Here is a 72,089-nt window from a genome sequence, read left to right as displayed (position 1 = left end):
GGCCTGCTCAATTCTGCCAGTAATACATGACATTTTTATTTTCTTTTAATGTCCAAACAAACCCCTTAATCACCAAACACTAAAGTTATCTCTACCTATTGCTTTGGCGGAAGTCATATCCATATCCAAACAATGTGGTTCCTTTCTTGTATCCACACTTAATAAGCATGTCGATCATGTCATGAAAATGGTATACATCCGTCACTTGTAACAATTTTATCCACTGAAAACTCGGAATATACAAATAATATATAAATTTTTGTCTGCGTTTGATAGATGAAAGAATAAATAATAGATTTTTTTTTAAATCTCTAATATGGCGAAAACAGAAAAGATGATGCTACTGAACTTACAAATGAGGGATCTAAAATATCGATAGCATAAAGCCCATAATCATCTTGTGGAACCACAATATCAGAACTATCATCCAGTTCTTCTGTGTACCCTGAAAATCCAAAGACACATCAACTTCTATCATGTTAACAAAGGGATGTTTTATTTATTTATTTATTTTATTAAGTTCTGAATGAGTAAAGTGACTGAACAGGAAAAGAAGCCTGGCGGGAGAAAGTGTCGCATACAGAAAGTATGTTTTTTCTTCTAAGCCAATGATACTAAATGACTATTTCATCGTAAGATTTCTTAAGGCAGATTTCACGGTATTTATTAATTATAACAATATTCATCAATCTTGATGAGAGGAGTTGGGAGCAAAAAAGAAGGGAAAATAGGTAAATTGGTCAGTGTCTTAATACGTTAAGCCAAGTTACTTTTGACTTAATCCATTAAGTCATTCTATCCAGATTAAGACAAAAAAAAATACGCCGCCAGTTGTCCAAATAAAGTGCTTATAAAGTCTATCATAAAGCAAACCCCCCCCCCCCCCCCCCCCCCCCCCCCCCCCTCCCACTTTTTTTTTAACGGTAGGCCATCAAGGTTGAAGCAGCTTAAATTAATTTGATGAATACAACCAAACCAACTATTGCTAATCAGATAATTAATAATTCACTTGCCTACCATTTTCCATTACAAATAAATAATCCTCACAACACTTCAATTCTCCAAAGATCCAAAAACTTCTGCCGGTGTAAAGACATGACAGCAGCATTTTAAATTCGATTCCATTTCATTAACAGAAAAAAATCAGATTGATTCATAAAAATACAGAAAATTGGCGTGTAATTAGAAGCTTATAATTTTTTGGTTTCAAACCAATTAGAATATTAGCAGCATTTATGAAATGTTTAACAATTAAAGACCATAAACAACTAAGATTTTAGCGAGAAAGAGAATGAACCAGTATCGGGATTGTAGAGGGACCAGACTCTCTTTCGGAACTCCATATCAGCAAGAAGAATACGGACCCAAACACGGGTCGTAAGCCCGAACCAGCCCTTTGGCTTCGAATTCAGAATACTCCCACCAACACCACTCACAAGAAGTATCGGGTCAAGATCAGACACATCCTCACCGGAGCTCCTCCGATCACCGAAGCACCACCAGTTTCCACCTACCATTTCTTAATTCCTCCGCCGCTCCTTGGGGAATGTAGCACGTTATGTGAGTATCTGGATTTTCCTAGAGAAGTAGTAATATAGTATTTTATACATAATATATATACAGTTGATCAAGAAACGAAAGGAAGTAGAAAATTGTAGCCGGAAGAGGATTTGCGCTGACTTCATGATTTAATCTCGAAATAATATTCGGTTCCAATATTCTTTGGATTCTTCAAGTTCAGTCTCCTTTTATTTATTTATTTATTTATTTATTTTATTTTTTTATTTTTTATCATATCTCCCTATTTAATAAACAAAACCATCTGGACACGTGTCATTACAATCATCCATTTTTCGCCCTATGTTAAATTACTCTATTACCCCTTCAACATCCTTTCACGTATCATTAGGTAATTAGGTAATAGATAAAATAGGTAATTAGGTATGGAATTGAATTAGATTAGATTATATATGGAATATATGGAATATGGAATTTCACGTAGCGTTACATATTGAATATGGATGGAAATAATGATATTGTATCGAAATCTCTGGAACATTGAATCTGGAAATATCGATATTTTGTAATTTGAAATTTGAATATGGAATAACTGCTGTATACATTAAATCAATTCTGTTACATGCCCAATTAAGAGCATCTAAAAATGGTATGCATATCAATCAATTATTATGCGCATAACATACTATATCAATCATATTCCGCTTCAATTACATAATTCAATCTCTAGGACAGTCTCTGCATCTCAATTCTGCTTCTTAATTTCGAATATTCAATCAACAACTTCAATCTTTCGGTGAGTTTCTCATGATTAAGTATGATTGCTTCTCAATGTTTGTGTTAATCGTATAATTGAAAATTCTGTTCTTCTGCGACTTCAATTTTGCTTCTCATTGAATTTGTTAATCAAGGTTTCTATTTATCTTTGATTCAAAAGTTGTTTATTAATTATTTTCTATCTTAAATTCTTTATTCGATCCACTAAATTGATCATCAATGTGTATGTGAATCACACAGCTATATAAATTTCTTTTTCTGTCAAATTTCTATAAAATAGCTATATAAATTTTGAATCACACTTTGCACTTTCTGTTTTATGGCTGTTTATAGCATTTAACTTTTGTTTTTAGTCAAATTTAGCATCTTATTTGTGTAAAAATAAGCTTTTGTTACGTATGTCTGTGTTAATCATCACAGACATTAATGACATGTACTGTTTGAATGGATTGCTATTATCTTTGTAGTTCCAATTTTGATTTTCTGCATTCTTTAACTGTGAAGAAGAGCAAATTGGACTAATATACCCCTACCACGGCCTACAATTTTTTGAATTTAATTTTTATTTTATGTAAGCCCTGTTTCTCAATGTCCTTTGCTGCTGTTGATACTTACTTTTATATTGCTAAAATACCCTTTTTACCCTTTATTTATATTTGATCATATTATACGGCTTTTTAATCGTAAAGTCCAAATTTATCTTTGTTGTTCTATATTCAATTTCGATTTTCTGCATTTTTTGGCTATGTTTGTATACTCAATTTGTTGTTATACATTTGTAAAATTCCGTATTTACCCTTGGTATCAAGATCAAGATCAATTTTCGTTATTTTAGTTTTCACTTATTTACCTATTATAACATGCTTCTTTCAAACAAGTAATTATGGCAGCAAGCATTAACGACAGTAAATTTTACTTACAATTCCATTAACACCCTTTGTCTACCATAATATAGAATTTTAGTTTTTAGTTATTTACCTGTTATAACATGCTTCTTTCAAACAAGTAATTATAACAAAACAGTTAGCATTTCTTTTTCTGTCAAATTTCTATAAAACAGCTATATAAATTTTGAATCACACTTTGCACTTTCTGTTTTATGGCTGTTTATAGCATTTAACTTTTATTTTCTGTCAAATTTACATCGATATTTTTTTGTATTATTCAGTTTGTTCATATATTATTAGTACTCCATACACATAATTGTAATTATTTTGTGTACTTTTCTGTTATAGTGACAATGGCAGAAAGAAAGATCACTTTCATTAGAGACTTGGACAATATGAAAGATGATTACACACTAAAAGTGTCTATCATCCGGCTGTGGAAATCGCTTTCAGATGACAACCCCACTATTGTCAGATCAATTGAGATGATACTCATGGATGAAATGGTAAAATCTACTATTTTAATAGCATTATTCAAAACCATTTTTTTATTTGATCATTCCAATAATATTATTCAAACTCAATCATTGAAGATGTTATCTTCAATGTTGACCAATTTATATTTATTAAAAATTCCGTTTTTAACATTATATAATATTCTTACCCTATGTGAATAGTGTACAAAAATCCGAGCAAGTGTGTATCCAAGAGATTTTCAAAGGTTTGAGTCCAAATTGAAAGAAGATCAAGCTGTTTACATCCGGTCCCCCACTATCGCTCCTAACAAATACACTTTTAAAATAAGTGATGTAACCTCCAAGTTAAATTTCCATGGAAGAACAACTGTTAACGAGTGTCTACACTTTCAATCCAAAACAAAATATGGATTTTCTTTTGTTTCTTTTGAAACAATTATCTCTGCAACAGCTACATCTAATGAATCAATTAGTAATTTCCCTCCTTATTGATTGTATATTATATTTAATTCTTTAAATTCACATCATTTTGACATTCTGTATTATCATTTTGTAGATATTATTGGTGAAGTTGTTTCATTAGGAAAGCTTGATTCCCGTGATGTCAGCAAATCTCTACATAGGCTGCCTTTACAAATAAGAAACTTAGAGTAACCAAATTGTTTTTTATATTATATCTTATATCTTATATCTTATATATTACATTCATTACTTTACAACTTGCATGTAGAATTTTAGTATTATATATTTATTTAACCATTATTATTTTTGCAGAGGTTTGCAGGTTAATGTTACGTTGTTTGGAGATATTGCATACCAGTTAATTTCTTATCTTGAAGCTCATAAAGAAGTTGGTCGTGTGATTATCCTTTTGCAATTTGCAAGAATTAATGTCTATAACGGTAAATTTTTTATACCAATCAACCTTATTTTAGTCTTTTATATTACTCATTCTATTTACTATTTTATTTTGTTTCATCAGCAACACCTTCTGTGAACAGTTATTTTGAACAAACACGGATGTTCATAAATGCTAATCTTCCCGAAATTGTTACATTCACAGATAGGTAACTGTACATTTTAATAATTCATCGTTTTGTTGTTTGTGTTCAATAATTTTATAATTTTATTTTCGAACTCCTAAATTAAAAACAGCTTGGTTGGATTACGAGGACTTCAAAACCCTTCTGCTTCTTTGACTGTTGAAAGCTCTAAATCATATTCGGAATCTGATGACTTTTTTTGAATAACTACAAAGTTAAAAATGTTGTCGATTTGATAGAACCACAAGAGGTATGTGAATATTTTATCTGTATTGATGTCATATTGTTTTCTATTTAACAGATAATAAAATTATAATGTTTTTTATGATCGTTTTGATTTTATTTTAGGTCGGCCAATATATCATTGTCGGGACCATTTATGGTATTCGCCAAGATATTGATTGGTATTATGATGCGTGTACAAACTGTGGAAAGAAAGTTCAAACCGAAGATTTGTTCAGTGGTGCAGATAGTGGTGATGCAAGTGTCGTTTTAAAATGCAATGGTGATAATTGTAAAAATAAGACGATCTCTTCTGTTCCAAGGTTTTTTTACATTTAAGAAAATATCAACAGAACAACTTAACTACATTATTAACCATTAAACATATTTAATGTTTATTTATCTGAGAATTTTTTATAGGTATAAAATACCTATTCGTGTGCAAGATGATTCTGGAACAATCACTCTAACTCTCTTCGATAGAGATGCTTATAGAATCGTCAAAAAACGCGCACGTGATCTTATAGATAAAATCAAACAGGTATAACATAATTTTAATTTTTGTTTTCTTAATTGCTGTTATTTGTTGTATTTTCTTTAGTTTAATGTGTTTTTAAACATAAATATATTATATAACACATTTATTCCAGGCTGGGGATAATCCAAGATTATATCCTTATGACCTCAAATGTTTGGAGCATAAAAAGATGGCTTTTAAGATAGATGTTAATAGTTTTAATGTATCCAATAACTACAATCGGTTTGGGATACTTGGCTATACGGTTGATAGTAACGTTATCGATGCTTTGGAAAAAAAGTTAGCTGTCGAGGTATTTATATATTATTTTTATTTGTTTTTTTAATATTACTTTTTATGATGCATATTTTTTTAATGATCTTCACTAATAAATTGTAAATCTATATTGATTTAGAGCTATGTCCCACAAATTATATAAATATTTAAATTTCTGATTCAGGCAGGTAGTCCTGCAAATGCTGATGATACAGAAATCGCATCTCATGAAGTATCTCAAGAAACAAAGTCCTTAAAGGTTATATTATAAATTTACATTATTTAATTTTATATAATCTATTAAAAAGATTACTTTTTGTTAATATTTTATTACTAAACCTATTTACAACATTTTGTTTTAAGGATGCGATATCGCAAACAGGTGATAATTTGACCCCAACATTGCCTGACAAATTTGAAGCTACAAGTCCGTTCAAGTATAATTCCCCAACAACAGTAAAAAAACGAAATGTTGGAGATACCATTGATGTTGATGATTATGATAATGTGAATTCATCCACCAAGGTCCCTCGATTGAATTCCAAAGTTGATGGCAACACAGGTCTATTAATACCAAAGCTTGAAAAGTAATTTGAGATTGTCCTTTTTTAATCAACAATGTTCTTGAATTTGGATTTTTTTGGATTCTCTTTCACATTATTGCTCTTTGTGGTGTCCACTGTTCAAACATTGATACTTCTTGCTTTATTTTCGCTGGTATTCTATATTTTAATACGATTATCATTTTATGGTTATCATTGTAATTAGACTAATCTTCTTTTAATAAATGTGTGGCATATATGTTTGTGTATTTATGTGTAAAATAAGCAAATAAATATGTTTCTAAAGAATCTTATCACAAATATACTAATTATTTAACGATGGTGGTCTTGATAGGTATTAGTTCGTTTCAAGCATATACAAATAAGTATATTACATACAACTAAATTACATTACATGTATTTACAATCATATATACTAATAAGGCATATTTTTTGGTTCTGGGCAAGGATGTATTCATTTTAACCTCATAAATAATTTTTCTGATGAAATTAAAGTGATAACATAAATAAAGTACATACCTCTGGAATAATTTATGGGCAACAATGGAGTTTCCATCAAATACACAACCAACTAAATGCCCACCAGTAACAACCAACATAACTCTAAAACATATGTTGTTTCTAGGTTCATCTATCACATTCAGATTTTTTTACCAATATATTTGCAATAAAAAAAAATTACATTCAATAACATTCTACTTTTCAATTTCGTGTTATAAGATATCAGTATATTTGCTTTATAAAAAAGATGTCTCAAATTTGAATACATTCAATAAATTCCTGTTCAAAATAATGATCATTTTTTAAACATGGACATATTCATAATTTTCACAATAAAATGGTATATTGGTGCATGCATTCTTGGGAATGTGCTTTGATATTATTTGAGGTATTGTATTAAAAAAGATTCTAATCAAGCTGTCAAATGAGATTTCTCATAATATTGAACACGCAACAGAATAAACAATGCATCAGATGTCAATTTTGCCTTTTTCAATTCTTTTGATCAGCTCTAAAATTTCAATCATTTAAATTCCATAAATTAATACTACAAGCAACAGAAGATTATCATTAGCTCATGCAACTCCTAAACCGGATATCAATTCCAAAACTACCCCTACTACTTCCCGTCCTACCAAAAAAATCGATGGATTCCGCAAGCCTTTTTCTCCCATTTCTTTCAAAACTACCCCTAATGTCACAACAGAAGCTGAGAAAAAACACGATATCCTACAAAAAACATTTCAAAATAACAATAACAATATGTCGCCATTTACTACCCCTACTAAAACTACAATATTTGGTTTACAGGATGAAAATACAAATAGAACTCCAAAAACAAATTTCAGAATTTCAGAATTTTGACTTATTTTCCTAACATTTTTACCTATTTTTACTAAATTTTACAAATCCAACTTAACGGCCTCTTTCTAATAAGGATACATTTGGTATATTACTAAATTGAAGTTTTCTTTCAAACAAAGGAATCATATACAGATCAAATTTTATAAATTTTTTCCTATGCCTTAACGTTGTCCTTTGGAAGCATAAATAAATTAATAAATAAAACGATTGTTTGAATTTTTGACTACTGTCCTACCAAAAATTCACGTTCCTATCAATGTTAAATCTCATTTTTATCCCTGATTGGTTTCACGTACTATTACAATCTTTGATTTGATTTGATTAATAATCGAAATATCCATATTTTGTAATTTGAAATTTGAATATGGAATAACTGCTGTATACATTAAATAAATTCTGTCACATGCCCGATTAAGAGCATCTAAAAATGGTATGCATATCAATCAATTATTATGCGCATAACATACTATATCAATCATATTCCGCTCCAATTACATAATTCAATCCCTAGGACAGTCTCTGCATCTCAATTCTGCTTCTTAATTTCGAATATTCAATCAACAACTTCAATCCTTCGGTGAGTTTCTCATGATTAAGTATGATTGCTTCTCAATGTTTGTGTTAATCGTATAATTGAAAATTCTTTTCTTCTTCTGCGACTTCAATTTTGCTTCTCATTGAATTTGTTAATCAAAGTTTCTATTTATCTTTGATTCAGAAGTTGTTTATTAATTATTTTCTATCTTAAATTCTTTATTCGATCCACTAAATTGATCATCAATGTGTATGTGTATGTGTAAAAATAACCTTGTCTTACGTATGTCTGTGTTAATCATCACAGACATTGATGACATGTACTGTTTGAATGGATTGCTATTATCTTTGTACTTCCAATTTCGATTTTCTGCATTCTTTAACTATGAAGAAGAGCAAATTGGACTAATATACCCCTACCACGGCCTGCAATTTTTTTAATTGTTATGCCCATAAGCGAAAGGAATAACAATGCTCATATATGATACTGTGTGTCAAACACATACTATAATTTTAGAAAATATATTGAATAAAATAATACTCGAGCTAAGAAAGATACAACCTGATATAAGTTCTCAATTCAGGTTGCAAATTATGAGAGCACATAACTTTTGAATTTTTAGAAGAAAGTGATCTGACAAGAAAAAAATAAAACCCAAACATATATATACAGTAATAAGTTCTCACATCTAAGGAGATTTTTATATTTATAACCAATCAAACAATTCAAAAAGATCTATTATGTGATTTCTGATGCTGGAAAGGATTAAAACAATCATAATTTTATGTTCAAAACCAATGTTATTATGAACTCTTCTAGCAACCAACTATTATGAAGAACAATGAAACACTAGCACCAATTAAAAAATCAAAACCAGTCTAATTGTTCAGAAGAACCAAATATATCAAAACCAATCAAACCAATTAAAAAATCAAAACTAGTCTAATTGTACTATTTGAATGGATTGCTATTATCCGTGTAGTTCCAATTTCGATTTTCTGCATTCTTTAACTATGAATAAGAGCAAATTGGACTAATATACCCCTACCACGGCCTGCAATTTTTTTAATTTAATGTTTATTTTATGTAAGCCCTGTTTCTCAATGTCCTTTGCTGCTGTTGATACTTACTTTTATATTGCTAAAATACCCTTTTTACCCTTTATTTATATTTGATCATATTATACGGCTTTTAAATCGTAAAGGCCAAAATTATCTTTGTTGTTCTATATTGAAATTCGATTTTCTGCATTTTTTAGCTATGTTTGTATACTCAATTTGTTGTTCTACATTTGTAAAATTCCGTATTTACCCTTGGTATCAATATCAAGATCAATTTTCATTATTATGTTCAATATATAATTGAAACATATGAATAACAATCATTCTTTACTGCATATTGTTCCAGCAATCAAGAATCATTCTTCAATCGGCTACTTCAATCGTTCTGTAAGTTTCTTATTTTTTTCCAATTCTTGGTTTTTTGTTTTTTCTGAATTTCATATGCTTCAATCAAATTTCGTTATATGCTAGATTAAGGACATTAACGACAGTAATTCTGTAAGTTTCTTATTATCAATTTTGGTTCTGGTTGTGTAAATGTACAACCATGATTCTCGATTGTTGTGTTAATCAAAATCATCCTCCCTAATAGTATCTTTTCCAACAATGCTTATCTTTTTATAACATAATAAACATTACTTCCAATACTTACAAAGTAAAATAACATAATGAAAGAAAAATGTAATCCAACAATACAGTACAAAAAAAATTATATCTGCAACAAAATTCGGAAACATTACATATAAAGCCATTGTACTTTAGTATTTCATGTCATACGTAAGTTCAATCGACAACATTTTTTTTTATTTTTAAACTAGGTTACAACCCGTAAAAACCACGGGTAAAAGATTTATAAAAAATTATTAAACTAATAATATATAAGTTTTATTTAGACAAAAACAAAAAGTTATAATAAAATATGTTTAAATAAATTAATGATGTGAATAATTACTAAAAAAATAATTGCATACCCACAAACCAAAAAAATCAAATTCATATTTTAATTTTGTATTTGCATTCGAACATTTGAAGAGTTCTATTGTGAACAAAAATTAAATAAGCTTAAAAAGGAACGTCCATTTATAGTTAATATAATGTAATAACGTTAGATGTATTCAAGTGAGTGTCAATTATTAATCGGCATGCATAACATAAACTTTTGTGGTCATTTGCTTCATTTTGTATTGATATGAATATCAGTCTTTCCGAAACTGATGATGTTGTTGCCAAATCCAAGATAACAAAATTAGCAATTCAAACAATGGACAGATGAATAAAATTATATATCTAAACCCACTAATCAAATGCCCTATTCACAAATGATAATAACTATTGTATAAAGTTATATATTTTGTTCCATTTCAGATAGCAACTACTAACATGGACTCCTTCAAAACTAATAAGAAGATAAAATTAAATAATTTCTATCTGGATAATACAAAACAATTGCATTCGTACACCACATCAGTCAGTCAAATTCCAACTTCTACAAATGTTACTAACCCTGGTGATAACGGTACGTTCATTATATATTTTACAACTTTCTTTATCAATGTTTTTAATCTGAATTATAACTATTTCATATGTGTATATTTGATTATGCAGCTTCAAATAAGAATATCTATCATGTTCAGGCTACAGAGAAAAGAAGAATAAGAAAATTATACTTGGACAATAAAAAAAAAGGTTCGACCGAATGAATCCATACAACTACATCAAAATCACATCTTTTTAAAATAAATGAAAATGATAATTTACTTAATTCGTTATACACTTTTCTTCTTTATTCTGTATTTAAATTTAAATTTAAACATCTAAATTCAATTTTCTCACATGCTCATTTTTTGTATTATGTCTTTTTGTATATTAATATTAATATTCATAGAATATTTTCGGGAGTTACATTATTATTTCAAATCTATCCATTTGTTATCACAATTTTTTTTTGCAGCCAAATTCAAAGGAGTTGTGCATCCAAATAAAAACTTATCCGCATCTACATCAAGTGTCAATGTTTCAAAAAAATCATATTTCCAAACTTCTCCTTCACGTCTAAATGTTAGAACTCCGTTATCTAACATTTCAAATGGTAACTCATTTATACTACCATTTTATTTTATAATATATATTTTTGTTGTATCACATTTAATAATGTATACCTTCAATCTTCTTTTACCAGTCATGGATATTTCCGATAACAGTTTTCAATCACGGTTACCAAACATCAGATTGAATTCAAACGGTAACATACTTGATTGCTTATACACTTTTTTTTTCTCTCTTTTAGATCTGTAAAATAAAAATTCTATCATCCATAGTTTTTTATTTTATCTATTTATCATTATTAATATTCATATACTATTTAAAAACTTACAACATTATTTAATATTTAACCATTTCTAATAAGATATTATTTCCAATCAAATTAAAAGGAGTTGTCGATCGAAATAAAAGTGTATCCACATCTACATCAAGCGCAAATATGTCAAAACAAACAATGTTACGTACTCCTCCTTCACATTTAAATGTTAGAAGTCCGTTATCTAACATTTCCAACGGTAACTCATTTATTTTTCCATATTTTTTTATAATATATGTTGTTATTGTATCATATTTGATAATCTACATTTCAATCTTCTTTTCTCAGTCATCGATATTCCCAATAACAGTTTTCAGACACCGTTACCAAACATGAAATTGGATTCAAACGGTAACGTACTTGATTGCTTTTTAACTTTTTAAGTTTTTATTAAATATATGTAATAAAAATTATTACATCATCGTCTTTTTATATCATCTCTTTATCAATATTCATATTCATATAATATTAAAATAATTATTAAACAATTTTACATTTCTGATAACCATTTTTTTTTATATGAATTCAAAGGAGTTGTACATCGAAATAAAAGCACATACCGATCAAAAACAAGTTCAAGTACATCAAAACAAGCAATGTTACAACCTCCTCCATCACATTTAAATGTTAGAACTCCGTTATCTAACATTTCCAACGGTAACTCATTTATTTTACCATTTTAATTTGTAACATATATTATTATTGTATCATATTTAACAATGTATACTTTCAATTTTTTCCGCAGCCATGGATATTTCCAATAATAGTTGTCAATCGCCGTTAACAAATATTAGACAATTCTCTGTATTTTCAAATGGCGACATATCCAACAAATCATCTACAATAACATCAAAATCGTCTTCAGTCCTGTTAGCTAATCCAAATAATAAAGCAAAGAAAAAAAGGCCAAATTTAACTCCTATTCCAATATTTGGTTTGAGATCCGATCAAGACAAAATCGATGGTCAAAATGAGCAAAACATATACAACGGTATATCAAAAGGTAATTTTGATACAAATATAATATTTATTTTTGTTCATTCAATATTTTTCACTTATATAAACTTACAAATTTAACATCTTTATGTCAACCTTAATTGACAGATTATTTGGATCATGGTGATCAGATTGTTGTATGCCAAACATGTTTTGTAAAATTATGGAAAGATGAATCTATCAAATGTAAAAAAAATGAGAATCAAAATTATTCTTTATGTTGTGGTTATGGAAAAGTTGAACTACCAACTTTAAAGAATGCACCTTCAAGTTATGCCCATCTTTTTACATCGGGGGATTCTAAAAGCAAACACTTCATGAAGAACATTCGTTCTTACAATTCTATGTTTTCTTTTACGTCAATGGGTGGAAAGATTGATTCCTCAATCAATAGAGGAAATGCTCCATACATTTTTAGACTTAGCGGTCAAAATTATTATAGTATCGGAAGCCTTTTACCGGAACATGGGTTAAAACCAAAATTCTCTCAGTTGTATATATACGATACTGATAATGAGATCGCGAATAGACGGACATGTTTTGGGTACACTTTTCACAATTATCACATTAATAGATATCTTATTCATCAACATTATATTATTTATTTATCTTATGTTTATATGTTCATGTTACTTGCAGTGGAGATAATCAACGATCTACGTCAAATTCTTCTGTCCTTGATAATGATATTATACAAGATTTGAAGTTGATGTTGGATTCAAATAATGTTTTGGTTCAGTCTTATAGAATGGTTAGGGATTGTTTTCATCAAAACCCTCATGTTGATATCAAGTTGAGACTTATTGGAAGAAGGGACCAAGATGGAAGGATATACAACTTACCATCTGCTTCTGAGGTTGCCGCTTTAATTGTTGGAGATATTGGTGATTCAATTGATAATAGAGATATTGTTGTTCAAACGTTATCAGGTTCTCTACGGCGTATTAGTGAATTACATCCATCATACCTTCCTCTTCAGTATCCACTATTGTTTCCATATGGTGATGATGGTTACAGGGTTGACATACCACATCGAGGTATTACACCAACAAGCAACAGCAAGAGGCCCAACTGTACAATGAGAGAGTTTTTTTCTTATAGAATACAAGACAGGGATCAATATTTTTCACTAATTCTTAATTCAAAAAGGTTGTTCCAACAGTTTTTGGTTGATGCTTATACTATGATTGAAAGTGAAAGATTACATTTCATAAGGAGCAAACAACAAATTCTTAGATGTGAGTCTTATGAAAAGTTACGTACTCAACAGAACCTAGGGAATAAAGATATATCCAATGTTGGACAACGTGTAATCTTACCTTCTTCATTCACTGGTGGTGCACGTTATATGATGCAAAACTACCTTGATGCCATGTCCTTATGTAAATGGTTTGGATATCCTGATTTCTTCATAACCTTTACATGTAATCCAAAATGGCCTGAAGTTAAAAGGTTTCTTCATAACACTTCACTAAATCCAGAAGATAGACCTGATATCTTATGTAGGCTATTCAAAATAAAGCTCGATGCTTTGATTAAAGACATACGGGAAAATAAAATTTTCGGCATTGTTCAAGGAGGTAATAAAACTTGTATTTATTTCTAATAGTTTTGTTATAATGATTATTTAGTTTGTTAATATTTTTGGTTATTTGCAAATATATTTCATCCAGTACAAAGATTATCTTATTTATAAAATTAATTTGCAGTGGTCTATACGATTGAATTTCAAAAAAGAGGTTTGCCACATTGTCATATTTGTCTGTTTATGCATGCTAACTCCAAGCGGCCTACTGTTGAATATATTGATCCGATTATTTCTGCTGAGATTCCAAATATCAATGAAGATCCAGAATTGTATTCACTTGTAAGTGAATTCATGATACATGGTCCTTGTGGAGCTGAAAATATGAATTGTCCATGCATGGTTGACAAGCAATGTTCGAAAAAATTTCCAAAGCAATTCTGTGATCATTCTTCGGTTGATGTCAACGGTTATCCCTTATATATGAGAAGAAACAATGGATATTTTGTCGAAAAATCAGGTGTCAAGTTAGACAATAGAAATGTTGTTCCATATAACAAATATCTGTTGAAAAGATATCAGGCACACATTAATGTTGAATGGTGCAATCAGGGATCTTCCATAAAGTATCTGTTTAAATATATAAACAAAGGTCCAGATAGAGCTACGATTGTTGTTGACATCAACGCTGATTCTAATCACGAAAAGGTTGTCGATGAAATAAAAGATTATTATGACTGTAGATATATATCTGCATGTGAAGCATCATGGCGAATATTTAAATACGATGTTCATTACCGATATCCTTCTATGATGCGACTACCTTTTCATCTTCCTGATCAACAACAAGTCATATATGCCGCAGACGATGATATTGACGATGTTCTTGAACAACCTTTAGTTGCTGGTTCTATGTTCACATCTTGGATGGAATGTAATAAAATTAATAAAGATGCACAAAAACTTACATATGTTGAATTTCCTACAAAGTTTGTTTGGAAACCTGATGATAAGTTGTGGAAGCCAAGGAAAATTGGACGTTCAATAGGAAGGATTCACTCTGTTTCACCTAAACTTGGCGAAGTCTACTTCTTACGGATTCTTTTAAATAAAGTGAAAGGTCCAAAATCATTTGAAGAAATTTGCACGGTAAACGGTGAAGAATTTCCTACTTTTCGAGATGCATGCTATGCTTTAGGCCTCTTAGATGATGATAAAGAATACGTTGATGTAATTAAGGAAGCAAGTCATTCAGGAACTGGTTTTTATCTTCGTTTCTTATTTGCTACGATGTTAATGTCTAACAGTTTGGGTATACCAGAGTTTGTTTGGGAAAATACATGGAAACATTTGTCAGATGGTATTCTTTACAACCAACAGCGTAGATTAAAGTCTCCAGGTATTATAATTTTGTATCATTATATGTACAAACGGATTATATATATTTTAAATATGCACGGTATAATTTTTTTTACCATTACATTGGTTAATATTATATTCTTTTTGACATATTGTTCATTTTTTACAGGTTTATCACTCAATGAGGATCAACTCAAAAACCTGACTTTGTTCGAGATCGAACAGATTTTACTTCGTAACAACACGAGTCTTAAACATTATAAACAAATGCCTTACCCTGATTCCGACACAGTTTCTTCTTCAACAAATCGACTTATCATGGAGGAGCTGGAATATGACATAACGCTTTTAAAGAAACAGTTTGATAGTATGTTTCATGCATTAACAAACGAGCAACGCAATATTTTTCTTGATATCATGACTACAGTCAATGATAATAAAGGAGGTGTGTTTTTTGTTTATGGATATGGTGGAACAGGCAAAACCTTTCTTTGGAAGACGTTATCTGCAGCAATTAGATGTAATGATGATATAGTTTTAAATGTTGCTTCAAGTGGTATTGCATCTTTATTATTGCCTGGAGGTAGGACAGCACACTCTCGGTTTATAATTCCGTTGAATCTTACCGAGTATTCTGTTTGTAAGATACCGCCTGATAGTGAACTCGGCAGATTAGTAAGAAAAAGCTCATTGATTATTTGGGATGAAGCACCTATGGTCCACAAACATGCATTTGAAGCTTTAGATCGAGCTCTGAGAGATGTATGTAAGTTTGATAAGTCTACCAACTCAGATATTCCATTTGGAGGGAAAGCGATTGTTTTTGGAGGAGACTTCAGGCAGATTCTACCTGTTGTTCAGGGAGGTAGCAGACAAAATATCGTTAATGCTTCTTTAAGCTCTTCATATATATGGCAACAATGCAAAGTCCATAGATTAACAAAAAACATGAGACTAACCGCTGGAAAGGATCCATCTGATATTCGAAAAATACAAAATTTTGCAAACTGGCTTTTGGACATAGGAGAAGGAAAAGTTGGTGGTTTGAACGATGGTGAAACGATTATTGATGTTCCGGATGATATTCTCATTAGTGATCCACATGATCCTATAGGTTCATTAATTGAGTTTGTATATCCTTCAATCTTGGAAAACTTCAACGGTACGAGTTATTTTCAAGAAAGAGCTATACTAGCTCCAAAAAATGAAGTTGTCCAACAAATCAATGATCGTTTGTTAGCATTGTTTCCCGGAGAAGAAGTAGAATATTTAAGTTCAGATACTCTTTGCCAATCCGAGTTTGTTCATGATCAGTTTGATCCCAATTTATACTCCCCTGATATTTTAAATGGTCTTAAGGTATCAGGTTTGCCAAATCACAAGTTAATTCTAAAAGTCGGTGTTCCAGTTATGTTACTAAGAAACATTGATCAAAAAAATGGATTATGTAACGGCACTAGACTACAAGTGAAATCTCTTGGCAAACGTGTTATTGAGGCAATTATAATATCTGGAACTAATATCGGAAAGCAAACATTTATTCCAAGAATGTCTTTAAGTCCATCTGAAAAAAAAAATCCTTTCAAATTTCAAAGAAGACAATTTCCATTGGCTGTATGTTTTGCAATGACAATTAATAAAAGTCAGGGGCAGTCGTTATCAAAGGTTGGTCTGTATCTCAAGGATCCTGTTTTTTCACATGGACAACTGTATGTTGCCTTATCTAGAGTTCAAAGTAGAGAAGGACTGAAATTGTTAATTTTAGATAAGGATGGTAGACTTACAAACAAAACTTCAAATGTTGTGTATAAGGAAGTTTTTAGGAATTTATAACTGCTTCTTACCCATTAAATTCTAACAATTATGTTTTTTTCTGTTTTTTTGTAACATTTTTTTTAAATAATTTATTCTTTATAGAGCATTGTAATCCATAATATTCAGTTTGTTTTGATATTTCATTTTCAGACTTTAATAGACGCCACATGGTGTTTCTTGATTCCTCCCTCATTACAAAAAATATTGATTTGCCCTCACACTTCATAAATCATTCACATATTCAAAGATGTATTTTAGTTATCTTCATATTTAACTTTCGATGGATTGATTGTGTTTCTATTTAACATATATTCAAATTTATATACTTTTTTACAAAATTATATTAATTTTAATTTTAAATAATCATTACAAATATTGCTAAACAAACTTAATTCTTATTAATAATATAAATTTGTTTTTCAATTTTTGACCCGTGGTTTCCACGGGTTGTAACCTAGTGGTAATATAATTTAATAGAGGGCCTTTAATATATTCTGAAATTAGACGAGTTATTTAACTTAGGGTTAATTGCATAGAAGATATTACGTTTATAATTTTTTTATTTATTTATTTTGATACAGTTTTATTTTGTTTACAATTAATATACTAAGTTTTTAAAAATAGTAATTTTAGCACTGTATTTTTCAATTTGTTTCAATGTCTGCGTGACAGTCTTTAATGACGTGGTGTTGACATGTGATGACGAAATGTTTTTTTTATCACGTCACCTTATGGGTGTCAAAATTGAAAAATTAAATAAAATTGAAGCTATGTAAATCTTCTACTATTATCTATTGTCCATACATTTACTAGATTTTTCATACGAGTGATCTTTTTCAAAGATAACGTACATTATTTATCAATTCCATAATAAAGTGACGTTTCATCTAAATGAGTTTTTTTTTTCCTCCTATTGTGAAACATTGGTTTCTTCGTTAGATGGTCTGCAGTCTAGTTGTCATAATGAAGAGCACATTTTCCTTGTTTCATTCATAAATTTTATAGGAAGTTCTTCAATCATACGAGTTCACAAAGGTGTATTTTTGACCTTTACATCCTTCATATTGAACTTATATAACATTTTCCTAATGAACTCTTCATGGGAATGTTTAGAGTAGCTCTTGCTCTATAACACTATGATTATGGTCATGCCAAGTAGCTTTATATTTTGCTAAGTGCATTTTCGATTAGTTTAGTTATGTTTATTACAGATTGTCATTAATTAGTATGGTATTGATTGGAAACTTTTAGGAGCTTGGCTAGAGTGTAACAAGTTGAGTAGATTGACACCATATGTTCAAATCACTTTATTCAAGAAAAGTTAAATTATAGCTTTAATATGTGCATATAAATTTGTAAGCATATTTAATACTTTAGTCATTAAGAATTTGACATAAAATATGTCAAAGATTTTATCACATGGTCGACCTTTTATGACTCGTGATTTATCTTTACCAAACTCATTTTATCTTCACCGCCTAGCAGAATTCTGCTCTTGGCCATTACACAAAAGAATGTGAAAATTTTATAAGCGAGTTGTCGAGTTGAAGCGTAGACATGACATAACTTGCTCTGATCTCCCCATGTTAGTGGTGAAACACCCAAGAATGCCGGTTACCAATCTTTTTTGTACTTTGTTATAGAATATAGATTGTATTTATACGAAGTGGAGAAATAAGTCCACCAAAGTACAATGTCATGACCACAAAAATAACTATGAAGTGGCCTCTTATTCATCATCAATGGCAATAACGTGGCATCATGAATTGCTAAGATACAACATAACAACTATCATGATCAACCAAAAGCCACTACACAAGCCTCAAGCCAAATCTACATCAACAACTTTGGAGGTCTTAACACGTGTACTTCTCTGTTCTTCGATTCCCAACCATTTCCGTATGTATTCAAATACATTTTCATCTCTTAATAGTGTCCTATGAGCACAAGGAATTCCCACCCTTTCTATTGCTGGAAATCCATCTGCCTGTTCATATAAACCATAGTTCAGTTGATGACACAAATCACAATCTTTTGGTTGCATTTGTTAAATGTCAGGCAAATACACACATTACATACGACATAAGGTAGGAATAGTACCATTGCTGACTCAGCGGGAACTGTTGCATCTCCATCCACATAAGAGTATTCAGGCTGCAAAAGGTAAAAAGAAAATGAGCATTCATGTCAATTATGGATTCTAATTACCTTTTTACAAGTACAATATATGTCAGATGGTTGATTGAAGGATTCGGATTACTTACCAATGAGTGGCATATCTCAGATGGATCATTAATTGGATCAGTTTCCGAACCATAACTGCAAAATAGTATTCATTTGAGCACAAAAAAGTTATCAATCGCAAAGCACAATATGGATCAAGTAGTTTTATAGTGTGATAAAAGGAATGGAGCGTAGTGCTAAAAAATTACAAGTCCAATACAAAAAAGGGTTTAAATGCTTGTTTATGTAGTGGCGTTTCACCTTTTTCCCAATTTATACAACAAAAGTGTTTTTTAGACGAAATCTGCAAGCACATTTCATTCTATAAGTTGAAAAATATATAACAACTCAAGTGTAACCTGCTTTTTAACCGGTTAAAACGTGATTGCATGACCTGTGTCAGTTGCGCAAACTTTCAAAAGTGAAACATTGATTGTCACAAATTCTTAAAAAAAAGGGAAAATGTCAGGAAAACTCAACCTGTATATTATAGGCATTTTACTGAAAACCCCCTATATTAAATTCTCCCACTGTTTTATATCTCCCATTATTTGAAACCGTCTAATTGCATTTTCTTAAGGGAATTTTCAATACGATGTCTATAATAAGTTGTGCTCTTTGACATTCCAAAACATTTAATATACCGGTTTTTCCGTATGGATTAAAAAAATGGGAGTTTAATTTTAAACAGTTAAGAATTTAATATGGGTTAATTTTTAATAGGCTGTGCTTTTCTTATTTTTTTTTAAAGGAAACATTGTAGGGTAAAAAAATGAAATATTGTTGCATAGGTAAATGTTTAACGACTTCATAACCTACCAAACATCGAAAGGGGTATCCAATGATGTTCCATAAATGTTATAAAAATCAATCCCTTCGGGAAGCTGCACACTGTTTAGCATCTTGCGTGTAGTAGCTGCCCATTTGTAGATGGACAAATTGAATGGCAAAGGTATCGTCTTCTTGTTATATTCTATCTGTCATAGTTGAATAACTGAAGCTTAGATGAATCACTCACATGGTATGCGTGCAAGAGTGACTCGTTTTTGGGACATATGTAAATTACCTCATTGTCCTTCAATGCTTCTTCAAACAGCCCCACACAACCAGATGGGTCATAAGTTTCCAGTCTGGCTGAATCTTGTCCATTTTCTGAACGGTTTCTCCAAACCACAATTTCAGGTTGTTTTTTCCATTGGAACTCGGGATTAGGAAGCATCTCATATATTGATGGGCATTCCACCAACTGAAAACACAAAAGGAGACAGCTGAATGGCCTTCATTTTAATAGCTAATAAATCTTTTGTTTCAATTGTAATGATACTAGCTTTAACAACAGATGAATGTCATAAAACATTACTAGTTGATGCATTGACCACCTAGACACAAAGAAGTAGCTTTCAAGTCCCTCAACAAACTGTAACCCGGTTAAGAGAGAATCATTGATGTATCCGGGTGCACCTTGGAAAGGGGTTGCAATACTTATCCACTTATTCACATACTTGGAAAATACCTATATATAGCAAGTGGATCACATGTCATAAAGTTTATATTAATTCATCACATATCATATCATATATCTAAGGAGCAAGAATAAACATGTCATTAATTGGATTTATTTTCATACATCAGAATGGAGTGATATGAAACATGATACTAGCAACCCACCCATGGAGTGTGATATAAGGTTGACTTTTCTACCCCCTGAAGCTTTATACGCAGTCTCTAGCTTTTCCTCAAGACCATCCATTGCCTGGTCGGTTCTGCCAAAAATATATATATGACACACGGTCACTGCCATACTAGCTGCTTGTTTTATTTTGAACTTTTTGAAACGCTCAGTTACTAAAAGGTAAAATTATATATATATATATATATATATATATATATATATATATATATATATATATATATATATATATATATATATATATATATATATATATATATATATATATATATATATATATATATACCTATTACTTTGGCGGAAGTCATATCCATATCCAAACAATGTGGTTCCTTTCTTGTATCCATACTTAATAAGCATATCGATCATGTCATGAAAGTAGTATACGTCCGTCACTTGTAAACATTTTATCAACTGAAAAGCCAAGATATACGAGAATTTATATCAATATACAAGACACTACTTATTCTTGTATGCATTTGATCAAAGAAAAAAAAACAAGTTCTCTTCTTTATCATGCTACTAGACTTAAGTACCAATGAGGGATCCAAAATATCGATAGCATAAAGCCCATAATCATCTTGAGGAACCACAATATCAGAACTATCATCCAATGCTTCCGTGTAGCCTGAAAATCCAATACAAACGAATATTAACAGAATTTCTAAACTTAATATTTACAAATTTCATCGCTATATCTTGATCAGCATAACTAATTTTATTTGACCAATACAGCCATATATATGCATCTGTTGTTATGAAATAAGTAACATATCACCTGCGAGCTATCTATCCATCCCCCATAACATATAAAGAACCCATAAACAATCCATTAAGACGCAAATGTTCCACCATGCAATTAACAGACAAAGATACCATCTTGATAGTATAGCTTATGAAAGGTATGACAAATTAAGGCCATTATATATATTACAGTATATAATAAAAAAGATTTTATCGAGAAAGAGAATGAACCAGTGTCGGGATTATACAGGGACCAGGCTCTCTTTCGGAACTCCATATCAGCAAGAAGGATACGGACCCAAATACGGGTCGTGAGCCCGAAGCAGCTCTTTAGCTTCGAATTAAGAATAGTCCCGCCTATGCCACTCACCAGAAGTATCGGGTCAAAATCAGCCACATCGTCACCGGAGCTCTGATTACCGAAGCACCACCGTTTTCCACCCACCATTTCTTAATTCTTCTTCCTCCTCCTTCTCGAAGTGTACCACGTTCCGTGAATAGTTGGAATTTCTAGAGAAGTAGTAATTTAGATTATATATTATATACAGTTGATCAAGAAAAGAAAGGAAAGTCGGAAATTGTAGCCGGAAGATTTGCGATAAGTATTATAACTTAATCCTAAGATAATATAATATTCGGTTTTAATATTCTTCTGGATTCATCGATATACGTCTTCTTTACCCTCCTTTTATACTTTCCCCGTACTGAAAACTCATTACCATATCTTAAAATTAAACGTATTTGCTACATTTTTACTGTTTTCCATCTTTTTCGTTTAAATGTAAAAATTAATAGTATACTCTTCATTATTCAATTCCTTATCATACTCTGTCTCTCTCTTTAAATTTTACAATATTAAAAGGAGAATTTCATATATATATATATATATATATATGAAATTCTCCTTTTAATATTATATATATATGAAATTCTCCTTTTAATATTGTAAAATTTAAAGAGAGAGACAGAGTATGATAAGGAATTGAATAATGAAGAGTATACTATTAATTTTTACATTTAAACGAAAAAGATGGAAAACAGTAAAAATGTAGCAAATACGTTTAATTTTAAGATATGGTAATGAGTTTTCAGTACGGGGAAAGTATAAAAGGAGGGTAAAGAAGACGTATATCGATGAATCCAGAAGAATATTAAAACCGAATATTATATTATCTTAGGATTAAGTTATAATACTTATCGCAAATCTTCCGGCTACAATAATAACATATAATACTTATCGCAAATCTTCCGGCTACAATAATAACTATATATATATAATAACATATAAATTTTATATTTCAAAAATTGTTCTCATTTGAACATCTCTCTCTATATATATAGAGAGAGAGAAAGAGAGATGTTCAAATGAGAACAATTATTAGACTGAGAACAATTTTTGAAATATAAAATTTATATGTTATTATTATTAAAAAAATAATTATATCCTAACGTGATATCACTTTCTTACTCTATCACACACACACACACTCTCTCTCTCTCTCTCTCTCTCTCTCTCTCTCTCTTGAAAGTATATCTACACCAACATCATCACAGAACCGCTACCGGAACCACCGTAGCGTCGTTGGAACCACTGCACGACCGCCTCTTCAATCTCGTCGGATCTTCTTGTTCGCTACCTCCCTCCACTCCTATCGTCGGAAATCATCTCCTCCTCCTCTCCTCTTCCTAAACTGTCACCATATCTCCATTTCACCGGCCATAAGATCTACTTTCTCCACGAGATGCCGATCTCTAATCTAATTCCTCCGACATCTTATCCCGATCTCGATAAGATCTCAGCGACAACGATCGTCAGTGAAGCGAGACGAGATCCCGATCTCTAATCCAAGTCTTTCGACCTCTGGAAACAGCTCACTGAGAGAGATACTCTCATTTCCGACCTTCACTCATCTTGATTCCTGATCTCGTTTCACCAATGATCGTTGTCGCCAACCGCTTGTTGCCGGAAACCTAACCCACATATATCTCTTCTTGGAAAAGGTTTCGCAACGCCACCATCAACCACTGGAAAACACAATCATATTTATCAGTCTATTCTTCTTCCTGTCGGCATCATTGTGAGTTTGTTCACCACAGAAAAAATAGGTGTGGTGGTTGGTGGTAGGTAGTGAGTGGTTTTGGTTAGTTGCTTTTTTAATTGTTTGTAATAATTGATTGATTTTTATGAATACTATTTTATAGTTTTAATTAAAAAATTATGTGGTGCAAATTTGTTTTCAAATGTTCTCGCAATAAGAAATGTTCTCGATTGAACGTTCCTCTCTCTCTCTCTCTCTCTGTATATATATATATATATATATATATATATATATATATATATATATATATATATATACTATCTTATAAAAGAAATCTTACTATTCTATAAATGGAATCAATATAATATAATATTTTTTTAAAACGTTCAAGTCTTTAAACTTAAAGTACAACCAACTATTAATATAATAATATTATAATATATATCTTACAAATGATAATGTTAGGGATACAAGTATTAAAAACATATTTAAATTAGTATTTCCTTATTTTTTGGGATTGAATTAGTATTTTCATCAATTTTGATCCAACTTGTACTCCTAAAATATCTCTTCTCTGGTATCGGGTGCATTCGAAATCTGAAACACTTCTTTTCGACAAATCGCTTGAAATTTAAAAGCTCATTCAAATTGGAGTTCCCTAATTTTTTGCATAAAATATAGTTGATTGGAGATTAATTCAAATCTTCATCTCCTTTTCCTCCATGGAATCCACCACCACAATATTTTTTGGTTTTGACATTGCACTTTTTATTTTTGTGAAACTGATCGATAATGGTGCAAGTGTTCTTAGAAATATAACATGTCTCCGAATGTAACTAATTGCTTGAAAGAAATTATTTGCCGCTGTCGTTTTGCGCGGCCAAACGGCTAGTGTGTGTGTGTGTATATATATATATATATATATATATATATATATATATATATATATATATATATATATATATATATATATATATATATATCCCTCTTAAACCTTAAAATATCATATTTACCAAAATCATTTTTTTATAATGTTTTTAATATTTTATAATCATTTTGTATACATTAGAATTATTATAATGATTAAAAATATTAACTATATTATCCTTACGTTTTTTATAATGGAATGTAAACTTTAAATTTGTTAGAATGTCGTCTTCTTGACAAACAAAAAGATTCATCATCAACCCTTTCTATGGAATGTATATTTTGATTGTTTAGTTTTTATTGTTGTTGATTATTATCATGTTATAAATGGAAGATATTTTAAATAGTACCATTGATATTTTGATGTTTAACAAGAGCATGTACGATATTTTAATATTTAAGAAGAACATATATAAAAATTTGATGTTTAAAAATGATATATATGATACTAGGTGTGAGATCCATGTATTACATGAGTTTAATTAAAAAAAATATGAAATTTTAACAATTTGAAAAGTTTGAATTTATAAGAAAAATGAAAAAAAAAAATTAATTATTAAAATTATTGAAACTTTAATGTATTGAATACATTACATATATAAACCCTACTTTACATATATATTACATTAAACATTATATGTGGAATTTTAATTTAATAAAATGAAAAATACAATAAAATGACAAGTGGAAAATAAAAAATTTTTAGAAAATGCCAAGTGTCCAAATGAAGTAGAAGAGGATTTGTGGCAAAAAAACCTTCATTTATTATAGGAGATTATGATGTTTAAAAAAAACATATATGGTATTTTAAAATTTTATGAATACCAAATATGATATTTAGAAATTTTATGAAGGGTAAATATGATATTTAAAAATTAAGTTGAATAAATATAATATTTTAAGATTTAAGAAGAAAATATATGAAAATTTTCTAATTTTAAAATACTCACAAAATAAAGAAAACATAACTTTTTTATTTTTTATCGTCCATCTATCGCATCCATTTTTTATAGAGATTAAATTGTTATAATCGTTCAACACGTTTATGCTTTTCAATCACATTTCTTAATAATCAAAGGTAACTTTAAATGTCTCAGAATTTGGTTTTCTTTCAAATGAAAGATTCATACTCAAAGCAATGTGTGAATACATTATTTTTTTTCTGTGTATAAATGTTAGTAAAACTTCATTTCTATTATTGTTAACTTAATATAAAATTACATCAATAAATCACAGTAATAAAACACTAAAGAGATATAGAATTAATCAACATACTTTTACCACTTTATCTTTGAACTTGTCGAAATTGGAAAACTCTTTTATATATATATAGAAAAAACTACAAATTTGGTCCTTGTGGTTTGCAAAAACCTTTGGATAGGGTCCAAAAAGTTTTCAGCTTGCACCGAAGGTCCAAAATCAAGGTTTTTCATTGTTTTTGGTCCAAAAAAACTTGAAAAGTCGATTTTACCCTTTTCTATTTCTTTTTTCTATTTTCTTTATTTAGTTTGGTATTTAAATAATTAAAAAAAAATAAAAAATAAAATCTTACCCAGCACTCTCTCTCTCTCTCTCTCTCTCTCTCTCTCAACTGAAGAACTTCCCATCTCGTCTCCATTGGGAATTATATTAAAAGGGAATGTTGTAGTAGGGGGTTATTTTGACAATTCATCAAGTTGAAAAGGATTTAGGGCTTTTTCCCTCGTCACTTTGACTGGTCGGGCAAAAGAGAGACGGATACGAAGCTGCGAACGAAGCAGACGAACGAATAAAAGGGAAGCATGATGGCTCGTAGGGCGCGATTATTCGTTGATCGGTCGTGAGAAGGATTGTCTCCTGGGTCGACGGCCAAGAGGCTGCGAAGGGACGGAGGTCTTCGATAGGGCGAGACAAGCAGCAATGGTAATGACTTTGGTTGTTCGATGTCCAACAGGAGGTATGCGAGGGCCTTTTTGCTCCGTTAATTCCTTGCTTCATCTTCTTTTTGATTTGGTAGGAACAATGAAAAGGTGAAGGGAGAACGAAGGGGGTTTGTAGCTCCCTTGCTCACCGGGAACGCACAAGAAAACACCTCCGACGGAGTTCCTTCTGCCGAAAATCGGGACAGAAGAACGCACAAGAAAACACCTTCGATGGATTTGTGGAAGATGAATAAGAATAAACCTAGGTTAGGTTAGGGAGAGAGAGAGAGAGAGAGAGAGAGAGAGAGAGAGAGAGTATGTGTGTTGGGTAAGATTTTATTTTTTATTTTTTTTAATTATTTAAATACCAAAAACAATAAAGAAAATAGAAAAAAGAAATTAAAAAGGGTAAAATCGACTTTTCAAGTTTTTTTGGACCAAAAACAATGAAAAACCTTGATTTTGGACCTTCGGTGCAAGCCGAAAACTTTTTGGACCCTATCCAAAGGTTTTTGCAAACCACAAGGACCAAATTTATAGTTTTGTCATATATATATATATATATATATATATATATATATATATATATATATATATATATATATATATATATATATATATATATATATATATATATATATATATATATATATATATATATATATATATATATATAATAAGAGAAACAACTCTTACATTCAACTATTATAAAAAAACCATCCCACTATCTAACACTTTCACTCTATGTTGTAATTAAAGCAATGTGTTTGGGATGCCTCACAACTAAAGATGAAGCCTTGTTTATACCCATGGGAGTCATCATTTGTACAACCTTCGTTATGTTAAATAACAAAACAAGTTAACCATTTCAGATTAAAAAAAACTTAGGTGACCTTCTTTTGAAAAAGTAAATCAAGTTAGCAGAATATTTAATGTGGTTCGGTCCAGTTGACCTAAGGGTGGCAAATCGTACTATCGTTTCATGTTTCTGTCTGACACGACACGATATCGTGTTCTTTTTAACTAACATGAAAATGAACGAATTAAAAACCGACAAACACGATGACACAAAAAATATAACATATATTAAAAACTAGTTTATTTAATGAATATTTTATCACACATAACACGACAAACACGATAAACACGATAAAGAATTGCTAAATCGTGTCAATTTCGTTTTGAATTTTGAACACGAACATGACACAACACGACATCGTGTTTTTTACAGTTAAAACGAACATTACACAAACATGAATTCAAATTTCATTTTCGTCCCAATTCCGTTTCGTTTCGTGTATTTTTTTCGTGTCGTGTCATAAATTGCCACCCCTAAGTGGTGACCTGCATCCACGAGCGAACAAGAGAGAGAGAGAGAGAGAGAGATGATTTATTAACTTCCAAGAACAATCACAATCACACACAAGGTTACACCTCACTTGAGCTCTTAAAACAAAGTAATCTCTCTTGCTTACTAACTGTTCCAAAAGAGTGCTCTTAACCTCACAGTGATTACTCTCTTAAAATTTCTGCACACCCATAATGATGGAGATATGAGTCTATTTATACTTGAGCTATCGTACCTAAAACCCTAATGGGCCAAGTCTATTAGCCCATAAGCCCATGAAATGTGACAGCCAATCATATCCCGCCATGCAACATCTTCTGGAACATTCTTCCATGTCATACAACCCATGAACATCAGTAGCACACATGATGGACTACTTTGACCATAGTGGAGCATCATGATGCATATGTGGCGTATCATGAACACTAATGGTCCAACATCCATCATGGTGGCACAAAATGGTGTAATCCTCGAGCAATACCAACTTCTGAGCATCCTTGAATGATCTTGAGTATCATAGAGGGCTTCATAGCATACTTCACTCATCAGGGATACCATGGCTCATCAAGGAACCAAAATAGCCCATCTTGCACCATGATGGTGCAACATGTGCAAGGAAGGCGCAACAAGCATCAAGTATTGTGCAAGAACTTCTAGGTTGGAGCAACATCACCATCTTAGCACAATAATAACATGCATGGCGCAACAAGGCCACACTTGGCGCAACAACATACTCCATGGTGCAACAGGAGTACCCCATGGTGCAAGAGGGATACCCTATGGCGCAAGAGGGAGTATCTTGGCACAAGAAGGAGTGACCTTGGCGCAACAACATCCTTCTTGTCCCAAGTCTTTAGCAAATGGCGCAACAAGGTCCCCTTGTTGCTCTATATCACTCCCAAGTGCTCCAAACCTATTCCGGGTGCTCTAAACCCCCTTCTGTATGATATGCTCCTTTGTCACTTGATCCGTTCCTTTGTCAGGCAATCCATTCCCTTCTCAGATGATTTGTTCCTTTGTCACATGCTCCATGAACCTCAAGTGATCCATGAACATGATCCAAATGCTCCATGTTGGACAATACTTCATACCTCACCAATCTCCCACTTGAAGGCTTGAACAACTTCATTTTCCATTCAAACTCTTCATCATTATCTTAATCTCTCTCCCTCTCTATGCCAACCCTCGTCCTCAAAATCTTGGAAGAGCAACTGAAGTCATGCCTGGTTTCAACTTTTCAGTGGTAACACCTTAGTATATTCATTTGATGAGTTCTCCATTCTAAGGACTTTCTTCAGCTTAGTAGCCCCTTGGTTCATTGTCTTGAACTCTATGGTCAGCCACATCTTAAGCTCATTGATCTTCTGCATGTTGGAACCAACAATCAACACGTCATCAACATTTAATACAAGGGTTGTAATGCCAACATACTATGGGTCCAATCATCCTCGGGATGGTATATATCCTAGGCCCACAACCATCGGGTTGGAATGCCCACATACTACGAGTCCAATCATCCTCGAGATGGAATACTCACAGCCCACAACCATCAGGTTGGAATGCCTAGGTCTGTTGGCTCTTGTACAAAGCAAACAAGCCTCAACCACTAATCAAACATGTGCACATATATCATATAATCACATAACAGTCTATAAACAGACAAACCGATCTAACAGATCATAACAACATATAACATCCTATATATCATGATACCGATCTAACAAATCATAATAACATAATATCATCCTATCTACTAGGATACTAATCTAACAAATCATAATAGCATATAACATCCTATATACCATGATACTGATCTAACATATCATACAATACTCGAGCATATAACATATCAAGATAACAATCCAAAAAGGGCCGACCTTGGTGCCTTCGACCCTTGAGTATAGTGAGGAAAAATCGCCTCACAAGTAGCTCGGGATGATAATGTCAAACTCCTCCAACTCAAAAACCTACATCTACCATGACCCGCTTTCATAAATTCCTAAATTACTAAAATAACCCCCCCCCCCCCCATTTAAATCGGTCAACCCTTGGTCAAATTCAAAGTCAAAGTCAACGGTCAAGGTCAACAGTCCATGTTGACCCAACTCGTTAAGTGCAGAAATTGTGAAAACCCTAGTTGACTCACAGAGTTCCTAGACAACTCGTCGAGTCCATGCAGTGTCCAAATATCAAGAAAACCCTAACTGACTCGTTGAGCTGTCTCGCTGGCTCGTCGAGTCCATGCAGAAACCAACAACTGCCAATCTTCATATGACTCATCGAGTTGACCATGTAACTCGTTGAGTCCCTTCAGTCCATTTCTTTTTCAGACGTCTTTAAGCTACCCTAAAATCTCCAAATTGCAGATCTAACCTCCTAGGGCGTGGTTTCTACATAAAGTTGCAAACTTTACATACATGAAAGGTCCTAAATGCCAAAACCAAGCTAAGGGATAAGTTTTAGGTAAGGGGAAGGCCATAGCTTGTTAAAGACTAGAACTTTGTGACTATAAGGGCTTAGAGGAGTCCATATCTGAAGTTACAACCTCAGATCATGCCCAATACCCAAAATAACCCACAACTAATTAGAAAATGGCCCTAAACCTTTGCATGAAGAGATCTAGCTAAAGATAAGTCAAAGTAACGACTTGTTACCTTCAAGATGATGCCAAGATGAAGTAGAAAATAGATCCACAAGCTTCTCTTTGCTCCAAGCTCCTTAGACTTCAAGCTTTCTTCATAAATCCACCTACCAAGCTTCTTAACACACAAAAATGGAGAGTAGGCACGATTAGGGTTTTTCTGAGCTCAAGAGGGACGATAAGGGAGGCAGAGGGAGGCTAATGACCCTTTTAAAAAGGGTGCAAAACCCTGGAAATTAGGATTTCATTTTCTAGCTCCTACTCGTCAAGTTGGGGTCCTCCAACTCGTCAAGTAGACCCCTTAAATCCACGTGGCCTGAATTGTTTCTACACGACAAGTTGGGGCATCCAACTCGTCGAGTAGGTCCAAGAGCATGACTATAAGCTTTAAATTTTTATACCTGGGAGTCGGGATGTTACAATGCTCCCCCACTTGAACTAGTCTCCATCCTTGAAGTTTGCTGCGGCAAATAACTCGGGGTAATGCTCCCACATCTTTGCCTCTGGCTCCCATGTCCACCCGGATCCCTTCTGGTGCTGCCACTATACCTTTACCAAAGGTACCTCCTTGTTCCGTAGAACCTTCACTTTCCTCTCAAGAAAGGCCATTGGCCTATTAACATAATTCAGGCACTCGTCGACCTGTATATCGTCCAGTGATACCACTACCTCCTCATCTAATATGTACTTTCGCAACTGTGACACATGAAAAGTGTTGTGGACCTGACTAAGCTTCTCCGAGAGATCCAATCTATACGCCACCTTGCAAACCCTGGCAATGATCTTGAATGACATAATGTATCAGGGATCCAATTTCCCCCTCTTCCTGAAGCGAATCACGACCTTCCAGGGTGAGACCTTCAGTAATACCATGTCTCCCACCTGGAACTCAAGATCAGATCAACGCTTGCCATCGTAACTCTTCTGCCGACTCTAAGCGGTCTGCAACTGCTGTCTGATCTGCTGAATCCTCCTAGTAGTCTGCATAACTACCTCTGTTCGTCCTATCACTCTGTAACCAATCTCACCCCAACAGATTGGGGTGCGACATCTCTGTCCATACAACTCATATGGTGGGGCACCAATACTGGAATGAAATTTGTTGTTGTAGTTAACTATGCAAGGGGTAGATAGGAGTCCCAGCTCCCACCGAAGTCAATAATGCAAGCTCTTAGCATATCCTCAAGAGTATGTATGGTCCCATGACTCTGGCCGTCTTTCTACGGATGATAGACTGTACTGAAGTGCAGCCGCATGCCTAGTTCCTCGTGGAACTTCTGCTAGAAATGGGAGGTGAATTGAACATTAAGGTCTAAGACAATAGAGACCGGCACCCCATGGAAAGCAACGATCTCGCAGATATATAAGTTAGCCAGCTTCTTGGCCGATGAACTCTCCCGTACTACTAAAAAGTGGGCGCTCTTGGTTAATCGATCCACGATGAACCAAATAGCATCGAAGCCCTTCTTCATCTTTGGTAGATTGGTAATAAAACCCATCATGATCTGTTACTACTTCCACATGGGAATCTGCAGGGGCTGCACTTGGGCGTGTGGCCCTTGATGCTCGACCTTGACCATCCGACAGGTCAATCACCTCTCAACGTACCATGCAATCTCCCTATTTATGCATGGCTACCAGCAACTCAATCGTAAATCCAAGTATATCATGATGGCACCTGAGTGAATAGAGAAGGAAGACTTATGAGCCTCCTCCAAAACAATCTGTCTGACCCCACCAGACATCGGAACCCAAACCCGACCGCAACAAGTCACTAATCCCCGACTATCCTGCACAAACCAAGTGTTTTCACCCTTAATCTTCTCAAGCTTCCAATTTTCCTACCACATACCCTCAGCCCGAGCTTCCCTCATCAAGCTCATAAGTGGAGAATCCATTGATATCCTCATACATATCACCGGAGTAGAAGATCCAGCTGACTTACGGCTCAAAGCATTTACAACCACGTTCGCTTTACCTGGGTGGTAAAGGATCTCACATTCATAGTCCTTGACTACATCCAAACACCTGCTCTGTCTCATGTTTAGGTTCGGCTAATCCATGATGTGTATCAAACTATTGTGGTTCGTGTATATAGTACAACGGACCCCATTGAGATAATGTCTCCAAATCTTGAGAGCGAATACCACCACTCCCAACTCCAGATCATGAGTAGGGTATCTCTTCTCATGCGACTTTAACTGCCACGATGCGTAGGCTATCACTCATCTTACCTGCGTAAGGACCGATCCCAGTCACGTGATGGATGCATCACAAAACACTACAAAATCCTCAACTCCCTCTCGGAGAGTCAAGACTGGAGCCTCGGAAAGTCGTTGTATGAGGGTCTCAAATGCCCTCTGTTGCTCAGGGCCCCACCAGAAATCCACCCCTTCCTTGTCAGACTAGTGAGGGGTACTATAATCTTGGAGAAATCCTGTATGAATCTTCGGTAGTACCCTGCCAATCCCAAGAAGCTCCTGATATCTAAGGGAGATTTCGGAACCTCCCACTGCATAACCGCCTCAATTTTGGTTGGATTGACCAAAATCCCCTCCTAGTTAACAAGGTGTTTGAGGAACTGAACCTCTCGTAACCAAAACTCGCATTTTGAGAACTTGGCATAAATCCGTTCTCACCTCAAAACTCCTGAGAGCTCCTGAAGATGCTCCTCATGTTGCTCTCGGGTCTTGGAGTACACCAAGATATCGTCTATGAACACAATGAACGAGCGATCAAGAATTCGTCTGCAGACCCGATTCATCAGGTCCATAAACACCGCCAACATGTTGGTGAGCCTAAACGACATCACCACGAACTCATAATTTCCATAATGAGTCCGAAACGCAGTCTTCTCCACGCCATCCTCCCTAACGCTGACCTGATGGTACCCGGACCTCAGGTCTATCTTGGAGAACCAAGATGCCTCCTGCAACTAATCGAAAAGATCATCTATCCTCGGGAGTGGATAAAGGTTCTTCACCGTCAACTTGTTCAACTCTCGGTAGTCAATGCACATCCGATGTGAACCATCCTTCTTCCTGTCGAAGAGGATCAATGCTCCCCACGGAGAACAGCTTGGACGGATGAACTACTTGCCCAACTATTCGTACAACTATGATGATAGCTCCTGCATCTCTGGTAGTGCCAATCGGTACAGTACCATGGTTTACAGGTTTATAGGTAGTAAATAAATCTTGGTTTGGAGTTGAATGATATGATGCAACGCTATCAATCACCCACTCATCATCATAAGTGCCAACATGTGGGCATGATTCCTCCTCATATACAATAAGAGCAATGACTTATGTTATGGTGACCATGGTTTCACAATTCTCCCTACTTGAAATTTTGACAGTCAATCTTTTATGGTCATAATAATTACAATGATTGTAATAGCCTTCAAACCATGTATTTGAATACTTACCTCACTCTTGTGATTTCCCTCAATCTTGGGATTTTCCTCTACTTTGACTATATCTGCCTCGACCTCGACCCCGACCTCTACCTCCAGTTCTTCCTCCATCTCTTTCTTTGTTTTATGACACGAGGGAAAAAGACTGATTTGTATCATCTTCTTTCCTTATGATTCCTCGTTTATTAGGGCGTCTATGACCATCTCCATTATCACTTTGCCATCGGTGGCAAAATTTTTGAGAGTCACAACAAGCATCTCCGAATGATCTGGTAGAGAACTCAGGAGCAATATAACGTGTTCTTCATCTTTGAGAACCTAATCAACAACACGAAGCTAGTTTAAAAGATCTTGGAGCTGACTCATATGTTTGATTATGGACGTACTACTTCGTTACTTGTGGTTTACAAGGCACCTCATTAGCAAGGTCTTTTTTGTGTGCCGTCGTTTCCAGATACATATTCTCGAGCTTCTCCTAGAGTTTGTTCATGTTTTTTCTCTTGAGAGACATGATGAAAAACACTATGTTCGATGCACTATCGAATTTGCACCACCATTTTCTTGTTTATTTTCGTCAAAAAATATTTTGTCTTTGTGTCGGGTTTGATGCCTTTCTTTTCTATAGGCCCTGCTACATCTTTCAGATTAAGCAAATATTCCATCCTTGGCTTCCATGTGTTGTAATTTGTGGGCGTAAGTCGAACCATCATAATCGTACTTGTAGATTCCACTGAAAAGACTTAAAAATTTATTTTACAAGTATTCCGAGAAAAAGTTAGATAAAACCGAGCTTTCAATTAGATTCGAATGCATCAGAAATGGCGCGAAAGACTTTTTCGGGGTCAAAATATACTTTCTTGAAAAGTTATAAGCTAATTTGTAACTTTTCAGAACTATATAGACTAAACTGTAATTTTTGCAACTTATAGGGACCAATCTAAAATGTTTCTTCTGCATAGAGACCTTTCTGAAATTTTTTTGAAGTTTAGGGACGCAAAATGATAACTTTCGGAAAAACAAGGATTGAAATGGATTTTTCGAGAAAAAGAGGGACCTATTTGAAATTTTATAGAACTTCAGGGGCCAAATTGCAAGTTTCCAGAACAGTTGTCAATGCTGACGTTACGCTGATGTCGTGCTAACGTCACTTCGTCTTCTCCAGAGACTTGGTTTTTCGACGATGTTTGACTAACTTTGATCGATGATTTAAGGGTCTTCCCGTCGTTGAAAAATTACGAAAAATGTATTTTCAGATTCCCTGAAACGAGGCTTTTCTAGTGGTACGCCCAGTTTCTTGAGACAAAAAAATTGATCCAATATAGAAACAATCTTGAAAAAATCTTTGGACACTAAACGAAGCACTGATATTAGTTGTTAGGATTAAAAAATTCTTTTATTCAATAAGAAAATATAATTACAATAAGAGGAACAACTCTCACACTCAACTATTACAAAAAATATTGGACTTCTAAATGGAGGCTCGAAGTCAACAGAAGTCCTCAAAAATTATGATTAAACCCTTATTCCCTTAAGTGTTCTATATCTTATTGAATATGTGGTCTTGTTACCAACCCAACTCGTCTCGATAAACAACATAATTTTAGTAAAAAAAAAGTGTAATAATTTATTCACTAGGGAAATAACTATGAGAGGTTTAAATTTTAATCCATAGAATAGTAAAAATGTGATCTTTGTATTTTTTTTTCCTCTTAAAACAAGAGAAAAAGACAAATCTAGCTTAATTCGTAATATTTTTTTAAGATTTAACAAAATTTTCTCCTAAAAATAGCCAAATAAATCGTTGATGGTTGGTACCGTGCTGTAACTTCCCTAATAATGGATGAAGTTGTCTATAGATGGAATCGAGTTGATATCAATATCAACGCCTACACCATTATGAGCACCAATGGTACCGCCAGATGTGTAGAATGATGAGTTGGGTATGTTGCTTCCTTCGTCTCTCTTTTCTTTTCCTCCCTTTCTTCTTCTTTTTCTTCTCTCTCTCTCTCTCTCTCTCTATATATATATATATATATATATATATATATATATATATATATATCTCTCTTTCTCTCCCCCTCCTTTAGGGATAAACTCATAACAAAAGATTTTACAAAAATGCTACATATATAAGTTGGAGACTTTTTCAAACTCCACCAAAAAAACTGCAAATCACATGGACCATTTTTTATGATTTATTCTTTTTTGTATCATCCATAGATTAGACTTTTTTAGACAAACTATGTTGATTTAACGGCTTTTGTGGCTCGGTCTTCAAGTACCTCTCAAGACTATAATCCTTAATTAAGACCGATCTTTAAAAAAGAAAATAAAAAAAGTATAAGTTCATACCACTTATGCAACAAGAAAGATGGATAAGTTTTTATGTATATGTACATTTCATGGTAAAAAATACTTCATTTTTTATTGTAAATGTATATATATATATATATATATATATATATATATATATATATATATATATATATATATATATATATATATATATATATATATATAGAAGTAAGTTCAAATAAAAACAGTAAATAGTGTAAGAATGTAAAAACACTATGTTTATGTTATTATTCTGTAATGAATTTTGTATATGTGTATTGTTGAAGTAATTCTAATATAAATATTAACTTTCGATTAGTCATATATTCATTACAATGTTATTATTCTATTATAAACTTATGTATGTGCATTTTTGTAGTAAATTCTAATTTTAATTTTAACCTTTAACTATCCATTTATTCTTTGCTAAATAATGACATAAAGTTGTCGATACAAAATTAATTGCAGAATAATAACATAGAAAAGTGTTTTTACGTTCTCACACTATTTAGTGTTTTTATTTGAACTGTCTCCTATATATATATATATATATATATATATATATATATATATATATATATATATATATGAGCTAGGTTCAAATGTTTCTCATATCTATTATGTGTTAGAATGCACCAATAAGAATTTAGTAAAAAATAAATTATTATTTAATCAAATAAATATAGATATTAAACGATTTCCATAATTATATGTATATTAAATGATATAGATAATTTGTAACATCTTGGCATGTATTCCCGAACCTTCTTCTATCTTTTCCTTGTCATTTGTAGTCCTTGGGTTCGAATGTGAAGAGCCAAGATAGTTGAAGGGCCAAAGTTTGCAAACATTTGGCCAGGAGGGAGTACGCTGCACATACATAAGAGTACGCTAAGCGTACTAAGTCCGCCTTAGTACGTTGGGCGTACACTTATGTACGTTTGGCGTATTAATGTCTGGGGGAAAACCCTAATATTTAGGGTTTGGGGCCTATATAAGCAACATGATGAGCATCACACCTCCCTTACCTCAGCCTCCACAGATTACATTCGTTCGCCCCAAAACCCTAGCCTCTCCTTGTGTGTTTAAGCTTATTTGGTGTGTTCTTGAGTGCTTTAAGAGGAAGGCAGTGCATCAAAGTGTTGAAGAAGAAGACCAAGCTTGTAGATCTGAAGTTAACTTGTGCTCAAGAAGTTCCAGAAGGTAAGTTCTAAAATTTATACATATATGCTTAGATCTGACCAATTTACCTTACTAAAAGCATTTATTATCTCAAAAAGCCATAAGGTGGTGCATGTTGTGTTTTGGACGAAAAAGGTTGTTCTTCTAGACTCTTGGAGGGACCTTGAGTGATAAAAACTAGGCCCCATTAGCTGTATGTGTCCCATACATGAAGAAATAAGGTCTTAATAGATTAAGACCAAGCATTATGAACTTTATGGACGTCCAAAGTGATAAAGTTCATGACTTTATGGATCCTAGGCATGTTAGGTCTCTGGATCTGAAGTTTGGGCTTATGTACTTAAGCCATTAAGTACTAAATAAGGTTTTGGCAAACAGTTGAGTACGCCCAACGTAAATCCAGTACACCCAGCGTACTGGGTCAACCACCCTGATGGTTGTCAACATCCGGTCGAGTACGCCCCGTGTACGTCCTCTGTTGGGCCTTTATCAAGTGGGCTTCAGATGTTGGGCTGTTTATGGACTAAATGGAGTTGGGCCTTTGCTGGACTTTGTAAATAAGATATTTTGGACCCGGTTGTGATAGTGGATCGTGGGGTGAGGCCCAATTAGTAAGTTAGGCCCAATTTAGTAAATTGGGCCGATAATGGGCTTTTTAATGTGGACTTTCAAGTTAAGGACTGGGTATTTGGACCTTGGCCCAATAAAAAGAGTGGACTTAATGAATGGTGTGGAAATTTAGTCAAGAAGGTTATTTTGGGTAGTAATTTGGTGTTTATTGTGTAATAGTTTGGGATTCCCGGTGAGACAACATTCTGAGATTTGCAGTATTTCAGCACTACTAGAAGGGTGAGTTATCCTCATTATATCAACAGGGTCTAAGGCACCAAGGCCGGCCCTTTATGGATTGTATCTGGTTATGACATGATATGTTTATTGGTTTGCCTCCTGGTAGTTAGGATGAGTTTATGTTACGCTTAGTGACCTGGTTAGGTCAATATCCTGGTTATAGGGCGGTATTATGTGATATGCTAGTATGATATGTTAGACGGGTATCCTAATAGTCATGATGTTATTAAGTGTTATGTGGTATGATCTATTTTGATCAATTGTTATCTATAGTCTGTTATGTGATTATCTGTTATGTATGTGCACATGTTTGTTTGGCGGTTGAGGCTTATCTGCTTTGTGCGGAGCCCAATAGACATGGGCATTCCAACATGTTGGTTGTGGGCCGTGAGTATTCCATCCCGAGGATGATTAGACTCATAGTATGTGGGCATTCCAACCTGTTAGTTGTGGGCCTGGGGTATTCCATCTCGAGGATGATTGGACCCATAGTATGTTGGCATTCCAACCTATTGGTTGTGGGCTTGGGGTATTCCAACCCAATGGCTGACTAGACCCATAGTATGTTGTTTATGATTATATGTGTATTATCGTGGGTATAAGTATTTTTTTTTTGGGGGGGGGGGGGGGTAGCTCACTAAGCTTTCGGGCTTACAGTTTCAGTTTGTTGTTTCAGGTATTTATGGTGATCGCGGGAAGGCGAATGCAGGATCGTATTACTCCTCCCGTTGTTATGATTTCATGATTTGATACTAGGATTGTGACATCCCCAATTTCACGGACAGAAAAGACCGATTTGTTTATGATTTGTTTTATAAAAATCAGAGTAAACCCTTTTGATTAAAAGAGTTGCGGAATTTGTTCCCAAAACAAAATATGATAAAATTTATCAAGGCGTTCTCAAAGAGAATGTATTTTTATTAAATAATAAAATCTCGGGATGTCATGTTCGATACAGACCAAAAGCATAAACAATATAAAATAGACCTTACAACAGTTATTTGTAACTACTGATCTATAATCCAAAATCTCTCATCAAGTCCACCAATTTATACTCTTGTGTCATTACCTGTAATGCAAAGAAAACTTAGTGGGTCAGGCTTGGGAGCCTGGTGAGCATATAGGGTTTTCATCCCACAATAATACATTTATTATATTCAATTATCAAAAAAAAATCAACCCAAATACTCATTCCCATTATCTCCTTTATTTCTTAAGGATTTACCCTAAGAATCAACTATCCTCTATCCATTTATTCCTAAGGATTGACCTAAGGAATTGACACAAAGTCCACCACTGCCAAGGTCCACAATTTACGACTGGTAAACACTTAGTTCAACATACTTAACAAACACCTAGTTCTAATACTCCTAGTGAACAATTAATTCAAAACATCTGGTGAATACTTAGTTCTAAAGCACTTAGTGAGCACACTCAGTTCAACAATACCAAGTGAACACATAGAGTTCTAAAATACCTAATGAACACATTGAGTCCAAAAATACCAAGTGAACACATAGAGTTCTAAAATACCTAATGAACACATTGAGTCCAAACACCAAGTGAACACATAGAGTTCTAAAATACCTAATGAACACATTGAGTCCAAACACCAAGTGAACACATAGAGTTCTAAAATACCTAATTAACACATTGAGTCCAAACACCAAGTGAACACATAGAGTTCTAAAATACCTAATGAACACATTGAGTCCAAACACCAAGTGAACACATAGAGTTCAAAAATACTTATTATTTCGTCTCACGTCAACTATTTCATCTACCCATGTTCTACCCAACATATTTCTAGATGAAAACACATATACAGTTTAAATCTTTTAAAACATGTATTTCAACATTTATCTCAAGTAAATAAACAATGTATAAACACCTAGCACATACTTCATAGCAAATACTTCGTATTTATGCGGTAGAAGAAAGCGAATATACATTAACGCATATAACAACAAAATATACACATAACACGTATTTCATATAAAATACTTCGTATTTATGCGTTAGAAGAAAGTAACCACACACTCACCTGGTTAGACGATGCTCGGACAGCACTACAGCTCTAAGAGTAGTATTCTTCGGTGAAACCGGGATATCTTCACACACCGGGTTTCTCACGGACAGAGCTTCGGCTCGAAAACTCTTTTCTTCTCGGGATCTTCGGGCTTCAGGACTTGCTTCGGGTCTTGGGGTTGATACCGTGGCTTCGGGGGGTTAAAATAGGGCTTAGAGGGTGTATCGGGAGTGGGAGAGAAGGGATGGAGCAACCATAGTCGGCTGGCCCTTCAAATCTATTTATAGGGCAAATTTGGCCCTTGCCACGTCGTGGCAACCTTTTTCCACGTCGTGGGCTTGGTCGTCACTGCATGCGTCATCCCAAGTTGCATCTGGGGGCCTCCCGGAGGTGTCAGGACACTTGCCACATCATGGCACTGCTTGCCACGTCGTGGTCTCTGACAATTTTGGGGTTTCGCGCCCCGAACTTCAAAAATTCATAACTTTCGCATACGAACTCCGTTTTCGACGTTCTTTATATCGCCGCGAAGGTGAGATTATGCTCTACAACTCTCGTTTAGACTCCATTGGCTAATTTTGACTTTATTTTTAATATATTATAAGTATATTGCTTATATATTATCTATAGTAGGCCGGGACAGGAAAACTCCGTTCGAAATTCGTAACTCCTTCATCTGAACCCCGTTTTCGTCTGTCTTTTTATCGTTGGACTACTATCTAATAAATCTTCAAATCTTGTTTAGATCACTAAGGATAGATATCTATCTACCTTAAGTTTACTATTTACGTCGCGCTGGGTGGCGCTGGGTCGTGTCGGTTCTGTTGCGAAACTTCGACAATTTATAACTTATTCGTTATAACTCGGATTTTGGCGTTCTTTATACGCACGGAAACCTTGTGACATATACTACAACTTGGTTAAGATTAATCCTTCTAAATAATATTCCATCAAAAAGTCATTTTTGATGCTTATTGTCTCTAAATTGACTAGCCCTAATCTACGAGTGTTACAAGGATACTCTGATATTTCTTATTTTGAAAACAAACTACACAATTTAAAATGGTTTTAAGTGTTTTGAAAAAGTTCAAATTTGGCATGATTTTTATGGGTGTTCCATAATTATATTTTTTTTATGGAAACGAGTTAAATTCATCATTAATATCACCAATAATATTCTTTCAGAATGAATTCGCATCTAGTTTTTCATGTATAGGTTCGTATTTTGTTTTATAACCCACTCACTCAAAATACAACAAAATTGCCTATAACATGGAAAACGAGGGTGTATTCTAATAGAATGAGAGTTTATTCTAGAACAATAAGAGTATATTATAACAAAATGAGAGTGCATTCTAGTAGAATACACTCTCGTTCTTCATATTTCATTCAACTTTGTTGTATATTAAATGAATGGTTCCATAAACAAAACACGAACTCATACATAAAAACCTAGATCCGAATTCATTTTGAAAAAATATTGTTGCTGACATTAATAATGAATTTAATTAGTTTCCATAAAAAAGAAAATTATAATTATAAATATCATTTAATATAAATATAATTATGAAAATCATTTAATATCTGTTTTTATTTAATTAAATAATTATTTAATTTACTAAATCTTATTGGTGTATTCAAACACATAATAAATGTGAGAACACATGAACCTAACCCTTATATATATATATATATATATATATATATATATATATATATATATATATAGGAGTAGGATCAAATGAGAATACCAAAAAGGTTGAAAACGCGAGAACACAGTATATTCATTTGCGATTCCGTGTATTCATTTGTGGAGAAATGATAATTTTTTCGTCTTTAATTTCAATTGAAGAGAAAAAGCATATTCATGTTGATTGTGCATAAAAACTTATAATTTTTTCACAAATGAATACATAAAATCACAAATAAATATACTTGTTCTCACGTTCTCAACCTTTTAGGTGTTCTCATTTGATCATTTCCCTATATATATATATATATATATATATATATATATATATATATATATATATATATATATATATATATATATATATATATATGCAATGGCATAGCCAAGATTTTGTTTTAAGATAGGTCAAATAATTTACAAAATATGAACAAGTTGTAAAAGTCTTCAAACGATACCAAAATGTAACTATATATGTATTCCAAACTAAATTGTTTATTTAAGTTGTACATGATATTATCTTACAGCATTAAAATAATCTAAAAAGAAGTCTAATCGATACATGCAACAACTTATTATTATCTACTAAATTTTAAGTTTTGAATGAGCTATGCCATATCACAACCCTAATTTCTTTTATTTAACATATATATATATATATATATATATATATATATATATATATATATATATATATATATATATATATATATATATAAAAGTGGACCAAGGCCTACTCTTGCACCTATATGACTACGCCCGTGTATATATGTATATTCTATGTTAAAAGCCCATTATTCAAACATTCGAAATCCATCACAGTCTCGATCTTTGAGTGCATTTTATAGGATTGAGGTGTGAATGTTTACTGCTTGAAGAGAAAGATGATGACAACCTTAAATCCCAATCTTCCACATTTTTTACAACACATTCATCGAACATGATTTTACTAGAAATCCCATTAGCATTAATTGTCGATAGGTCTGACCGTGGAATAAACCTTTCTTTAGGCACATCATTAACGGAAGTCAAGTCTCTACCTTCATGGTACTCAGCCAAGCCAGCTGGCACAACAAATTGGTCATTCAAATCAAGTGCGACTCTATGAAGGCTATGATATTGGTTCGAGCTCGAAATTGCTTCCCTTAAATGGTGTTGCGGTTCTGAGGAGGTCGAACCGTGGGGGGGCCCACCACCCTGTTCGTTTTTCTGTGAGTAAATAGACACAGCTTTTGCTAGGAGCTCGGTCACAGCATCCTTGTACTCTTCTGGATGATGCTTATAATGACCTACACAGACATTATACACATATGAGCCACATTGGGTTGAATCGTGTCAACTTGGTAACATTGAAAATACAACCAAAAAAATAGTTATGTTGAGGAAAGTGCAAGTATTACCTACATGAGCGGAGCTACTCCATTTTAGGAATTGGACATCGCCACCAAGGTTTTGTAATCGTTGAGCAAAGTTGGCGATGGTTTGGTAAGGGGCAATATCGTCGTTTTCTGAGCAAAGTATTAGATATGGTGCTCCAAATCCCTACATTTTATTTGGCAAATAAGAAATGGAAAAAGGGGTTGAGTGGTAAGAAATTAGAAATGGGAACTCACTATAGTTGAATACAAAGTCTGCCAATAATCTGCGCGCAGGGAGTTCCATCTCTTAGGGAACAAGGTATCGAGGCTAGATGAGAAACCATTTGCAATCCATTTTACTATTATAGGAGGATGCGAGACTTTAAGAACGCTTGGGTGAAGAACAAATCGGGTGGCCAAATCGCTTACGAAATCGATTGGACAAGAGTCGTATATATGTCCGGAAATGCAATTTCTAACGACTTCATACTCATCCTTCACCATTCAACAACATCAAACAGGTTTTCAGATTACCAACGGATGACAGATCACAGAAAAGCACATTTTATTAGTTAGCCCATTATATATATATATATATATATATATATATATATATATATATATATATATATATATATATATATATATATATATATATATATATATATATATATATATATATATATATATATATATAGTTAAAACACATTTTCCCAAGTTACCAGGGCAAGGAGAAATTCCAGAAAAGCACAAACGTATTTTTTCACCATTTTATTGATTTAGTCGGGAAGATAATGAGAATATGTTGTACTTTTCTATCTTTTTTTTTCTTTTCAAAACAGGGTAACCTGGAAGATGGTGAAAATAAAAAAGTGTTTTTTTGTATCTTGCCCTTCAAAAACTCATGGCTAATCAATCATAATACAAACATGAAACAAAGGAAAGAAGAAGAAGAATAAAGGTCATACCAGATTTCCATGAGTATCACACTTTGAGTCGATTATCTGTACCAAGAAGACGCCAAGTAAATCACCAAACCACTATGAAGCCTCCCTTTGTGACAGGGTTAAATACCATAAAGACAAATGTTATCCAATTCACTCTCAATTAAATGGTGTATAATAACCTCCATTCTCAAATCCATAATTTGTAAAAACTTTGGCTGGAAATTCCATGCATCGTGGAATACAAAAAAGGATTTTGCCATGACAAATTTGAAAGAAATATCGCCAACCTGGTTAACCATCATCATTGTTTCTCCTTTGTTTCTTTTTAATTAACTGATGTGCGGATAAAGTGTTGTCGGGGATAAATAATGTTTAACAAAAGTAATTGAGAAATTGTCACACGTACTTGGGAGAAAATGGAAGAAAAATAAATAAATGATGGAAATTTTGTAAACCATTAATAGAAAAACCACATTTCCATGACTTTTTTTATTAAATAAAAACCTGATCAAGTAATGTCCCTATTAAATCATTAAATAAACATATGCACCTTACCATAGTAACTAAGTCTTTGTAAAAAAATTATGATATACAACTTATATTTACCTGCAAGGCTTTGTACATGCAAGTTAGGGGGCCACCAGAGAAAGACGCAAACACAAGCGGGCATGGCCTTCTTTTTAGCTCCTTTATATACAAAACAACAAAATTTTGTATCATGCCTATATATATATATATATATATATATATATATATATATATATATATATATATATATATATATATATATATATAATCAAGAAAAGGAAATACAAGCAGTGAACTCAAGCAGATTTTTCTGATTATTAGGATGTTGTCGACAAACTCAAGGATATAATTGTCATAGGCACAATAAGTGGTCAGAAGTTATGAAATTTACCTTGATAAGCTCATTTAGAAGGTTCAGTGCCAAAGAAGTAGCCTTATCAGGGAAGAACCTGTCAATCAAATGCAACATCTTTCAGCAACTTGTAAGTTGTAACTTTTGGACTAAACCTCAAGGACAATTCAGATTCATCATGCCACTCAAACCCAAAACAATCACTTAAAAACCAAAAGTCAAACCTCTAGATGCCCCAAATTGAAAAAAGAAAACGGAATTAGCAATTCATTTCAAGAAAAAGTAGCACACTTATATAAGAAATTTGCAATTTGTAATAATTGTATGGATATAAATTTCTTTTCATATTTTCTACAGATAAGCTGTCTTCCAATTTACATCATCAAATGGAAATCAAATCGGTAAAGTGTAAACTATGTAACAATTGTGTACTAAGAGCATCTCCAATGGTGAAATTATGACATGACTTAAGATTATTATCATATAATCTTTCTGTTAATTTTGACCAATATTAAATATGTATTCCCAAACGGATAACATGTTCGAATTATAGTTTTTAACAACTTTAACTAATTTACCACCAACTATATTAAAATTAAAATGTTATATAAACCACTCATCTAATTTGTTGTTTTTAAACCTGACTTAAAATATATTATATGCTCATTATAAATTTAATATTTCATAATTGAAAAAATATCAAATACTTAATATATATATATATATATATATATATATATATATATATATATATATATATATATATATATATTATTTTATAAACAAAAAACTAATGTTAAAAATTTTAATTATTGAATGAGAAAAGGATTATATGTACGAAGCCTAAAAATAAATTGAGTAATGAATAAAAAAACAAACTATTCCCGGGTTAATGGTGCTGACTGCTGAGTAATGATTCAAATTCAAATAGTAACGAGTCATAACAAAACTCAGCTGAGATGCACTAATCTAAAACCGGAAATTGGGAATAACACCAGAAGATGATGATATAGAGTTAAATTATAAAAGAAAGTATTGAAAAAGAAGAACACATACATATTAAGAAATTGCGAATGGCAGACAAGGGAGTCCCAACCAAGAGAGGAGTAAAGGTCAACATGTTTCTTCAAATTCTTCTCTTCACTTGACATCCATGCGAATACAACAACTATTCCTCTTCTTCTTTCTTCTTCTTTTCGCTTCCCCCAGTAGAATCTTCCCCCAAATCCCCACATCCTCCCTCGCTCGTTTTTTCCTATTGATCTTCACCCCTCTTCAGAGAATAAGCTTACAGATAAGACCGTTGATGCTGTTTCGTTATGATGAGTTCTATTTACAAAGAAAAGGTTGATGCTATGTTCCTGTGAATACAAATTAAAGAGAGAAGAGAAAGGATTTGGAAAGAAAGTCAAAAAATGGTGTTCCTTAAAAAAGAAGTTAACAGAATAATCAGACCTCTAAACTTTCCTCTTGACATTTCAAATGACTTATTGACCCTTCAAACCTACTATAAAAGTATACGTCAACGCCACTATCTCAATTCTCCATAATTCAACGCCTTTTATCTCATTTCTAACCTAAGAAATCTAATCGAATCAAAGACAAAAAAAATTATATAAATTGTCCTACGGTTTGGTAAAATATTTACATATAGTCCGACTTCAAGAAAATAAACAATTCCAGTCCTTGTTTTTTTTTTTTTTTTTTTTTTTTTTTTTTTTTTTTTTTTGTCATTATTACAAAAACGATCATTTCCCACACACCGTAAAATTCCGTTAAAAACCCCTCATGTGCACATCGTGTGAGGGTAAAACCACCATCCATGAAGTTGTGTCACTATAACTTATTTAAAACTCACTCTCTCTCTCTCTCTCTCTCTCTCTCTCTCTCTCTCTCTCTCTATATATATATATATATATATATATATATATATATATATATATATATATATATATATATAAATGAAACTTTTTTTTTTCACTTTCTCAAAGCTTTTGCCATATGTCATTATATAAGATTTTATAATTATTTAAATTTCACATGTTATTATGTTGTATTTCTATTTTTTTATTAATCAACTAGTTGTGGGACCAATGTATTGCATAAGTTAAATATTTGAGAACATTGAATTTATAAGAAAATAAGAAAAATAATGAATTATTATAATGAAAATGTTTTATATTTTAAATTTAAATAAATAAACAAAAAAATTAATGAACTTTAATTTTAAAAATTTTGAAATTAAAAGGTAAGTTCATTAATGATATTGATATACATTTATTACTATATTTATTGCAATTATTACATTAAAATATTATGTGGAATTTAAAAAAATAGAAAAACTTATAAAATGACATGTGAAAAAAATTAATTCAAAATAACTACAAAATAATATTTGGAAAATTAAATGAGAGTGTGACAAGTGAAAAAAAAAACCCTTCATTTATTAGAATAAATAATCAATAATCAATTCCACTAATTAATGAATCTACTATGATATATGTGAAGTATTCATTCTATTTAAATGTTTAAAAATTTACAAATATATTTGAATTCAAATGAATGCTCTAGTGACATAGTTAATGTCATGTATTTGATGATATATTTGAATTCAAAACATACCTTTTATTTTTTGGACTTTTAATTTGAACTCTAACAAATTTATTTTTGATTCAAATATTATAAATAAATATGTGTGAATAATACATCTCTATCTCTACCCTAATAAATGAAAAAAAACACCATTTTCAAAATAATATTTGAAAATTTTGATTCATAACAACTATTTACAATATATCAATAATATTTTTATTAGTATAGATTTAATAACTACTTATTCATCATTTCCTTTGTAATTATTTCGAAAGTTAATTTAAAAAATATTTAATGTTTATACCTTAATTTTCGACATCATTATTTAAAATATGCCAATAGTTTTTATTATTCTAGATTGAATTACATACTTATCCATTATATCGTTCACATTTATGTAAAAGTATTTTTTTAATATTTAATATTTATACATTGATATTAAATTTTTATTTTTAATAAACAGGTCTCACAGCTAGTGTATATATATGTGTGTGTGTGTGTGTATATATATATATATATATATATATATATATATATATATATATACCATAATAAATAAGAATGATTTTTGTCACATGTTCTTCTCTTATTCAACTGGTCACATGTCATTTTGTCATAATTTTGAGATATATTTATTTTCCACTTGTTATTTACTTCATTTTTCATTTTCAATATATCATTAATTTAGTTTCCATAAATTAAACCTACCATAATGACTATTAGTTTCAATTTTTAAATTTTCAATTTTAATTTCAAATAAATTTACAGTATAAACCTTTGTATTTAACATTTTGTTATAATATACCTGTTTAGTACACGGATTTGATAACTAAACACATAATTTTAATTAATTAATTTTTTTACATGTTTTTTGCTCATAATTTTCAGTTATTTCAAATTTTAAATTCAAATAAATTTCTCATTTAATCGTTTATGTTAACATTTTGTTATATATATATATATATATATATATATATATATATATATATATATATATATATATATATATATATGGATGAGATTGGTTGAGAACTCATAGTTTCATGAGAACTAAAAGTGGAGCGTTAGATCAAAATTAACTCATTAAGAGCATGATCGTCATCTTACCAATCTAATTTAATGTTTAATTTTTTGTGTTGTTGGAAATATTAATAGAAATGTCTAAAAATTTGCATAATAAATCAAAATTTTGGATTTTTTTTAAATAGCAGTTTTTGATTTTTTAAAAAAGTGCAGATTTTTTAAATTTTTATAGAAAACATGAATTTTAGAACAAAAAATTGATTTTTTTTTTTTAAAAAAAACTGCAATTTTTTTGAAAGCATTTAAAAATCAATAAATTTTGTTTAAAAAATGGAATATTTAAAAAATAATATAACTTTTTAACCAAAAAAATAAACAATTTAGGTACATATGTGCATATTTCTAAAAATGCATATATATATATATATATATATATATATATATATATATATATATATATATATATATATATATATATATATATATGTAACACCGTAAATTTCAAGACAAATTTTTCATTTAAAATAATCATTTTATTCTTAGAAACGCTTGTTTAAAATCTCATTCATAGTCGAATTACAAAACATAACTCCATTTTCACTTGCGTAGAAAACCAGGATCCTCCAAAATATGACTCTTTCTCTGGTGTGTACAATCAAGTCGGTGCCGTCCCGTGATACTGAAAGAAACCTGAAAAACATCACACAAAACACTGTAAGCATGAAGCTTAGTGAGTTCCCCAAAATACCACACATAACACATATTAGCCACTCGAGGCTATAACTCTATGGGTCCGTGCACCCAAACTCTGTGAACCCTCAGGTTCTAACTCTTGGAACCTTCCGGTTCCAACTCTATAAACATGCACAGCATAAATCACATAGAAGTAATACAGTACAACACATCACGTACATATAGCATACAAATACTCTGATCACAGAACTCTGGTTACCTACTCGAGGTAAAGTATAGTGAGAAGACTCACCTGGCAAGCAGAAAGCAGATATCCCCACACTTAAATCTCGAACTCGCCACCGCCTAACACGTAAGGCAAATACTCTCATGAATATAACTCTCGAGACTAGAATCAATCCTCTCATGGCACCCTCTTAAGGGTAAAAGACTATTTTACCCCTCTCTTGGCCCAAAGGCCACATCGCTAACCAAACCCTAAAAGTCAACGACCAACCCTTGGTCAAAATCAAAGTCCTCAGTCAAAGTCAACTCCTGACTGACCCTACTCGCCGAGTCAACCCTGTGACTCGTCGAGTTCCCATAATCAGAACTTCACTCAATCCGCGACCTAACTCGCCGAGTCACCCCGAGACTCGCCGAGTCCAACAACTCTGAGTCCACTCGCACACAAATCACCGAGTCATTCCTCGACTCACCGATTCTCGACTCAACCAGAGAATATCGGGACCCTTTGAAAAGACTCGCCAAGTCCAAGAACAAACTCGCTGAGTCTAAGGCTATCATCAACCTACTCAACGAGTTGTTCTTCCAACTCGCCGAGTCCCAACTCATCTTCAAGCCACTCGTCGAGTACACCCATGTGACTCGCCAATTACCACCGGTCTGAATCCATTCAGAAGCATTCCAGGCCATGCAACTGCTCCAAAACATAGGTCTAGCCTCCTACCACTCATCCATCACGTAAAGTGGCAAACTTTACGTGAATCCAAAGAGATCTAGGCCGTTTGCACTTTAGGCTAGGGTTTGGGACATGTAAACTTCACTAAACACTCCAACACAGGGACTTTCATGCTCTCTGATTCTTCTCCCTTCCAAATCTGAGGTAGCAACCTCAGATCTAACCGCTAGACTTCCCATTTCATCCATAGACAAATTCCCACAAACCCCAAAATGAAGAAACAACATAACAACAGCCTAAAACGAGATATTACCTCTAAGAGATGCCCCAACTGCAATGTAATTCGAATCCAAGCAAAGCCCCTTACTCCAAGCCTTCAATCTCCCAAAATTCCTTCAACAATTACTTCTCCAAGCTCCAATCCACTCAACAATGGTGCTTCTCCGCGATTTAGGGTTTTCTGGGGCTCAAGGGGTGATAAAGAGGCTGGGAGGAAAACATAATGATCTTTATATAAGGCTCAACCCCGAGAATTAGGGCTTTCTCCACTCAGCGCCTACTCGCCGAGTCCATCTCACTAACTCGCCGAGTCGGCTACTTAACACGCGACCAAGTCGCGACTCTACTCGCCGAGTCCATCCATGGACTCGCCGAGTCACTCTTTCACGACTTACTCTTTTAGCCCCTTCAACTCTACTCTTGATATTTCGGGATGTTACAATTCTCCCCCACTTAAATTAGGCTTCGTCCTCGAAGCCTACAGCAACTCAACTCCAGAAATACTCCCATAACGTGCCACCTGGCCTTAATCCGACCAGGTCTCACAAGGTATACCCATCGCAACTCGAACACACTTTCCCTTTCCGTACGGTGTCCTGACCACTGTCTCAAACCGGGCATCGGATGTACCCTCTGATAACCACACTCAACGATCCGAGAATTACCCATTAAGCATCACTGCCCCAAATCTCAACAATCACTCGACCCATAAGGGTTAGAAGCCATGAACCATCGGATCACCGATCCGAATCCCACTCTATCCAATCCGTAACGACGGAAAGACCCACTCTTCAATCCCGGAGCAACTCCCACGAGTCCTCTTCTTGCAATCACACACCCATGCCGCACCAACCTTCACACTCTCGGGTTAGGAAAACTCGTCGCACTGATGACATCTCTAACATCCCCAGGAGAAACCACCACTACGCACACAGCCCTTGATCAGAATCAAGCTGGGAGTCCCAGACTCCATCCCTGCATCCATCTTGAGACTCTTGGCTCTACACCCGCGGAATCCCTTCCGTGTCCTCAGCAGACATCCCATCATAATGTCATTCCATACCACTGTCACAGACACAGTGTTCGACCACCATACTCCAAATCATCCATTCTCACTACAACTTCCACTTCCGCGAATCAACACTTTCCCCAGCAAATGAGGGTCCGACACTTCCTCCCATACAACAGCTCAAAGGGTGGCATACCAATGCACTAATGATGGCTGTTGATATAGGATAACTCAACCAAGGTTAAATACGTGTTGCAACTCCCTCCGAAATCTAATACACATGCCCGAGGCATGTCTTTGAGCGTCTGAATCGTTCGCTCCCTCTGAGGTGTCCTCAGACATCATCATGATAAGCTCTAGCTCATTTCTCATATCCCTCTTCGAGACTGAGCACCAGGTCAGCTTTTGACTCCACAGTTGAGCCTCCAAAGGTCACCCATATCATGATCCAAATATCCCACTAACTTCCTCCCCGTGACACGCAAGTCACGAAATTCTCTTTTCCTTATGCGAGAAAATACAATCCAACCGAGGATCGTCTCAACTCTGATCTCTGGTTTCTGCTGCGCATATCCCTTGCGCATCTCACCACATTTCCCGACAGAGACGGGGACCCCAGTCTCGCCCCCGGTCCAACATCCAGGCTCCAAAAACTCAATACTAGGGCTACTCAAGCCCAAAACTCTTCCACATCATACACTGATCGGAGAACATTCCATCATCACACTCTCTTGCCATCTAGTGAGTACTACGGCTCCCCGCGGTATCACAACACCCTCTGACTAGTGAGTATTACGGCTCCCCGCGGTATCACAATACCCTCTGACTAGTGAGTACTACGGATCCCCGCAGTATCACAACACCCTCTGACTAGTGAGTACTACGGCTCCCCGCAGTATCACAACACCCTCTGACTAGTGAGTACTACGGCTCCCCGTAGTATCACAACACCCTCTGACCCCACTAGCTCGTGCTCTGCAGACGATCATAGGCGGCTACCCATACTCGTCTCAAATATTCATCACAGACTCTGGAGGTAATTGACATAACAGATGCCCACCCTTGCGAAGATCCACTCTCTCAAATAATCTCCCTGGATGCCCATACTCGAAGGGCTCTCCCTAGATCCATAGATACCTGATATACCACAAGTCATCTCAACTCAAGATTTGCGAGTAACTCCGAAATAAAGATCATCATACCCGGATACCTCGGAATACCCCAGCAGAACATCACAAAATCCTGCCACAACCACTGATCTCCTGCCCCAAGCATCATATAGACACAATAATACATTTCCTCTGAACCCCAGAAATAGATCGACATATTTTTTTCTTCCACATTGCAACTTTGGTGCATCCAATTTCTCAATTGGAATACGAGAAAACGCTAACGCTACGAAATACGCTGATAATTCTCCAAACCCTTTTTCCCGCTCTCAAAATCCAACAAGGATACGCATACCGACCCGGGAGTTGGCTGCCCAAACATTCTCTATCTACTTGCCCCAACACTGACCAATACCAGATTCTTGACCAATAAACACCTGTCGTGGAGACATTTAGCCTTCTCAAACAAGTCCTTCCCGCATTAACTCACTCTGACCCTTTTCCTCGATCACCGACATCTCTGGTCTCATGATTTCTTACCGCATATCTCTATACTCCACTTATAACTGCTCTTGACAAATTTATGCTTTCTTACATACGGCACCCGGTTCTCCCCCACTTAGGGTCCGAACCATCACCAAATAGAACACAACTAACCCATAACTATATTCTCCAGCAAAATCGCACCTTCCCCCGGAAAGTGCTACACAACACCCGATAATCCCCCTTAAGGAAATGAATCGACCTCATATACTCTGAACCTCTGATGAACTCCTCAAGAACTTCTCGTCACGTCTGCCTCTAGTCGTTCCAAATCTCGTACCAATCTAGTACCAAACAACTCAACTGCTCAATAACATCCCTGGCTCATAGACTGAACCATAAAATCATCGTACCCCTCACCTCAACTCATCAACCAACGCTCCAACACCGGGATCATCCCAAGAACAGGGACCCACTCCCAAATTCAACACCCCATGGATAGAAAACTCTCTGCACCGCTGAACTCGACTGAACTCCCCACTGATACCACTACAATACCTTCTACTATACTCAAATAGGTGTAGTGTGGTCCTCAACTATCTCAGTCCCAACTGACTATCTGCTCATGATAAATCACTGCCTCGCGGCACACATGCTACCTGATACTCTGGTGGGAAATCATCATCAATGACGACCTGCAGGGTTTACCTCTAAACCCAAAACTAAAACATCATGCTTCTCATATTTTTCACACGAACATAATCAGTACCTCCCAGATCATAGGAGGTGACATATCCTTCATCGATTGATCGCTCAACTCAAATCGAAACTCTCCCTTCTCACTGACTCCTTACTAAAATACTCTGAGGGGCTCTCGATCTCCCTCTCAAGGGATGCCTCTTCGAACTTACTCATGACCGAATAACCGGAGAACCACAAACATCATTCACTACGAACCATGGTACTCATTCCATGACATCTCTTCTCAATATGCCTCGGTGTATGGTACCCTAACCATAACATCACTCCCAATCCGCTCCGATGTATGGTACCCGGACCATAACATCACTCCTCAATCCGCTCCGATGTATGGTACTCGAACCATAACATCACTCCTCACTCCGCTCTGATGTATGGTACTCGAACCATAACATCACTCCTCAATCCGCTCTGATGTATGGTACTCAGACCATAACATCACTCCTCAATCCGCTCCGATGTATGGTACTCGAACCATAACATCACTCCTCACTCCGCTCCGATGTATGGTACCCAAACCATAACATCACTCCTCAATCCGCTCCGATGTATGGTACCCAAACCATAACATCACTCCTCAATCCGCTCCGATGTATGGTACTCGAACCATAACATCACTCCTCACTCCGCTCCGATGTATGGTACTCGAACCATAACATCACTCCTCACTCCGCTCCGATGTATGGTACTCGAACCATAACATCACTCCTCAATCTGCTCTGATGTATGGTACCCGAACCATAACATCACTCCTTAATCTGCTCTGATGTATGGTACCCGAACCATAACATCACTCCTCAATCCGCTCCTTAGAACCTTCAGAATACTCCATGTATCAAGTATGGGTCCTCTGCTTTCAGTAGTACGGGCCCATACTGTTGGATTAGTGTCTAAGTCCATAACTATTTTGGTATGTACTTGACCCGATGGTGCATGATCCTTTTGGGTTGCCTTCACCAAAGCAACTTGATTGGAGAAATAAATAAAGAGAGAGAGGTTATTATGATTTATTAATATGTTATAAGAATAATATATTAAAGGAGAAATCATATTTGCTTAATTAATATTGGCAATAATTAATTAGGAATTAATTTTGTGATCAAGTGTAATTAATTAAACTAGAGGGGCTGAATTGTAATTATGTGATAGTTACAAAATATGGTAATGGTTATCCTAAATATGGGTTGAACGAATTCAAGGAGATAGGGATCCTTGAAATCATCCAAAGGATAAAGGATAAGGGTTTTCAAGGCTTATCTTATGGTTTGTTTGTGGATAAGCAACTAGATAAGGATAATGACTGAAACCCTATCTCTACACCTATATAAAGACCCTAAGGCCTTAGAATTCGTGTACTTGTTCCCAAGAAGTCCTAAAGACGAATTCTAACATCTCTCCTCTCTCTTTATACCTTCTCCATTTGCTCTTGGTGTTTGTAAGCCATTAGAGGAGTGACACTTGTGACTCTAAGCATTCCAAAGTCAAATCAAGGAGATTTAGGATTGTTATTGCTACATAACAATCAAGGTATGATCTTAAACCTAATTACATATTAATATGATTACTTGAATGCTAGAATTAGGGTTTATAGTCTTGGATTCAAAGCTTGTACAATAGAGAAACCTAGATCCAAATATTAGGGTTTGTATGAGCATATAGGATGTCTTATGACTAAAACCCATCAGTGGTATCAGAGCCATTGGTTTGGTTTCAATTGTATGAACTTGATATATTAGGGTTTATTGCCAATAAACCCTAGGAGGCTAGGGTTTTTTGAGATTAGGGTTTGCAAACCCTAATTTGCAAGATTTTGAATAAGATCTTCAAATTCTTTCCTTAAACCCTTAAATTTCGAAATCTAGGGTTTGTTATAATCCCTTGATTTTCGAAATTTGCCTCCTCCCCAAGATAAGGTCCTAATTTTTAGGGATTTGGATTATCCCATATCTTGTAATTATCCTCTAATTGTTATATATGGTAATTCAAGATCTTGCATTATCCATCCATATTTTCGAAATCTATATAGATATTTAAGGGATTAGGATAACTTAAATGTCTAAATGGTAATTATCCTCATTATTTAGATAATCCCTTATGATTTAATAATTAAATTAATAGTCTAATTCAAGATAATTATTAAATCAAGAGTTTTAATATTTAAAATTTTAATTTAAATGTCATAAATTCGAAATTTTAAGATAGATTAAAACTAAATTGTTTTGAAATGTTTCAAAACTTGCCCTCAAGTTTTGGAAATTTAAAGTTGATTAAAAGTTTAATTAGGAATGTTAAATTCTAAAACCCTAGTAAGGTTTTGAAAAGTTCAAATCACACCCTTATGGTTTTATTAATCAAATAAGGTGTATAATTAAAAGAAGTTTAATAAATCCATAAAAGTTTAGGTTTACAATTTAATTGAATTAAAAGTATAATTGTTAAATTTGATCACCTAATATTTTAAAAGTGTAAAATGCACCCTATACTATATATAACATTAAAAGTCTAACATTATATATATGTATGAGTAAAAGTCATTCTTACCGTTAGTAGGCCTCATTCACGAAGCTGGTCTATAATGGGTGTTTAAGGAAATTGCCTATAATATGGCGATTGAATGGGTATCCACTCTTACCCACCGCACTCTTGACTAGTGGAGGGTCGTTAGCCGAACGGGTAGGATAGGACGAAACCTTCCATTTTAAGTATAATGAAATACAAAGTAACTAAATGTTTTTCTAATTCCCAATCTTAGTTACTTAGGCAAAAGTGAATTGATGCAATTCCATGAAATTACACTTTGTGCCCTTGCGAAGACGTTAATGGAGCGTGTGTGGTTTACCGGCACACTAAATGGTTCTAAGCAAAGGTAGCAAAGGGTGACTCAATGTTTGTCATAGTTCGGTGGAGCGTGTGTGGTTTCCCGGCACATCGAATAGGTGATTGTAACATGTGAGGGCACCGTGTAAGTTTGCATGGTTATTCACACCCGCTTTGTGATCCTCGGCATCCCAGTCACAAACAAGAGGGGCATATCGAGATTTAAACATGCCATTGAAAGTTCAATGAATCTCAAAGGATCTTGGAATTTTCATAGATTTAAAACTTAAATTTCTTTTTCGTTTTTCGTGGTGGAAATTAGTGAATCGTCATTCACTTACCTTCAAATATTCTGCAATTAGGGTTACGGCATCCCTCTCCCGAGTTGTAGAATATTGTGTTGGGTCCTAGCCTTAGTATTTCATTTGGGTGATTTACTAAGGAATCAATCTATCAACTAACTTGAATTCGTTTTTCTCCTGTTTTGTAGATGTCAAAGTTCGACAACTATGGTCTTCCCAAATCCCGTGGAACAAGCATTCCACATGAAGATGAAATTCCACGATTCGATCGAGGAACAAGAAATCATGCTTCACTTCCTCCTATAATTATTCTCCCTAACCCACAAGATTGTAAAATTGAAAGGTTCATTATCACTCAAGCCCTTGTGGCAAGTAAACATAAAGAAGGAAAGTCGGTGTGTGCACACGTCTTAGAGATGAAGTCACACATTGATAGGTTAAGAATGATGGGATCCGTTGTCGGTGAAGAGATGGTTGTTGATTGGGTTCTTCAGTCACTTCCTAACTCATATAGTGAGTTCGTAAGAGAGTACTATATGATGAACCACGACGTAACCCTTATTAATCTCACCTATATGCTTATTGCTGCTGAATCAGCAATGGTTTGGCGCAATAGAAAAGCAAAGTTGATTGGTGAATCTGCCTTCAAGACCTATATGGATATAGACAATGGCAATGAAAGACATGCAATGATCGAAAAGTTTGATCATAAGAGAAAGGCGATGTCTGAAGTAGTTCCATATGTTGTTCCAAAAGAGTCAATTTGCTTTTATTGCCAAGAGAAGGGGCATTGGAGACGAAGTTGCCCTATTTACCTAAGAGATCTAAGAGATGGAAGAGTCAAAAGTATGACTACGCTTCAGGTAAAATCTACTATCTAACTCCGTTAAGTTCCTATTCAGTGATTCTTAATACATGATGTGATAAGATTGCATTTGAATGTTTTGAAGGATCGGTGAAAAGAAAGGAAGCTTGATAAGAGAGCAAGATGAATCTAATCACAAGAGATGGATCTTGATCGCATGGACTTGAAGATTGGATTTTGAGCTTAGATAGTTATGATAGAGTTGTTAGAAATTTTCCTTTTACGTAGTTTTCAATAGATTTTGCATTGCAAGGACAAATGTTTTTCCGCTGCTTTTATAGATAAAATAAATTTTGTTTGACTTATTTATTTATTTGTTTACTTCCTTGTAATAAAATCGTTATGAAAATTGATGTTTGCATATTTCTACAACGAATGGATATGATTCTTATTTATGTTATTTACGGGAATGTCGAGAATTTACCAAATAGGGAGAGTTTCTCATCGCCCAAAGTTTCAATTGGACTGAAAATTGGAATCACGCAACTTGGTTGCATGATGAATGAGAAATTTCATATTTGGAAATTAGACAAATTCGTTGACAAAGTGTCAAGTGAAGGACTAGGAGATCGAGTACACAAAGTTATGTGTTGATCAAGTTCACCATAAGAGTAACAAAGATATTCGTCATGATTTACTAAAGGTTTGGTAAATATGATTACACTTACAAGATTAAGTATGATTCTGAATTGATTAAAGGGTTTAGATCAATAGTAGAACGAATAAGAAGAATCAAGTGGGCAGAAAGATAAGAGTTTCTCCACTCTAAGAAGAAGGGAGAGTAGCTTTTATGCTTTATGATAAGTCTTAATGATTGAGAACCATATCTCAATTGATCCTTTAAGTGAGTCTTAGTACAATTGTATGTTTAAGAAGAGGAATCAAGGATTGAAGAAATGGTTAAATTAAGAAGTCTATCATACTTCGTTGCAATAACAAGTCTTAAAGTTAAGATTGTGACAATGAGTGAAATGTATTAAAGGTTTATAACATTCATCAAATGTGGAAAGTTGTGATGTCTTGAATAAGACAAAGATCGACTAGAACCAATTTATGAAGTGTTTTGATAAAAAAAACTACACTAACTCTTGAATATTTGTTTGTTAAGAAATGTTTATTGACAAAAGAATCTTATATGTCAAGGAGTCAGTGGGAGTCTTATTGGTCTAGAAAGGTTTCAAGAACAAATCAAATAAACCTTATCGATCATCACTAGCACACGAGTTGAGGTTTACAACCTATCGTGTTGACAATATTTTGATTATGTGTTGTTCCAATTGAGTTAGTTATGCACGTGAGTCCTATGAGTTCTCATTTTGAACGCATAAAAGGCAAGGCACCTTAATCAATGAAAGGTACATTGATAGGAAAAGGTGAGTTGCTTAACTACTTGGAAGACGTGGTGGGCAGTTGTGCTACCATAAGGCAAGAAATCAAGATTAAAAAAAGGCTCGATCCATATGAGTTTGAATTTATCGTAAAATTTGGTTTTAAAAAATTCACATGGATAGGAACAAATACACCATTTAAATCTAAGTGTCATAAGATTTCCTCCTTCATGAAAATGATTGTGAGGAAATGCTTTCACTAAGAAAGATTTTAAGAAGATAGTGATTGTAAAATTGCATTCTCGAATTCGATCATGGTTACGGTATCCCTTTCCATAATTTGAATTGTGAGGTTTGGCAATTAGTATTAATTGTTAAGACACACATATGAACTATCTAAGGCAAAGGTGTATAAGTTTAAGAAGCCTTGATAAAAGATTATCAAAGCACTAAGTATTAGAAACATGGACTTAAGAAATTCAATAGGTATTGTTTTCTGAAAGTTAATATGTTTATGAATACATGTCAAAGATAGTGGGAGCATAAGTGTTATGTTTTATAATAATCATCATGATAGTGGGAGCATAAAAGTTATGATTGTATGATTATTATGGAAAGTTTTGCACGTTGGCAATATTAATTATAGAAAAACAATAGTTATACCTTGCAAAGTCGTAAGGGTTGTATAGTTGTTTTGCTATAATTAAGGGAGAGAATATTATGCTTCATTTCAAATCTAAAGGATTAGGTTGTGAAACGTTAATAGATTTAGTCAAAGGTACATAGTGTGTTCTTAAAATTTCGATTATGATTACGACATTCCTCTTCACAATTCGAATTTTGAGAACATAGCAAATAAAACATTGTGCATCGTGTCCCATACGCTTCGGGTATAGGATCGATTGCAAATGCTTTAATGTTTGACCATTCTTAAATTTTCCAAATGTCTAGCGCATTTAGAGGGAAAAGGGACTAGAATCGGTTTTGACTAAAATAATTAAACAACTATCAAAGGACAATCCAAAGTTCGACGAGGATTGGTCGCTTTTGAGTAGTTGGAAGTATAGTATTGAAAAATATGGAAATGTTTCCATATTGGATGGACCATATCGACATTATTATGAATAGATAAGATTCTATTAAGAAATGAGTCGTCATATGGAACATATGGAAGCGTGTCCATACTGGGAAGTAAATATTGAAAATTTATGACTAGATTAGAAACCTTTATGCAAAAGGATGTTCAAAGGAATGTACTTTAAGTGAGAGACATCGTATCTAAGGAATTGTCTTGTAACAATCTTCGTTAGAGAACTTTGCAATATCATTGGCAATAGTCTTTGTGACTTTGGTGCAGTGACATTACGAAAGGATCGTTGCACAAAGTGTTAGAATTTAGCGTATTCTATAAGTAGCAAGAATTTGATATTCTTACACTTATGAAAAAGGATTTGGAGTTGTGAAATGAGAATGATTGGAAATGTGTGCAATTTGTCTATTTCACAAAAGTAAGAACTATAGGTAAACATTGTGTGCATGCTAGGTGCATGGGACAAGTGTAATAATTCAAGTAAGAAGTTGATTACCCGAAACGACAAATAATGAGTAATCAATATGGTGATAAATAAAAGGCGTTTTATTTATACTCAAAGGTTTGAGGCCATATGGGATTAGTATTATTCTTGTGTTTCACATTTGCATGTTTTGACTTCCAGAATAATTGAGTTTATTAAGAATAATCGAATTATTCGAACGGGCCACAATCATTCATATGTTGGAAGTAGATATGAATGAAGATTGTCGTGAATTGGTGTGTGGATTGTCTAGAAGAGTATTAGACATAAGCAAATGTTTGCTGCAATGTTCATGAGTGCTTATGAATATGATTTGAGCATTGGATTAAACCCACGCTCACTTGGATCATTCCATGAATTGTATCACGAGTGATTAGTGAGACGATAACATCTTATATTCTTGAAACTGAGATGTGTGAGTTGTATCTTGCGAATCGGTTGCACATTGATAATATGTAAACGCACTAGTAACTTGGTGTTATAAAACATATTGTTGTGTGTAATTCAGTGAATGAGTGCAAGCAAGCATTGTATCAAAGTTTATCTGTTCCTTTTATCCAAAGAAGGATAAAAGCGATATCTTTGGGCCCCTCGATGGTTTAGTGATGACAAACGTAAATGCTCGGCCGGGCTAGGGCTAATTTGATTTGTTCAATTAGTCTGTCGTCATAAATCGGAAATCGAGAAGTAGTACAAAGAGAATGATTTGAAATCATATCTCATACGATATCTAGAATGGAGGAATATATGATCCCTTATCTAAGGACACGCGTATCTGATAGGATCAGAGTTGACAGCGGCTTTGGAAAGCTACGATTGCATATCAGGATCTGAAGTCATATGCATAATAGTTATTAGACTTATCCAAGTAGGAGACTGTTGGATTAGTGTCTAAGTCCATAACTATTTTGGTATGTACTTGACTCGATGGTGCATGGTCCTTTTGGGTTGCCTTCACCAAAGCAACTTGATTGGAGAAATAAATAAAGAGAGAGAGGTTATTATGATTTATTAATATGTTATAAGAATAATATATTAAAGGAGAAATCATATTTTCTTAATTAATATTGGTCAATAATTAATTAGGAATTAATTTTGTGATCAAGTGTAATTAATTAAACTAGAGGGGCTGAATTGTAATTATGTGATAGTTACAAAATATGGTAATGGTTATCCTAAATATGGGTTGAACGAATTCAAGGAGATAAGGATCCTTGAAATCATCCAAAGGATAAAGGATAAGGGTTTATTAAGGCTTATCTTATGGTTTGTTTGTGTATAAGCAACTAGATAAGGATAATGACTGAAACCCTATCTCTACACCTATATAAAGACCCTAAGGCCTTAGAATTCTTGTACTTGTTCCCAAGAAGTCCTAAGGACGAATTCTAACATCTCTCCTCTCTCTTTATACCTTCTCCATTTGCTCTTGGTGTTTGTAAGCCATTAGAGGAGTGACACTTGTGACTCTAAGCATTCCAAAGTTAAATCAAGGAGATTTAGGATTGTTATTGTTACATAACAATCAAGGTATGATCTTAAACCTAATTACATATTAATATGATTACTTGAATGCTAGAATTAGGGTTTATAGTCTTGGATTCAAAGCTTGTACAATAGAGAAACCTAGATCCAAATATTAGGGTTTGTATGAGCACATAGGATGTCTTATGACTAAAACCCATCACATACTACCTACCACATCTACCCATACTTTCCACACGGACCATCCCAGAGCTTCTAAGTAGCTGCTCGACCTGCTCTTTCACCAATCGCATCGCGTGTGCTCGCTCCCCAGCGAATTTCTCTACTCTACAAGCGCACTCATCTGGCTAGGGTTACTCCCTAGGCTCTTCCGTTGTCCTCCCACTTCTTTGCTATTAGCTGCTGAAGAGCTCCTAAAGATGCCAGCCATCTACCTCCTGAATATCGTCATATTCACTTGGTAGCTGACTCCCATCATCGAGAGTTCCACAAAGCACAAAGCAAGCAGCATTCGAGCATCGAAGAATACATAGGACTCCCTCTCTGTAGTAACTCCACTTTCTCGGCTCATCCTCGAAAGTACCATCAAACTCTGTAACTCTACCCCTCATGGGTTCTAACTGGATACTCTCACTCATCACATACTCAAAAGCATAACACATATAACAACAAGTCCTAGGCTAAGGCATCACAAATCAGGCCACTCTAGTCCTAACATATGAAATACCTAGCCTGTCTCTAGCATGCAATAATCTCTCATAAAGTGCATCATAAATATCTCATAACACAAAAGTAAGGGTATTTTGGGAAATCACCATTCGGGCTCTGGCTGATTGTACACAGTGCTCTTTCTTTCTTTCTCTTTGAACTCTTATTCACTTTTAGAAAATTATTTCCTTAAAAACTTTTCTTACTTCCTCAGTTTGAGTCCAGATTTACCCGAAGGCGCATCCGAATCCCTCAAACCAAGGCTCTGATACCAACTTGTAACACCGTAAATTTCAAGACAAAATTTTCATTTAAAATAATCATTTTATTCTTAGAAACGCTTGTTTAAAATCTCATTCATAGTCGAATTACAAAACATAACTCCATTTTCACTTGCGTAGAAAACCAGGATCCTCCAAAATATGACTCTTTCTCTGGTGTGTACAATCAAGTCGGTGTCGTCCCGTGATACTGAAAGAAACCTGAAAAACATCACACAAAACACTGTAAGCACGAAGCTTAGTGAGTTCCCCAAAATACCACACATAACACATATTAACCACTCGAGGCTATAACTCTATGGGTCCGTGCACCCAAACTCTGTGAACCCTCAAGTTCTAACTCTTGGAACCTTCCGGTTCCAACTCTATAAACATGCACAGCATAAATCACATAGAAGTAATACAGTACAACACATCACGTACATATAGCATACAAATACTCTGATCACAGAACTTTGGTTACCTACTCGAGGTAAAGTATAGTGAGAAGACTCACCTGGCAAGCAGAAAGCAGATATCCCCACACTTAAATTTCGAACTCGCCACCGCCTAACACGTAAGGCAAATACTCTTATGAATATAACTCTCGAGACTAGAATCAATCCTCTCATGGCACCCTCTTAAGGGTAAAAGACTATTTTACCCCTCTCTTGGCCCAAAGGCCACATCGCTAACCAAACCCTAAAAGTCAACGACCAACCCTTGGTCAAAATCAAAGTCCTCAGTCAAAGTCAACTCCTGACTGACCCTACTCACCGAGTCAACCCTGTGACTCGTCGAGTTCCCATAATCAGAACTTCACTCAATTCGCGACCTAACTCGCCGAGTCACCCCGAGACTCGCCGAGTCCAAAAACTCTGAGTCCACTCGCACACAACTCACCGAGTCATTCCTCGACTCACCGATTCTCGACTCAACCAGAGAATATCGGGACCCTTCGAAAAGACTCGTCGAGTCCAAGAACAGACTCGCCGAGTCTAAGGCTATCATCAACCTACTCAACGAGTTGTTCTTCCAACTCGCCGAGTCCCAACTCATCTTCAAGCCACTCGTCGAATACACCCATGTGACTCGCCAAGTACCACCGGTCTGAATCCATTCAGAAGCATTCCAGGCCATGCAACTCCTCCAAAACATAGGTCTAGCCTCCTACCACTCATCCATCACGTAAAGTGGCAAACTTTACGTGAATCCAAAGAGATCTAGGCCGTTTGCACATTGGGCTAGGGTTTGGGACATGTAAACTTCACTAAACACTCCAACACAGGGACTTTCATGCTCTCTGATTCTTCTCCCTTCCAGATCTGAGGTAGCAACCTCAGATCTAACCTCTAGACTTCCCATTTCATCCATAGACAAATTCCCACAAACCCCAAAATGAAGAAACAACATAACAACAGCCCAAAACGAGATATTACCTCTAAGAGATGCCCCAACTGCAATGTAATTCGAATCCAAGCAAAGCCCCTTGCTCCAAGCCTTCAATCTCCCAAAATTCCTTCAACAATTACTTCTCCAAGATCCAATCCACTCAACAATGGTGCTTCTCTGCGATTTAGGGTTTTATGGGGCTCAAGGGGTGATAAAGAGGCTGGGAGGAAAACATAATGATCTTTATATAAGGCTCAACCCCGAGAATTAGGGTTTTCTCCACTCAGCGCCTACTCGTCGAGTCCATCTCACTGACTCGCCGAGTCGGCTACTTAACACGCGACCAAGTCGCGACTCTACTCGCCGAGTCCATCCATGGACTCGCCGAGTCACTCTTTCACAACTTACTCTTTTAGCCCCTTCAACTCTACTCTTGATATTTTGGGATGTTACAATATATATATATATATATATATATATATATATATATATATATATATATATATATATATATATATATCATATAATATAATACTTGTAAGGAAATCATAAGAAAAACCATTTTATTTAATAATCTATAAACACAATAGAATAAATATTTTATTCGATACAAAATAAAATATAAAAAAATGCTACAAAATTTGAAAGCATTTTCATGTCTTCATGTCAATATTTCAATACTTTCTTCAATCTATCATTTTTCACATCTTCAATATTCACCACAATTTCTTGCAAATCTACAAGAAAATAAATAAAAAATTGATTGATGCAAAAACACTCAAAAATACATATGTGATTTACATGTGATTAACAATTTAACATATGAATCACATGTGATTCACATATGAATCACGTGAGATTCACATATGAATCACGTGAGATTCACATATGAATCACATGTGATTCACATATGAATCACATTTACATATGACATCTGTGACAACCTGAAATTTCCCATTCTAATCAAACCATTTCAATCTAATAGAACTAGAGCAGTTACAATGAAAATTCAAACTTAGAACATAAGTTTGGCAGTTTTAGGGTTTTACACCAAAAAGGGGTATTAGGAGAGTGGTTGCACTAGGATTTTGTGCAACACTGTAAATTCCATTACCCTAGAATCATTAGAATCCATTCCGAGATTAGAAATATTTTCTGCCAAAAATCTCAGGACTATAAATAAAATTCTGGACCAAATTGGTTCATTATTTGATTTCCAGTTAGAGAAAAGCCAAATACTCTCTCACGGATCTTCGGGTTTTCATCCCAGATTGTGAGTCTACTTCCCTAAATGTGTTTTAATACTTGTTATATGCGTTATAACATTGTTTACATGTCCAAAACACAAGATCCGGGAGTTTACCGCCCAAGAACGTTCTTGGGGAGTAAACTCCAAAATCAAGCCTAAAGGCCACCTAGTCCCATTTCCATGTTAGGAAACTAACTAAGGACTTAGTGTATGATCATTAGAGGCTAGAAACAAATCAAAATCACTTAGTTTGAGGAGTTTACGGCCAAGGAACAACCTCTTGGGCCGTAAACTCCAAGTAAAGGGCACAAATGAGTGCCTAGTGATCCTTTAGCCTTAGAACAAGAACCTAGAAGCCTTAAGCAAGTGTTTTAGACCAACAAAACAATTAGAAACCCACTTTGGAAAGGAGTTTACGGCCAAGATGCTCCTTAGGCCGTAAACTCCAAGTTTTTAGTGCTAAAAACCACTTCAAACTCTTCCTAAGGCTTAGTCTCATTTTTGGCAAGTACCTTAATGTGTTTAGGACCTAGATAACACATGAAAAGCATAAGTGTTGAAGAGTTTACGGCCAAGAGTATTTCTTGGGCCGTAAACTCCTTTAATGGGGTCAAAGAGCACCCTAAACACTTCCTAAGGCCAAGAGACTTTTAGGGCAAGTACCTAGATGAGATATGGACTAGTTAAAATTCTTAGGACCTCATTTGTGAGGGAGTTTACGGCCCAAAGAGTTCTATGGCCGTAAACTCCATCAAATGGTCCCATTTAGTGCCATAAATCTTCCTTAATCCAAGTATTGAAGCCTAGACTTGTTCCTAGAATTATTAGAGACTTGAAAGGACAATAAGAACCCTCCCAAGGGAGTTTACGGCCGTAAACTCCAAGGGAAAAGGGGTCTTTGGGCTGTAAACTCCCCAAAGGAGTCAATGTGGTGCCCAAACACTTGTATAGCCTTGAAACAATTCCCCTCTAAGGTTGTAGTACTTCTAAACTCCATTTCATGACTTGGTTGGGAGTTTACGGCCAGGAGCTTACTCCCCTGGGCCGTAAACTCTAATGAATATGGTCTTTTGACCTTAAACTTCCATTAGGGGCATTGCACTTCTTTGTTGCAACCCATTAGCCTCCTAGCACTTGACCAAAAGTGTTAACCTCGCGCTTAAATGTTATTACTTGTATAATTAGTGTTATAATCACTAATTATTTATATACATATGTTTTCATATGTAATTAGGATCATTGTGTGTGTCTAAGTCTCCACTTGACACCAAACACTTGTCCGATCCTTCCGTACGATAACAGTCCGTTCAATTCCAGTCACTTACCGCAGGTGAGATCATACCCCTTAACTAATGTTTTAAACTCTTTTTAAATGTTTTATGGGGGGGGATACAAGTAGAATCATGCTACTTATTATGTCAATCACATGTGATTAGTAAGTGGGATTATATTACTTATTACATCAATCACATGTGATTAATATACAGCATCAAATGATTTGGCTACTCATTAGCCGTTTTACCAAACAGTTTCCTTCAAATGACTTTTTGTAACATTTTATACGTTTTAAACTCCTTTTTACACTGTACAGCTTACTCCGTACATTTCCTTTCAAACTTATTTACAACTGTGTTTCAAACAAATGTTTCCTTATACTTAAACTGTTTTATTAAACTTATGCCTTCAAATTGTTTTATAGATTGACACCAAGTCGATCTTTTCTTAAAATAATACTTATATTTCAAATGTCTTACAAATCTTATTTATGCTTTTATATTATAAATTGCATGCCTCTATATGTATACTTATATAAGAAATGTTTAAAAGACTTAGGAAGGCTATCCACCCTATTTCCGTTTCGCGCCTTGAGATGTGGTCTGGTGGGATTTTGGGTATTCGTCCGAAGGTCGTTTAAATATTAGTTATATATCATGTACACATGTATAGTCAATAAAGGTCCTTCCAGTTCATCCTATGCCCTTGGGTAGCAAGGGTATACATCCATGTCCATACGTACACTTAGATTACTAGAAAGCTACCATATGGGTAGTTCAGGAAGATTCTAGAACCATTGCTAGAACGCGATATCATTCAATGAGTCAGTTCATTCATGAGTCAATACTTTCTAGAACATTACTGTACATTACATAAACAACTATACTAGAACGTTTACATTACTATACTTGCTAGATAGAGAGAACACACATTACAGCTAGCACACATAGACCATTACAGTTCATTACATTACTATACTTGCTAGAACAATTCATTACATTACAGCTAGAACAGTACATTACATTACATATACGAGAATACGTGAGTTACTGTGATTTAAATCGGAGCATGACTTAAAACCTCATGACTTGAGTTGCGGCCAGAATTCTCTTAAAGGGAGAGCGTGAGTTTGCGTATAGATCTATACTGGATTGACAATCCTACACCTTGCTGCTAGCTACAGCCGGACCTGCAGGTCTGCGGGTGCCAAACGTCATTCCGTTATTACGACCATTCATTTGTCGTTGTTACTAGTCGATAGTATGGTGCAATTTATCACAAAATGCCTTAGCCTAAAATACGGTTTAAGGTAGTTAGTACGGTAGTAGTCCTTTTAGAGCTACGTTTTAGTACTACGGTAATTTTTCCATTTACATATTTTTAGTGATAACCTCACTTAAACATAAATGTGCAAACTATATCTTTGGATAATGATAGTTATACTTTGGAAAATACATCCTCTTACAAGAGACACACACATGCAGAACAGTTAGGTCTTGGTAGAAGACTACATTCAGAACAATTAGGTCTTGGTAGAAGACTCCTTTTGTTATTAATAGGAATCATAGGGATTCTAGGGTTTTTCAAACACTTACAGTTCATATACACTTTCAATACTTTTAAGTACATATACTTACATTTTCTCACATACAAATTAAGACACTAAATACTTATGATCTCACCAGCTTTAAAGCTGATCCTCGCTTTCAAAATTACTTGTATCCTCAGGTCATCATAGACAGGTACCAACGCAAGGAGAAAGGAAGATGGAGCTTGTTCAAGACTTATCTTTCATTTTGATTTATGCTTTAGTGTTTATCAAAATTTGACAGAACACATTTGTATAATAATTATATTATTAATGCAATGGATGATGTTGTTGCTTGTTTACTACTTTACATTGTTGTTGATATTATACATGACGTCCTCCGCCCCAGAACGTTTCCGCCGTTCCTGGTTTTGGGGTGTGACAGATTGGTATCAGAGCATTGTTTATAGTGAATTGAGTATATCAACCCATAAAAGATATACTAACTATAAATACATAAGGGATTAAAAATACTCTGACCAAGAGTTTATACTTTAAATAGTAAAATATTTAAGTAGGTATACGTGCTGCATTCATACTAAAATCAGTGTCACTAGGACAGTACAAAAGAATTACGATTGTTGGACAACACAAGTGGGCTTAGAGACATATGGTCAAAACTGGGAAGATATAGCCTGATCGCCTATATTATCCGAGGGTTGACTAGCATGTGCCTAAGTTTAAGTGTGTGGTTGCAACAATGCTAAAATCTTACCAACCCTACCACAATGAGAACAATAGAACCTAACAATAAATTTAAAATACTATAGGTGTATTTTGGTGTTACTATGAGTACTTTATACTTGAGAATTAAAACGAGATCTTCATTACTAAGTTGATAGTTGCTAAGTGGATACACTAAGGCTGCATGTAATTAGGATGTTATAGACTTAGAATCTGTGATAATTTTGCCTTACCCCTATTCTGTGTGAATTTGGAATTAAGGTCACTTATTTGAAGGTCTATCCTATTTAGATTACACATAGCTGGTATGCACTTCACAAATAGCGATGTAACTGATGAAGATTTTCTACATAATTATCTAGATAGATCGTCTAATAATTATTCTTTTACCCTAAATTCTGGCATAGAAAACATAACTGGACTCCATCCCCTCGATAGCCATTACCTTCCGAATGAAGTCATAGCTGGTTGGTTTGGAGAATAAGCAGAGAATGATCATCCTGTTCCCCTTGAATGATCACCATGATGAAGACCTTTCGTCTGATGCTAACTCTAAACCAGAGTTTGAGAACCTACCCCGAGCAGCTCCCTTTCCAATTCCTAACCCTCGTCCGGCTTTTCATGGCCCGACCCTGAGTGAGTGGAATGCTTGGAAACATGGAGCCAAGGACAAGATCAACCTATGCTATTTGATGGCGACCGAAGCTTTTACGACTTGAGGAATGAGGGCTTAGCAGATATAGTCTTGCCAATCTTGGTCCGCAGAGTGGCCCGAAATGAGATTCAAGGCAGGACAGCCCTACATCAGATTACAGAAGTTGTCGCCTATGCTAGAATGCATACCCTCCACACCATCCATCTAGAAGATGCACACGAGAGATCAGAGAGAGACCATGAAATCCTTCTGTAAGCATTGGCTGAATCACGAGCCGAAGTCATAGAGCTCCAGGTACGCCAGATGGTGCGTGAAAGACACCTACTTGACATGGAACGTCAATTGGTTGAACTACGAGTTCACCAGAGGGATGACCGTCGCCAGTTGTAGACGCTTTACTTTATTTCCCTTATAAAAAAAGGAATCGTATTTTCTGTCTATGTCGGATGTGGCATTTTCTATGAAATTATCTTGTACCGTAAGTACTTTAGTTAGGTCTTTATGCTGTCAGGAACTATCTTTAGTGTATATGATGTAAGACCTTTCCAAGGTCATTTTCCAGAATCTTTACATTGTGAATATCACAGATATTGACAGCCGGCTAACTTCTGTGTCATTCTTCATTCAAGTACTCTTGTCATTCATTCATAAGAGTCTATTTGAATCATGCTTTAGTCAAATCATTGGACTATAGCGATTTATCTCCAGAGGCATTTCCAAGTCTCTTTCAGTGGTTGGATCTTGTTATTCACTAACCCACTATACCTCAGCTCGAACGACAAACGTCTTGAGACCATTCTACAAACATACTTCCATTCCGTACTAGGACTGCATCATAGGGATGTAGGTCAAACCTTAGTGAACATACTTTCATTCTTTACCAGGACTGCATTATAGGGATGTAGGTTAAACTTTCGAGATAATACTCTTACTGTTTCATGAACAATCTAAGTACATCAGGGTCAACCAGAATCACTCACAAAATCTTTATTCTTTCGTGTCAACAGAATCATGTCGTCATCCGGAAACAACCAGCCAAGCAACGAGACCTCTACTTTTTCGATGGACGCCGCTACCTTTCAAACGACATTAACAGCTGCTGTAGTGGCTGCCGTAACCGCGGTCATTGCGCACCGTAGCGCTAGCAGCACAGTCGATACTGCTGATGGGAATGAAGTTCCCAATCGTGATATCCATCCAGGAAATCACCAAACAGGAACAGTCATAGGCTCGCAAAGCCAGAAAGCAGAGAACAAGAAATGAAAGTGTCAAGCCCGGAAGGAACGCAAGAGAGCCCAAAAGCTGGCTATACAACAGCAGCAAGTGGAAACCCCTGCCATCCCAGTGTTGAGCAGGCCATACGAGGGAAAACTCCCGAAGTGTGATACTTGTGGTTTCCATCATCATGGAAATTGCCATGAGATGCAATGTTGCAATTGCCTAAACATAGGGCATCATGTTCGTGACTGTGGAGCACCGAAACGACCCATCACTCAAGTCCCTTTCATCGAGACTAACCCTGCGTGCAAGACGAGTTATAGTGCAGAACGATTTAAGAAAGAATTTCC

The 72,089-nt window shown here is 34.4% G+C and overlaps 5 protein-coding genes across 7 annotated transcripts in view; 2 read left to right on the top strand and 3 right to left on the bottom strand.

Annotated features, from left to right (window-relative positions):
* LOC145011008 (phospholipase A(1) LCAT3-like) overlaps positions 1-1,693 on the bottom strand; it is a 3,640-nt gene extending 1,947 nt beyond the window's left edge. Inside the window, exons 1-4 of the mRNA XM_078969616.1 lie at positions 1,298-1,693; positions 354-445; positions 96-223; positions 1-13 (exon numbers count right to left, since the gene is read on the bottom strand). The exon at positions 1-13 is cut by the window's left edge and continues 123 nt beyond it. Coding sequence (XP_078825742.1) covers positions 1-13; positions 96-223; positions 354-445; positions 1,298-1,517 — 453 coding nt within the window. The 5' untranslated portion in view covers positions 1,518-1,693. The remainder of the gene's footprint in view (positions 14-95; positions 224-353; positions 446-1,297) is intronic.
* Positions 1,694-3,535: 1,842 nt separating this feature from the next.
* On the top strand, positions 3,536-13,600 carry LOC145008643 (uncharacterized). Its single transcript, XM_078967230.1, has 23 exons — positions 3,536-3,688; positions 3,860-4,130; positions 4,215-4,308; positions 4,433-4,560; positions 4,641-4,725; positions 4,814-4,859; positions 5,050-5,246; positions 5,344-5,464; positions 5,574-5,753; positions 5,901-5,975; positions 6,080-6,278; positions 9,587-9,627; positions 9,712-9,738; positions 10,606-10,756; positions 10,846-10,926; positions 11,192-11,329; positions 11,420-11,482; positions 11,888-11,950; positions 12,131-12,256; positions 12,345-12,602; positions 12,704-13,139; positions 13,235-13,524; positions 13,575-13,600. The coding sequence occupies exons 1-23, from the start codon at positions 3,536-3,538 to the stop codon at positions 13,598-13,600; spliced, it is 3,249 nt and encodes a 1,082-aa protein (XP_078823356.1).
* Positions 13,601-14,363: 763 nt separating this feature from the next.
* Positions 14,364-17,406, top strand: LOC145008641 (uncharacterized). The gene is made up of 4 exons (XM_078967229.1): positions 14,364-15,519; positions 15,649-16,976; positions 17,127-17,188; positions 17,397-17,406. The coding sequence occupies exons 1-4, from the start codon at positions 14,364-14,366 to the stop codon at positions 17,404-17,406; spliced, it is 2,556 nt and encodes an 851-aa protein (XP_078823355.1).
* A 1,182-nt stretch (positions 17,407-18,588) lies between these two features.
* LOC145011009 (phospholipase A(1) LCAT3-like) lies at positions 18,589-22,582 on the bottom strand. Its single transcript, XM_078969617.1, has 10 exons — positions 22,183-22,582; positions 21,744-21,835; positions 21,494-21,621; positions 21,145-21,280; positions 20,878-21,030; positions 20,584-20,763; positions 20,337-20,494; positions 19,559-19,613; positions 19,395-19,448; positions 18,589-19,281 (listed from the first exon to the last, which is right to left on the bottom strand). Exons 1-10 carry the CDS (start codon positions 22,397-22,399, stop codon positions 19,117-19,119), a joined length of 1,338 nt encoding a protein of 445 aa, XP_078825743.1. The 5' UTR covers positions 22,400-22,582; the 3' UTR covers positions 18,589-19,116.
* A 20,474-nt stretch (positions 22,583-43,056) lies between these two features.
* LOC145012829 (uncharacterized) lies at positions 43,057-47,019 on the bottom strand. Of its 3 annotated transcripts, XM_078971630.1 has the most exons (8): positions 46,947-47,019; positions 46,548-46,852; positions 45,531-45,588; positions 45,218-45,298; positions 44,633-44,668; positions 43,920-44,159; positions 43,707-43,848; positions 43,057-43,595 (listed from the first exon to the last, which is right to left on the bottom strand). In XM_078971630.1, exons 2-8 carry the CDS (start codon positions 46,724-46,726, stop codon positions 43,123-43,125), a joined length of 1,209 nt encoding a protein of 402 aa, XP_078827756.1. In that variant the 5' UTR covers positions 46,727-46,852; positions 46,947-47,019; the 3' UTR covers positions 43,057-43,122. The 3 variants fall into 3 exon arrangements, with proteins under 3 accessions (XP_078827756.1, XP_078827755.1, XP_078827757.1); XM_078971629.1 differs by lacking the exon at positions 46,947-47,019 and having other exon boundaries at positions 46,548-46,940; XM_078971631.1 differs by lacking the exon at positions 46,947-47,019 and having other exon boundaries at positions 43,413-43,595; positions 43,711-43,848; positions 46,548-46,940.
* Positions 47,020-72,089: the final 25,070 nt, after the last annotated feature.

This window comes from Lactuca saligna, chromosome 8 (genome assembly GCF_052625555.1).
Source record: "Lactuca saligna cultivar CGN05327 chromosome 8, ASM5262555v1, whole genome shotgun sequence".
In the NCBI taxonomy this organism is placed as follows: domain Eukaryota; kingdom Viridiplantae; phylum Streptophyta; class Magnoliopsida; order Asterales; family Asteraceae; genus Lactuca; species Lactuca saligna.
The sequence above is the reverse complement of the archived record's forward strand: the minus strand, read 5'-3'. Positions and strand labels throughout refer to the sequence as shown.

Excerpts from the sequence above, each read along its gene's own strand:
- LOC145012829 (XM_078971630.1), bottom strand. The coding sequence starts at position 46,726 with ATGTGGGGATTTGGGGGAAGATTCTACTGGGGGAAGCGAAAAGAAGAA. Across the intron at positions 44,160-44,632 it reads GTGATACTCATGGAAATCTG|GATGAGTATGAAGTCGTTAG; the intron begins GTATGACCTTTA and ends TGAATGGTGAAG. Across the intron at positions 43,596-43,706 it reads GAGTAGCTCCGCTCATGTAG|GTCATTATAAGCATCATCCA; the intron begins GTAATACTTGCA and ends ATGTCTGTGTAG.
- LOC145008643 (XM_078967230.1), top strand. The coding sequence starts at position 3,536 with ATGGCAGAAAGAAAGATCACTTTCATTAGAGACTTGGACAATATGAAA. Across the intron at positions 5,754-5,900 it reads AAAAAAAGTTAGCTGTCGAG|GCAGGTAGTCCTGCAAATGC; the intron begins GTATTTATATAT and ends TTTCTGATTCAG. Across the intron at positions 6,279-9,586 it reads CAAAGTTGATGGCAACACAG|CAATCAAGAATCATTCTTCA; the intron begins GTCTATTAATAC and ends ATATTGTTCCAG.
- LOC145008641 (XM_078967229.1), top strand. The coding sequence starts at position 14,364 with ATGCATGCTAACTCCAAGCGGCCTACTGTTGAATATATTGATCCGATT. Across the intron at positions 15,520-15,648 it reads GCGTAGATTAAAGTCTCCAG|GTTTATCACTCAATGAGGAT; the intron begins GTATTATAATTT and ends CATTTTTTACAG. Across the intron at positions 16,977-17,126 it reads TTGGCAAACGTGTTATTGAG|GGGCAGTCGTTATCAAAGGT; the intron begins GCAATTATAATA and ends AATAAAAGTCAG.
- LOC145011009 (XM_078969617.1), bottom strand. The coding sequence starts at position 22,399 with ATGGTGGGTGGAAAACGGTGGTGCTTCGGTAATCAGAGCTCCGGTGAC. Across the intron at positions 21,281-21,493 it reads GACTTCCGCCAAAGTAATAG|AACCGACCAGGCAATGGATG; the intron begins GTATATATATAT and ends TATTTTTGGCAG. Across the intron at positions 19,614-20,336 it reads GATACCCCTTTCGATGTTTG|TTATGGTTCGGAAACTGATC; the intron begins GTAGGTTATGAA and ends ACTATTTTGCAG.